A 72,089-nucleotide genomic window follows, 5' to 3' on the forward strand; every position below is an offset into this window, starting at 1 on the left:
ATCATTATTGCAAGACTCTTAAATGCTGTGGGTCCCATAGGCCAGTGCCTATTCTACCTATTTGGTAATCCAACACTGTTTATGGCACCTCAATAGTAATTTTTCTGTATTTGCAGCATATTTAAAGAAATAGAACACAGGGAAATATGCATGTGTTGCAGAGATGTAGAAAATAAGTATGGAGCAATAAAAACAATGTGACTTTTTATTTACTGCATTTAAACAGCCCTCCTATTTTTTAATTCTTGCAAAATATTCTAAAATGAATGACAAGTTACCTGGTAATAATTACTGTAAAAAATATTATATTCCACATTTTCGAAAAGGACTCTATTCTATGAGAGGAGATGGACCCTTTTTAATGTATTTGTTCATTCATTCTTTCTATTGGCATGTTGCTTTTTGCATACTGATGTGATGATTTACTGCAATGTAATATAAGATGAATCTGTGATAATGTGTATGTATAGCCCAAACCTGTTATTTTTACCAAAATCTGATTTCATTTTGTCAAATGAAACAGATGTAAATGTAAATGTAAACTGAGATTTTCTGTGTAAAAAAAATTAGTTAAAAGCATGAAACCATGACTGGGTAGGGATGAGGTTCGTGTTCGTTGGTACCATGGGTTTGCAGTGAATCCTGCGTGTTCCAAATGCGGTGTCCCATGCGTTTATGCAGGATTTTACTAGGCCAGATTATTCATAACCATACTGTGCTGCCTGCCCTTTGAACTCAGTTTAGCTAGCTTAGGGCCAAAAAGGGGGATTTTGGATAAGCCAGCTCCCTCACTATAAAGGGTGGGTTCACAGAAGCTTTATTGACAATCTGGTTTATTTGAGATAGGGAAAGCATAGGAAGTGCTGATGACAAAGTGCATAGGGAGTGCTTGTAGACACTGGCAGACCAGTTAAAGTATATGTAAACCCTTACTCAATGGTTGCAAAGTACTGTTTATTTCTTGGAGAATTTGGGGGTGGTTTGAAACAAGGGTTTGCACCTTTTTTTAATCCTTTAATACACCTGATGATGAACAATTTTCCATGGTACACCAACTAGATGTTAATGCATAACCATATAATTTAGGGTATTGCCTAAAATTGTTCTATTCATATCATCATGTATAATTGTTGCTATTATTGCCAATATTTCTTTCTAATTGTGATTGACATATTTTTATTATATGCATGTTATATTTTTATGAATCAAATACATTTTCCTAGTTGTTCATCAATTTTGTTTCTGGACATTCACGCATTTCATTTAAAGTCCCACCCTTGTTGCTCCTTTCCCCTAGACTAGTACAGGGATGGAAACACATGACCCCATCAGGTCATGGTTTCATTTAAAGTCCCATGGGATGTTAAGTCCCAAACCCTCCTCTAATATAGGACTGTTATATCAATATCATAATCTGTTATTTTCATGAAGCCTAGTTATTAAAATAAAAAAAGGCTTTCCAAATGATAATATAATGTTTAAGTTTATATAAGATTTTAGTGGTTAGGTTTACATCGTCTTTAACAAATTATGCTTGAGATCTTTGGGGTCGCGTACACATGTCATGTAGCAGGAATGAGCATTCGCAATTTTTCAGCACAATTTATGTGCATGTCACTGTCATGCATATGGCAGCCCATTCACTTCAATGGGCTGCCCTATGCGTATTTGTCGCCCAAAAGAAGCGCCTGCTTCTTTTTGGGTGGCAAGCTATGCGCAATTTTTAAAAGTGCATTTTGCTGCAGTTTCTATGTGATTTTGTCACGCAAAATTGTACTGTGTTTGGGGTGTTATTAATGATTATCGCACCCAAATGTGCGGCGCACCTTTTACCACAATTTGGAATCATGAGGCAGAATCACAGCAAGTGAAAATGGGGCCTGAGTATGCAGGGCTACACATTTTTATGGGACCTGCCTGTGTGCAAAGGTCTGTACACTCAAAAATCCCTTTAATGAAAAGCTTTCTGAGTGCTCCTACTCTCCGTGTGTGTCTTTTACACCTACATCTCCATTACAACTGGCTGGCAGTGGTGGGATCAGACTTCAGGAGAGGATAATGGAAAGCACCCCTTAGTTCTAGAACTAGCCCGGGGTAGTGAATATAAGAATTGGACACTGGCGAGTTTGCAAGAAAAAGCCAGGGAACTAGGCCTTGGCCGTAGGGGCCTGTCCAAAGATGAGCTGGTCACCGCCATCGAAGACAACCTGCAAGGAGCTGACAGCATGGATTGTCTTCAGCCAGAGACAGAACACACTCCCTCCACTGCTGCAAGCCCCAGGAACCCCTGGGTCGCCTGGTATGAGGAGGAGATGGCCATCCTGGGCTCCGAAGCCACCTTGGAAGACAGGCGGGATGCAATCCAGAGAGCTCATGAGAGGCAAACCAGGGTCGACCCCAGAGGATGAGATTCTCTTCTCAGCACAAGAGCTCTTAGACCTGACCCACCAAGGGTGACTCGTAAGGACTTTAAGCCCTTTTGCGAAGCTACGGGGGATGTGGAAGGATTTTTCCAGGACTTCGAACACTTATACCAACTACTGAATGTACCCAGTACAGACTGGGTGCGGCACCTGTTTGGCCTGCTGGAAGGGGGGTGCAGCTGCCGCATACCGGACAATGGACACCCAATGGAATCGGGACTACTCTATGGTCAAACAGACTGTGCTAGAACACTACGCTGTAACACCAGAAACCCACAGGATCCAATTCCGGGACCTTCCTTGCCACTCTGAACCATCCTTTAAAACGTATGCACACAAGATATCCAGGGCCTGCCGGTGCTGACTGGAGGGAGAACAGGCCCTAACCCTTGAACACGTTATTCAGACCTTTCTGAAGGAGCAGTTCTATAACCAATGTCCCGTGGAAGTGCAAGAGTGGGTGAAGGAAAGGAACCCTGCCACGTTTGAGCGAGCGACTGCCCTGGCCAACGAGGTTCTCACCATCAAGCCACATTGGAAAAAATGGGTGGCCAAACCGCCTAAGGCCCAGGATATTGCCCGCCTGCTCCTTAACCCTTCTACGTCCCTCTTCCGGTGACCCAGCCTCCCAGCCCCGGGACCCTCTCCACCACCTCTCTACTGGGCTCGACCATCTGGCCCACCCCAGGAGCGTCGGTGCTATGGTTGTAACCAGACTGGGCATTTCCGGGCCAGCTGTCCCAGGAACCGCCCCACTCGTCCGGTCAACTATGTTGAACTACCACTGAAGGAGGAACTGTTTTTTCCACCCTCCAAAGTGAATGGATGCCTCCAAAAGCCGCTGACACCCCTCAAGGAGTCTATGGGGTTCATCCACTTACGCCAAGACACACACAGGTCCCAGAAGACAACTGGGGGCTCGCCGCAGAAGAGGACGTGAGTACTTCCAAAAAAGGTAGTTTTCTTATTAAATATCCAAAAACGAGGGGTGGAGAGGTGGTCTTTTGTTTAAGACCACCTCTCAAAATTGGGTGGAACTCCACTTTAACGACCACTCAAACTTATGGCCAACTCTCCCCACCCGAAAGACATGCTATACAACATTGTATTGTACAGTACAGTACAGAATTTTAGTTTGTGTTCTGTACTGCAAATTAAAACAATGCTATTGAGCTGGAGTTGTGTGTTTAAACCTTTTTTTCACAATACAGTATAGTAGTTAAGAATGCTTAAAATATTGATTACTTGTGACTCCTTGTTTAATGACCTGGTCGTTGAAACGGAACCTGGACGTTAAGTGAGGAGTACCTGTATTAGCATCATTAGCATGATTTCTACACAAACCATACTGCGATTGAATTTTTTTTAACCACTTCAGCCCTGGAAGATTTTACCCCCTTCCTGACCGGAGCACTTTTTACAATTTGGCACTGCGTCACTTTAACTGACAATTGCGCAGTCAGGCAATGCTGTACCCAAAAAAAATTTACGTCCTTTTTTTCCCACAAATAGAGCTTACTTTTGGTGGTATTTGATCACCACTGCGGTTTTTATTTTTTGCGCTATAAACAAAAAAAGGGCGACAATTTTGAAAAAAAAACACAATATATAAACATCCCCCAAATTTAAAAAAAAACAACAAATTTCTTCATCAGTTTAGGCCAATATATATTCTGCTACATATTTTTGGTAAAAAAATCGCAATAAGCGTATATTGATTGGTTTGCGCAAATGTTATAGCGTCTACAAACTATGGGAAAGATTTATGACATTTTTATTATTATCATTTTTTTACTAGTAATGGCGGTGATCTGTCATTTTTAGCAGTACTGCAACATTGTGATGGACAGATTGGACACTTTTGACACATTTTTGGGACTATTGACATTTATACAGCGATCAGTGGTAAAAATTTGCACTGATTACTGTGTAAATTTCACTGGTAGGGAAGGGGTTAACACTAAGGGGCGATCAAGCGGTTATATGTGTGTTTCCTAGATGTGTTCTAACTGTGAGGGGATAGAACTGACTTGGGGAGGAGACATATCATTGTTCCTACTTAGCAGGAACAAACAATATGTCTCCTCTCCCCTGACAGAACAGGGATTTGTGTGTTTACACACACAAATCCCCATGCTGGCTCTCGTGCACACGATTGCGCATGGCCGGCGGTGATCCACCAGCCACGTGCATCGCGTTCCCTGCTGTGCAGTGGGCACGCGTCTGTGCCCCCTGACGGCTATTAAAAGGGACCCCGTATGGGTTTCACGCAGAGGTGCCATTGTGCCGCAGTGAAAGTACGTAAAATTACTCTTCCTGTTCAAACTGTAGCACTGCAATTTTCTTTAAAATTCAATGCAATATGTCAACCTGAAGGAGTTCTGTACATAGCTGGTGTGCATGCCCTCAGAAATTTAATTTCCTGCTTCTGTGAAGAACACTGCACCCTCTGGAATCTTCTGCAACAAAAATGTTTGGTGGGATACTAAGGGTTCACCACTTCTAAAGAGATGCAGACATCGCAACTTTTCCCATCAGAACTCAAAGTGCACCAGCTGATTAAAATGAATTGATCACTCTTATTCAGAATCACTTTGCACAGGATCTTAACAAAAGTGGAATTACTCTTTAAACTTGGAGTGATTAGAGCGCATTAGGAGTGGGTGTTTTATAGTTCTCTGTCACCTGTGTTAGATAGTGTTAGATAGTTTTATTAAAATGCAGCTTCTCAGTCACAAAACTTAGGGACATTTTTTTATTCCACTCCAGTAAAAACCTGATAAGAGAAGATTGTCACCAGAGATGGTTGGGTGGGTGTTGATGAGTGCTGCTTTGAGTCTCAAAGCTTCATTCTGGGGGATTTTTGACTGCCCCATTATCCTTGGAGGATGACTCACATGAAAAGGCCAGTAAGGGTAGAAGAGGGATTGAAATTGGCCTATAAATTTGCTACCCTGGAGCCACCCAGGGCAGGAACAGGAGGAAAGGGACTGTCAACAGTTCTTTACCCACGTATTATTTTTGGGAACTCAAAGTTCACATATGAAGATAAGATGGAGAAGGAAGAGCTTACAAGGAAGTGAAGGAGGAGTAGAGGAAGGAGAAGGTGGAGGTGGGGGAGGAGGAGGAGGAGGAGGAAGAAAAAGTGAGTAGATGTAGAGGAAGGAGAAGGTGGGGAAGGGGGATAAGGAAGTGGGGAAGGGGGAAGGGGAGGAGGAGTAGAGGGAAAAGGACTTGAAATAGGGTAAGGTGGGAGGAGGAGGAAGAAGTCATATAAGCAAACTCACCACCACCACCATGCGGCAGCACTCCTTATTTTCAGAAGGGTGATCAGACTATCGCTGGCCATACACTGTTTGAATTTTTGCCAGTTCCAGAGAAATTTGCTCAGAGGGTGGTCCTAAACTTTTAGATTGTCTAAGGAGCCTGCTAGTAAATTGTGAGGCGATTAGCAGCTGCATCCAATTAGATACAGCCTCTGTTTGGGTATTTTGACAACTGGCTGGGCTGACTGGTAAAATACAATAGCCACAGTAGGCGATTCATTCATTGTGGATGGAGGAATCTGTTTTTTGGGGGAATAAGTGGAGATACAGGGATAGCAGTGTGTTTGAGTCATGTGGGGTTGTGGTTCTAAAGTGGGTTTCTTTTTTTTTTCTTTATTTTGCTGTTTTGACTTTTTTAAACTTTAAAGGGACTTTTTTCATAGTTACATAGTTAGTCAGGTTGAAAAAAGATACAGGTCCATCCAGTTCAACCAAAAAAAAAAAAAAATACAATCCCATAGACACAATCCTATAGTTGATCCAGAGGAAGGTGACAAACCCCAGCAAAGCATGATCCAATTTGCTATAGCAGGGGAAAAAATCCTTCCTGATCCCCAGATAGGCCATCGGATTTTCCCTGGATCAACTTTACCTATAAATGTTAGTACCCCCATATTATTATATTTAGGAAAGAATCCAGTCCTTTTTAAAAGCAATCTACTGAGCTTGCCAGAACCACATCCGGAGGGAGTCTATTCCACATTTTCACAGCTCTTACCTTTCCGTATTTGAAGATTAAATCTTTTTTCCTCTAGATGCAAAGAGTGCCTCCTTGCCCTCTGTGATGACCTTAAAGTGAATAACTCAACACCAATTTCACTATATGGACCACTTATGTATTTGTACATGTTGATCAAATCCCCTTTAATCTCCTCTTCTCAAGACGGAATAGATTCAGTTCCTCTAATCTTTTCTCATAGCTGAGCTCCTCCATGCCTCTTATCAGTTTGGTTGCCCTTCTCTGCACTTTCTCTAGTTCCCTGATATCCTTTTTGAGAACTGGTGCCCAAAACAGAACTGCATATTCCAGATGAGGTCTTACTAATGATTTGTACAGGGGCAAAATAATAGCTCTCTTTCTGGAGTCCATACCTCTCTAAATACAAGAAAGAACTTTGCTTGCTTTGGAAACTACAGCTTGGCATTGCATGTTATTATTGATCTTATGATCTACTAAAACCCCTAGATCCTTCTCCACTATGGATCCCCCCAGTTGTACTCCCCCTAGTATGTATGATGCATGCATATTCTTAGCCCCCAAGTGCATAACTTTACATTTATCAACATTAAACCTCATTTGCCCCTTAGTTGCCCAATTAGTGCATTGAGGTCGGCTTGTAAATTGGAGACATCCTGTAAGGACGTTATTCCACTGCATAGCTTAATGTCATCTGCAAAGACAGAAATTGTACTTTTAATCCCAGACCCTATATTATTTATAAAGATATTAAAAAGTAAGGGTCCCAGCACTGAACCTTGGGGTACATCACTGATAACGTTAGACCATTCAGAGTAAGAGTCATTAACCACTACTCTCTGAATTTGGTCTTTTAGCCAGTTTTCTATCCATTTACAAATTGATCTTTCCAAGCCTGTAGACTTTACCTTACACATGAGCCGTGTGTAGAGAACTGTGTCAAACGCTTTTGCAAAATCCAGGTATACCACATCCACAGCCACCTCTCTGTCCAAGGTTGTACTTACCTCCTCATAAAAACAAATTTGATAACTTCTGTCTTTCATGAATCCATGCTGTCTGTTGCTTAAAATGATTTTTTTCCAGCAAGAACTCATCTATGTGGTCTTTAATTAAGCTCTCCAGTATCTTCCCGACTATAGAAGTTAAACTAACAGGTCTATAGTTACTTGGCAAGCACTTTGATCCCTTTTTAAAGATGGGCACCACATTGGCCCAGCGCCAATCCAGTGGTACCATTCCAGTCATTAAAAAGTCCCTAAATATTAGAAAAAAATGGCATTGAAATGAAAGAGCTCAATTCTTTTTTAGTATCCTCGTGTGGATGCCATCTGGTCCAGGTGCTTTATCCACCTTTATTCTGTCTAAAAATTTCTGGACCATATCACTTTTGAGCCATTGTGGATCATTTGGGGCTGTGTCACTATTACCCCCATTATGGACATGAGCTCCCCCATGCTCCTTTGTATACACAGAGCTGCAAAAAAGTATTTAATACATTTGCATTCTCTTTGTCCCCAGTCATCCACTCTAGATTATTTTGTAAAGGGCCTACATGCTCAGACCTGACCTTTTTACTATTAATATATTTGAAGAATTTTTTGGGGTTTGTCCTGCTATCTTTTGCAATTAGGGATGAGCTTGATTCTTCGGTTGAACATTATGGGGTGTTCGTGGAAAATTTGAGCGCCGCGGATCGCCCCATAATGCACTGCAAGGTCACAGTGCATTGCTGTATGATGATTGGCCAAAGCATGCACCTGACCTGCATGCTTTGGCCAATCACATCGCGCTCTGCTAAGAGAGCCATAATTGGCCAAAGGCAGGGTACCTTTGGGCAATCACGGCTCAGGGGGGCTAAGCCCACACCCCACACTATATAAGGCTGCTTGCATGGCGGCTGTGTGTAGTGTTGTTGGCGTGGACAGAGAGATAGCTTAATTTCAATTAAGCAGGCAGGTTATTCAGTTAGTGGCAGTGTATTTGAGATATATATATATATATATATATATATATATATATATATATATATATATATATATAAACTTTAAAATTATGAACAGAACACTTTTGTGTTTGCCCTTATTTATCATGAGCTGAATGCAAAGATCTACGACTTTTTCTATGTACACAAAAGGCCCTTTTCTCTCAGATATTGTTCACAAATTTGTCTAAATCTGTGTTAGTGAGCACTTCTCCTTTGCTGAGATAATCTATCCACCTCACAGGTGTGGCATATCAAGATGCTGAATAGACAGCATGAATAGTGCACAGATGAGCCTTAGGCTGGCCACAATAAAAGGCCACTCTAAAATGTGCAGTTTTATCACACAGCACAATGCCACAGATGTTGCAAGTTTTGAGGGAGCGTACAATTGGCATGCTGACTGTAGGAATGTCCACCAGAGCTGTTGCCCTTGAACTGAATGTTCATTTCTCTACCATAAGCCATCTCCAAACGTGCTTCAGAGATGTTGGCAGACCACGTGTAACCACACCAGCCCAGGACCTCCACATCCAGCATCTTCACCTCCAAGATTGTCTGAGACCAGCCACCCGGACAGCTGCTGCAACAATCAGTTTGCATAACCAAAGAATTTCTGCACAAACTGTCAGAAACCATCTCAGGGAAGCTCATCTGCATGCTCGTCGTTCTCATCGGGGTCTCGACCTGACTGCAGTTCGACGTCGTAACCGACTTGAGTGGGCGAATGCTCACATTCGATGGCATCTGGCACTTTGGAGAGGTGTTCTCTTCACAAATGAAATCTGGTTTTCACTGTACAGGGCAGATGGCAGACAGCGTGTATGGCGTTGTGTGGGTGAGCAGTTTTCTGATGTCAACTTCGCACAGCCATTGAAGAGGAATGGAACAATGGTGTACTGTTTCCAATACACTTCAGGCGGTGTACACAGTATCTAATACAGTGTGTACAGTTTCTACTACTTTTCTGGTGGTGTACACAGTATCTAATACAGTGAGCACAGTTTCTACTACACTTTTGGTGGTGTATGCAGTACACAATACAGTGCAGCTGTAGTAAAGTTTCTAATATAGTGCAGGTGATGTACTCAGTATCTAATACAGTGCGTACAGTTTCTACTACACTTCTGGTGGTGTACACAGTACACAATACAGTGCAGCGGTAGTACAGTTTCTAATACAGTGCAGGCGGTGTACACAGTATCTAATACAGTGTGTACAGTTTCTACTACACTTCTGGTGTTGTACACAGTACACAATACAGTAATACAGTGCAGCCGTTGTATAGTTGCTAATACAGTGCAGGTAGTCTACTCAGTATCTAATACAGTGTGTACAGTTTCTACTACACTTCTAGTGGTGTACACAGTACACAATACCGTGCAGCTGTAGTACAGTTTCTAGTACTTTTCTTGTGGTGTACACAATATCTAATACAGTGTGTACAGTTTCTACTACACTTCTGGTGGTGTACACAGTACACAATACAGTGCAGCTGTATTACAGTTTCTAATAAAGTGCAAGCGGTGTACACAGTATCTAATACAGTGTGTACAGTTTCTACTATACTTCTGGTGGTGTACACAGTATACAATACAGTGCAGCTGTAGTACAGTTTCTATTACTTTTCTGGTGGTGTACACAGTATCTAATACAATGTGTACAGTTTCTACTACACTTCTGGTGGTGTACACAGTACACAATACAGTGCAGCCGCAGTACAGTTTCTAAAACAGTTCAGGTGGTGTACACAGTATCTAATACAGTGTGTACAGTTTCTACTACACTTCTGGTGGTGTACACAGTACACAATACAGTGCAGCCGTAGTACAGTTTCTACTACTTTTCTGGTGGTGTATACAGTATCTTATACAGTATGTACAGTTTCTAATACACTTCTGGTAGTGTGCACAATACAGTGTAGACGTAGTACAGTTTCTATAACTTTTCTGGTGGTGTACACAGTATCTAATACAGTGTGTACAGTTTCTACTACACTTCTACACTACACAGTACACAATACAGTGCAGCCGTAGTACAGTTTCTAATACAGTGCAGGCTGTACACAGTATCTAATACATTGTGTACAGTTGCTACTACACTTCTGGTGGTGTACACAGTATACAATACAGTGCAGCCGTTGTACAGTTGCTAATACAGTGCAGGCGGTGTACACAGTATCTAATACAGCGTGTACAGTTTCTAATACACTTCAGGAGGTGTACACAGTATCTAAGTATCTAATACAGTGTAGTGTGGTGTTGCAAAACAAAAAATACATCATATCCGGATGGCCACCAAGGAGAAGCAGACGCTCACAGGCCACTAAAAGAGGGCAAGCAGCCGCTGTGTCTACAGTCAACAATGGTGGTCGTAGACATGGTGCATCCTCTGCAGGTGGCCATGGGACACGCTTGTCCGATTTTTCTGCTGCTGGCAGTGTTCTACTTTCTGTTATAAGACATATCCAATAAAAACATCTAATTTCTTTGTAAACTTAGGCCAAAATATATTTTGCTTCATGTCCATGGTGAGAAAAAAAAACCCCAATAAGTGTATAATAAATGGTTTGTGTGAAAGTCATATCATCTGTAAATTCAATTTACATTGCCACTATGCCACTATACTAGTAATGGCAATGATCAGCGGCTTATAGTGGGACTGTGATAGCTGTGTGATCCTGTGACCACTTTGTCCACTGGACACAGCGTATCACAGTGCTTGGCACTGGGCCACCGTGATTGGCCCAGGTACCATGTGATCACTGTGACCAATCACAGTGACAACATGATAACAAGTAAACACAACTGTCATGAATGTCTTTCATTCATGACAGCTTGCTTACTACTGTCATCTCTGTGATCCTTTACAGTGATCACATGGTACAGGGTCATTAACAGCAGCGCTATACCTTGTGATAGCTGAAGCCAATCACAGCTATCACAGCAGCCATTCGTGACAGTTAAAACATTAGTTTTTTGCAGTGATCATCACTGTACAAGCAATCATAGTGTAAAAAAATCCAGATGACTTTCCTAGAGTAGTACAGTGTCTTTATGGTGACAATGCACTCCTCTTCTCTGAGTGCCCCCTCAGCAATTCATGTGCTGAGGGGGCACTCGTGCGGGGGGCCCCCTATATATATCATTTGACTTCAGTACAACCAGCCTGTCTGTTTTTTTGTAAATTCACTTTTGAAGGAAAGTATCTAATACAGTGTGTACAGTTTCTACTATACTTCTGGTGGTGTACACAGTATACAATACAGTGCAGCTGTAGTACAGTTTCTATTACTTTTCTGGTGGTGTACACAGTATCTAATACAATGTGTACAGTTTCTACTACACTTCTGGTGGTGTACACAGTACACAATACAGTGCAGCCGCAGTACAGTTTCTAAAACAGTTCAGGTGGTGTACACAGTATCTAATACAGTGTGTACAGTTTCTACTACACTTCTGGTGGTGTACACAGTACACAATACAGTGCAGCCGTAGTACAGTTTCTACTACTTTTCTGGTGGTGTATACAGTATCTTATACAGTATGTACAGTTTCTAATACACTTCTGGTAGTGTGCACAATACAGTGTAGACGTAGTACAGTTTCTATAACTTTTCTGGTGGTGTACACAGTATCTAATACAGTGTGTACAGTTTCTACTACACTTCTACACTACACAGTACACAATACAGTGCAGCCGTAGTACAGTTTCTAATACAGTGCAGGCGGTGTACACAGTATCTAATACATTGTGTACAGTTGCTACTACACTTCTGGTGGTGTACACAGTATACAATACAGTGCAGCCGTTGTACAGTTGCTAATACAGTGCAGGCGGTGTACACAGTATCTAATACAGCGTGTACAGTTTCTAATACACTTCAGGAGGTGTACACAGTATCTAAGTATCTAATACAGTGTAGTGTGGTGTTGCAAAACAAAAAATACATCATATCCGGATGGCCACCAAGGAGAAGCAGACGCTCACAGGCCACTAAAAGAGGGCAAGCAGCCGCTGTGTCTACAGTCAACAATGGTGGTCGTAGACATGGTGCATCCTCTGCAGGTGGCCATGGGACACGCTTGTCCGATTTTTCTGCTGCTGGCAGTGTTCTACTTTCTGTTATAAGACATATCCAATAAAAACATCTAATTTCTTTGTAAACTTAGGCCAAAATATATTTTGCTTCATGTCCATGGTGAGAAAAAAAAACCCCAATAAGTGTATAATAAATGGTTTGTGTGAAAGTCATATCATCTGTAAATTCAATTTACATTGCCACTATGCCACTATACTAGTAATGGCAATGATCAGCGGCTTATAGTGGGACTGTGATAGCTGTGTGATCCTGTGACCACTTTGTCCACTGGACACAGCGTATCACAGTGCTTGGCACTGGGCCACCGTGATTGGCCCAGGTACCATGTGATCACTGTGACCAATCACAGTGACAACATGATAACAAGTAAACACAACTGTCATGAATGTCTTTCATTCATGACAGCTTGCTTACTACTGTCATCTCTGTGATCCTTTACAGTGATCACATGGTACAGGGTCATTAACAGCAGCGCTATACCTTGTGATAGCTGAAGCCAATCACAGCTATCACAGCAGCCATTCGTGACAGTTAAAACATTAGTTTTTTGCAGTGATCATCACTGTACAAGCAATCATAGTGTAAAAAAATCCAGATGACTTTCCTAGAGTAGTACAGTGTCTTTATGGTGACAATGCACTCCTCTTCTCTGAGTGCCCCCTCAGCAATTCATGTGCTGAGGGGGCACTCGTGCGGGGGGCCCCCTATATATATCATTTGACTTCAGTACAACCAGCCTGTCTGTTTTTTTGTAAATTCACTTTTGAAGGAAAGACAATTGCATAATGTATGGCCAGCATTAGTTCTATCGTATAACAGATTTCTCTGGACACTCATAATGCTATCACTACTAAGTACCAAACAGCAAAAAGCCTATCGATCCATCATATCCTCATACTAATCAAAAATATTCTTAATATTTTGAAAGTGCTGAGCACTGTTTAGCTGTTTTAGTGAAGGTAATTTTCAGGTATGATTTGTATATTAATTTATACCCAAATACAATACACATCATAATAAACAGCTGAATGCAGTGAAAGTGCAGGCTGTGAGATGTAAAACTTCATACATCTTCCCCATTACTAATCCCACTGACACCTACATTTTTAAATCTATACAGTTTCTGAATGATTTGTCCTGCTTTTATGTGTCTTTTGTGTATTTCACTCTTCTAACATAAATCACATGCGTATATTTTAACTTTAAATTTTTTTAGGGGGGAAATTAAATGTATTCTGCTTTAAAGGTAATGTAGCCTCTTCTTCTGCAGATATAAGCTTGAAGTAAATGATTGATTAAAGTAACATCCAAGGTATACATTTTTATAGATATAAAGTAACTTTACCTTTTAGGCAGCATCCTAGTATATGATAACCCCAAACAGTCTCTAATGATAAGTGGAAAAAAAGGGGAGGGAAGGAGAACAAATCCTTCAACAAGGAACCAGCAAGGTAGCAAAAATATGATTTATTATAGAAAGATAATACCACATATACACCAAACAGTGTCAGAAAAATATGACAGTAAGTGAACCAAATACCACCACTAACAATAAAATAGACAACGTTGTCTAAAGACAAAAACAACATACAGATGGCCACCACTACACATACAATCACATCTGATTGGCTGAATGGACAGGAACCGTCTCATATATCGTGTCTATAAAGTAATGTTAGAGGCTAGGAGGTGAATATATGCAGCCGTGGATGATGGGAGTCCGCTGTGCATGCTGCCGATGGCAGACATGGAGTGTAACTAGAAGTATAGGCCACGAGGGTTGCTGGTAGTAGCACTTGCAGATGAATACTCAGCCACAGCTGATAACATACATAGGCAGCTGTGTGGATGCAGTACAGAGGTACAGGAGGGAGTGTGTGCCTGTGTGGGTGGTGATGTATAAACACAGCGTGTTTGCTGAATCATGGAAAGATAATGGATAGATACAATCTCACCAAACCACGGACATCAAGGTATAGCAGGCATGCTGAACACTCCGATCCTCCTCGGGTCTTCTCAAATTATGAAAGGCAGCTAAATCCTCCTCTGGCCAAGTGGAAGTGGCTCGTAGGTCTGTGTGGACAAATGCCCGCCAGGATAGTGGAGATTGGGGGGATGTTGTGGCGTACCGCCTGAATGCGGTGTAACTCCTCAATCACTTCCTGGTTCCGTGCGGCAAGGCTTCAGCGGCTTCAGCGGCTTAGCGAATCAGGTCCCCAGGGCTGGTGGGTGGATCTGTATGTGTGCTACGTAGAGCGTGATGGCGTCATGCTGACGGGTTTCATCCGTCAAGGATTTCTTCAGAGCATGCGCCGTAGCCGGGGCAGGCAGCTTATATAGCCATTCCAGTTAGAGACGTGGATACGTCAACTATCGGTTGTCTAGGCAACAGCGCAACAAATAGACGGCCATTCATATCATAAGACAACAACAAATAAAGGTAGAACAGGCCCGTCCGTGGGTGCAGCACCTTCTCAAGGTAATACAGGAAGAATTAAATAAAGGGGGGGAGGGGATGGAAACAAGGGGGGGGGGAAAGGGGGGGGGGAAGGGGGGAAGAAAAAAAAAAAAAAGGAGGGGAATAGTAGTGAAGAAAATTAAGGTGGATATGGAGATCAGACGTGAATAAGTGTATTATCAAATAAGACAAGAACAGAAGGACATGAGGTGTCTCCCTTAACAACTATGATGTAAGGAATACTGACAAGTTGCACTCATTATTTAACCCATGTGGGGACATACTGTCAAGGGTATATATCCACATTTTTTCTTTCTGGCAGAGAATCCTGTCGAAGTCACCCCTTCTAAGGGGAAGATTTAACCTGTAGATACCCTTGACAGTAAGTCCCGTGGGATCCCCACCATGATGATTAAGGAAATGTAGGGGAATGGGACGCTCGTCATCCTTACTGAGAATGCTCTGGACGTGTTCACTGATTCTGATACTGAGTTTCCTTTTAGTTTTCCCACACATTTTTTGCCACATGGGCATGTGAGCATATAAACTACTCGTGTGGTATTGCAGTTGATAAAGTTATACATTTTAAACTGTCTCTTACCATCAGAATCAGTGAACACGTCCGTGCGCTCCACATACCTACAGATGGTACATCTGCCGCATTTAAACATGCCCCTTAGGGGTGGGAGTTGAGTGAGCCAATTTTGACTATGTGACCTTTGGTATTCGGAATGAATCAAATGGTCCCTGAGATTCCGGGAACGTCGAGCGGTGAGGAGAGGGCGTTCCCCCACTATCTCACCGAGAGCAGGGGAGCCAGAGAGAATATGCCAGTGGTTACTGAGAATGGTCCTAATTTGTTCCCATTGGGCACCATATTTGGTAATAATCCTAGGGGGCCCATGTCTATCTTTAGAGGCCGTAGGCTTCTTTCTAGCAAGAAGTTGCTGACGGTCCATCTGAAGAGCTCTTTTCTTGGCTGTTCTAATAGACGCATGGGAATAACCCCTATCCCTAAATCTACCATATAGGTCCCTGGCTTCTGTGTCAAAATCCTGTTGTGTGGAGCAGTTTCTGCGAATACAGAGAAACTGTCCCACAGGTATACCTCTGATTAAAGATCTTGGATGGTCACTTGTGGCCTGGAGGAGTGTGTTCGCTGCCATGGGTTTTCTATATGTTTTGGTACTAATCTTCCCGTTGTCAGCAGTAAGGGTCAGATCTAGAAAGGGGAGAGTGTGCTGGTGGGCTGTGTAAGTGAGCCTAATGTTCCGGTCGTTTGTGTTAAGTTCATCCATAAACAACACCAGTTCCTGTTCTGTACCCCCCAGATCATAAGCACGTCATCGATGTACCTCAGCCACAGGTGGCTGTGGCCGAGGTACATCGACGAACGATAAACACACTCCTCCTCCCACATGCCCAAGTGGAGGCACGCATATGAGGGAGCCCAAGGTGCCCCCATTGAGGTACCTCTAATTTGTCGGTAATAGGTCCCCATAAACTGAAACCAATTGTGCTCCATCAAGAAGTTAAGTACATCGCATATGAACTCGTTTTGATGTCCCAAATGTGGAAATTTCTTATCAAGAAAGAATTGGACTGCTTTAAGCCCCCAGGCATGGGGAATTGATGTATATAAGGATTCGACATCTATACCAACCAAGAGAGATCCCTCCGGTAAGGCCACACCATCTAGATGGGATAATACATGCCCCGTGTCCTGTACGTAGGAGGGCAGGTCAAGTACCAACTCCTTGATTAGTGCATCAATGAATTTACCCGTTTTTTCAAGGGGACCATTCACTGCAGAAACAATGGGCCTACCGGGGGGATTGGTTAAAGACTTATGGAGCTTCGGTATGATATAGAAGGTGGGCGTGTTAAACTGAGATACCCTTAGAAAATTAAACTCCTTTTTATTAATTAATTTTTCCTCCAATGCTAAACTCAGCTGGTAATTTAGTTCATTAACAATGTCAGGAAAGGGGTTTGAATCAAGTTTGTGATAGGTGAATTTGTCACTAAGGAGTCTAAGTATTTCATTTTCATATTGATCCTCAGTAAGGAGGACCAAATTACCTCCCTTATCACTACCCTTGATTACGATACCGGGAGTCTCCTCTAGTTCTTTAAGGGCCTTTCTTTCATCTCTGGTAAGGTTGTCTATCCCCTTATACTTCCAATTGACCTTGGATAGGTCTCTTTTAACTTGTGCCAGGAAAAATTCAATGGACTTATGTTTGGATAACGGGGGCATTTTGTCTGATTTGATGGACAAGTTGGCCGAGCGGGTCAGGACAGTTTGCACAGAGGGTGTCTCTGTGTCCGAATCAAAGTCCTCATTTTCTTGTTAAAGTGAAACAAGTTCATCTAAGGCCTCCCTTTCTTCTTTATTTTGGGTATCTTGATTAGTTTCAGTATGTTTAGATAGATGCCAGTATCTAAAGATGACTTTTCTTAGGTAGAGGGAAATGTCCTTATATACTTCGAACTCGTTCATCCCTGACTTAGGAGAGAAAGAAAGGCCCCTACTGAGCAAGAAGAGATGATGTTGGTTCAGGGGGAACTCGGTAAGGTTAACAACCTTCATGTCTGTAATGGAATTGAGTGAAGGTGTTATTGATAAACTGTGAGTAGTTATGTCCTGTGTGTTCTCTTCCTCAACTGTCGCTGGCTTTTGCGGGTTTCCCTTTGTCTTCCCTGATGACTTGGGGGTGAGTCTGGGGATGTTTTCCCTTTTCCACTTGATTTGTTCTTCCCTGTGGTAGTTACAGGGATGTCTATTGGTGACTGATCCCTCTCTAAAAAAGTCACCGAGAGGTCTCTACGTTCACTGTCACTGTCAGTCGAGGAGTATTGTTTGCGGGTGGTCTTAATGTTGGCTGAGCTGTTACTCCTTCCTCTATTTTTACGCGATCGACTCCTTCCTTTGTGGATTGTGGGATCAAACAGGTCACCACTTTCAAGGTCCAGTAAGTTTTGTTTAAATTTTTCTTGTTTATGGATTTTAAGATTTCTCTGGGTTTTTTCTACTTCTTTTTTAAGGAGCTCATTATGTTTTTCAAAGGCAGGGTCTGTTTTAAAGGGTTCAAGTAGACCAACACTAATATCTATCTCAGCTTTAATTTCATCAAGTTGGGCTTGTTCCTCATCAACAATCAACTGCATAATTTCAAGACCTCGCCTAATGCAGCTGGCCTTCCATGCCTCTATAAAGCGCGGTGTGTGAAGATGTCCAGCTGGAGTAACCCGTTCTCTCAGACCTCTAGGGATAATTCCATTTTCAATGTGGGATTTAAATGACGAAATATCTCATTTCCTATTTAGGAATTTAATAGTTAATTTTTTATGGTTCCTAAATAGGGTCTGAAGAGAGTCTTCACACGGGTTTGAAGCTGATTGTTGAGAGGAAAAGGCAGACTGAATTTCTCGATCAATGTCCTCATCAGAAGGATATGCCATATCTGAGAAGAAAAAGACAGGGTGGGAATAGAGAAAAAAAAAAAAAAATGCCAGGAGTGTTGGCCTTTTCCTCTCAACAATCGTCTTCAAACCCATGTGAAGACTCTCTTCAGACCCTATTTAGGAACCATAAAAAATTAACTATTAAATTCCTAAATAGGAAATGGGATATTTCGTCATTAAAATCCCACACTGAAAATGGAATTATCCCTAGAGGTCTGAGAGAACGGGTTACTCCAGCTGGACATCTTCACACACCGCGCTTTATAGAGGCATGGAAGGCCAGCTGCATTAGGCGAGGTCTTGAAATTATGCAGTTGATTGTTGATGAGGAACAAGCCCAACTTGATGAAATTAAAGCTGAGATAGATATTAGTGTTGGTCTACTTGAACCCTTTAAAACAGACCCTGCCTTTGAAAAACATAATGAGCTCCTTAAAAAAGAAGTAGAAAAAACCCAGAGAAATCTTAAAATCCATAAACAAGAAAAATTTAAACAAAACTTACTGGACCTTGAAAGTGGTGACCTGTTTGATCCCACAATCCACAAAGGAAGGAGTCGATCGCGTAAAAATAGAGGAAGGAGTAACAGCTCAGCCAACATTAAGACCACCCGCAAACAATACTCCTCGACTGACAGTGACAGTGAACGTAGAAACCTCTCGGTGACTTTTTTAGAGAGGGATCAGTCACCAATAGACATCCCTGTAACTACCACAGGGAAGAACAAATCAAGTGGAAAAGGGAAAACATCCCCAGACTCACCCCCAAGTCATCAGGGAAGATAAAGGGAAACCCGCAAAAGCCAGCGACAGTTGAGGAAGAGAACACACAGGACATAACTACTCACAGTTTATCAATAACACCTTCACTCAATTCCATTACAGACATGAAGGTTGTTAACTTTACCGAGTTCCCCCTGAACCAACATCATCTCTCCTTGCTCAGTAGGGTCCTTTCTTTCTCTCCTAAGTCAGGGATGAACGAGTTCGAAGTATATAAGGACATTTCCCTCTACCTAAGAAAAGTCATCTTTAGATACTGGCATCTATCTAAACATACTGAAACTAATCAAGATACCCAAAATAAAGAAGAAAGGGAGGCCTTAGATTAACTTGTTTCACTTTAACAAGAAAATGAGGACTTTGATTCGGACACAGAGACACCCTCTGTGCAAACTGTCCTGACCCGCTCGGCCAACTTGTCCATCAAATCAGACAAAATGCCCCCGTTATCCAAACATAAGTCCATTGAATTTTTCCTGGCACAAGTTAAAAGAGACCTATCCAAGGTCAATTGGAAGTATAATGGAATAGACAACCTTACCAGAGATGAAAGAAAGGCCCTTAAAGAACTAGAGGAGACTCCCGGTATCGTAATCAAGGGTAGTGATAAGGGAGGTAATTTGGTCCTTCTTACTGAGGATCAATATGAAAATGAAGTACTTAGACTCCTTAGTGACAAATTCACCTATCACAGACTTGATTCAAACCCCTTTCCTGACATTGTTAATGAACTAAATTACCAGCTGAGTTTAGCATTGGAGGAAAAATTAATTAATAAAAAGGAGTTTAATTTTCTAAGGGTATCTCAGTTTAACACGCCCACCTTCTATATCATACCGAAGCTCCATAAGTCTTTAACCAATCCCCCCGGTAGGCCCATTGTTTCTGCAGTGAATGGTCCCCTTGAAAAAACGGGTAAATTCATTGATGCACTAATCAAGGAGTTGGTACTTGACCTGCCCTCCTACGTACAGGACACGGGGCATGTATTATCCCATCTAGATGGTGTGGCCTTACCGGAGGGATCTCTCTTGGTTGGTATAGATGTCGAATCCTTATATACATCAATTCCCCATGCCTGGGGGCTTAAAGCAGTCCAATTCTTTCTTGATAAGAAATTTCCACATTTGGGACATCAAAACGAGTTCATATGCGATGTACTTAACTTCTTGCTGGAGCACAATTGGTTTCAGTTTATGGGGACCTATTACCGACAAATTAGAGGTACCTCAATGGGGGCACCTTGGGCTCCCTCATATGCGTGCCTCCACTTGGGCATGTGTGAGGAGGAGTGTGTTTATCGTTCGTCGATGTACCTCGGCCACAGCCACCTGTGGCTGAGGTACATCGATGACGTGCTTATGATCTGGGGGGGTACAGAACAGGAACTGGTGTTGTTTATGGATGAACTTAACACAAACGACCGGAACATTAGGCTCACTTACACAGCCCACCAGCACACCCTCCCCTTTCTAGATCTGACCCTTACTGCTGACAACGGGAAGATTAGTACCAAAACATATAGAAAACCCACGGCAGCGAACACACTCCTCCAGGCCACAAGTGACCATCCAAGATCTTTAATCAGAGGTATACTTGTGGGACAGTTTCTCCGTATTCGCAGAAACTGCTCCACACAACAGGATTTTGACACAGAAGCCAGGGACCTATATGGTAGATTTTGGGATAGGGGTTATTCCCATGCGTCTATTAGAACAGCCAAGAAAAGAGCTCTTCAGACGGACCGTCAGCAACTTCTTGCTAGAAAGAAGCCTACAGCCTCTAAAGATAGACATGGGCCCCCTAGGATTATTACCAAATAATCTCGGTGAGATAGTGGGGGAACGCCCTCTCCTCACCGCTCGACGTTCCCGGAATCTCAGGGACCATTTGATTCATTCCGAATACCAAAGGTCACATAGTCAAAATTGGCTCACTCAACTCCCACCCCTAAGGGGCATGTTTAAATGCGGCAGATGTACCATCTGTAGGTATGTGGAGCGCACGGACGTGTTCACTGATTCTGATGGTAAGAGACAGCTTAAAATGTATAACTTTATCAACTGCAATACCACACGAGTAGTTTATATGCTCACATGCCCATGTGGCAAAAAATATGTGGGAAAAACTAAAAGGAAACTCAGGATCAGAATCAGTGAACACGTCCAGAGCATTCTCAGTAAGGATGACGAGCGTCCCATTCCCCTACATTTCCTTAATCATCATGGTGGGGATCCCACGGGACTTACTGTCGAGGGTATCTACAGGTTAAATCTTCCCCTTAGAAGGGGTGACTTCGACAGGATTCTCTGCCAGAAAGAAAAAATGTGGATATATACCCTTGACAGTATGTCCCCACATGGGTTAAATAATGAGTGCAACTTGTCAGTATTCCTTACATCATAGTTGTTAAGGGAGACACCTCATGTCCTTCTGTTCTTGTCTTGTCTATTTGATAATACACTTATTCACGTCTGATCTCCATATCCACCTTAATTTTCTTCAGTACTATTCCCCTCCTTTTTTTTTTTTTTTTCTTCCCCCCTTTCCCCCCCCCCCCTTCCCCCCCCCCCTCTTGTTTCCATCCCCTCCCCCCTTTATTTAATTCTTCCTGTATTACCTTGAGAAGGTGCTGCACCCACAGACGGGCCCGTTCTACCTTTATTTGTTGTTGTCTTATGATATGAATGGCCGTCTATTTGTTGCGCTATTGCCTAGACAACCGATAGTTGACGTATCCACGTCTCTAACTGGAATGGCTATATAAGCTGCCTGCCCTGGCTACGGCGCATGCTCTGAAGAAATCCTTGACGGATGGAACGCGTCAGCATGACGCCATCACGCTCTACGTAGCACACATACAGATCCACCCACCAGCCCTGGGGACCTGATTCGCTAAGCCGCTGAAGCTGCTGAAGCCTTGCCGCACGGAACCAGGAAGTGATTGAGGAGTTACACCGCATTCAGGCGGTACGCCACAACATCCCCCCAATCTCCACTATCCTGGCGGGCATTCGTCCACACAGACCTACGAGCCACTTCCACTTGGCCAGAGGAGGATTTAGCTGCCTTGCATAATTTGAGAAGACCCGAGGAGGATCGGAGTGTTCAGCATGCCTGCTATACCTTGATGTCCGTGGTTTGGTGAGATTGTATCTATCCATTATCTTTCCATGATTCAGCAAACACGCTGTGTTTATACATCACCACCCACACAGGCACACACTCCCTCCTGTACCTCTGTACTGCATCCACACAGCTGCCTATGTATGTTATCAGCTGTGGCTGAGTATTCATCTGCAAGTGCTACTACCAGCAACCCTCGTGGCCTATACTTCTAGTTACACTCCATGTCTGCCATCGGCAGCGTGCACAGCGGACTCCCATCATCCACGGCTGCATACATTCACCTCCTGGCCTCTAACATTACTTTATAGACACTATATATGAGACGGTCCCTGTCCATTCAGCCAATCAGATGTGATTGTATGTGTAGTGGTGGCCATCTGTATGTTGTTTTTGTCTTTAGACAACGTTGTCTATTTTATTGTTAGTGGTGGTATTTGGTTCACTTACTGTCATATTTTTCTGACACTGTTTGGTGTATATGTGGTATTATCTTTCTATAATAAATCATATTTTTGCTACCTTGCTGGTTCCTTGTTGAAGAATTCGTTCTCCTTCCCTCCCCTTTTTTTCTGATATGCTCTCTAATTCAGAGGAACACACCCACCCATGATCTTTTGAGTCCTTGGGTGTTTGCAAGCAGCTGTATCTATATGCAGATGTTGTTAGGGTATCACCCCCATCTGTTAACATCCATATTGAATTAAGCAAAGTATTTTGGTTCATAAGTCCCTTCTTGTTTGTTCATCTAATGATAAGTGGCATGCCTTTCCCGATCAACACAATGTAGATGTTTAGTTTTATATTTATATTTAATTTAACTTACACCCATGTTTCCACCATATATCACCGTATGTTTTATTTACTTATTAACACTGTTAAATACTGATCTCTGCGTGAGAAGTCCTTTTATACCTTGTTGAAAGACATAAAACAGGGTTCACATAATTCCAGTACAAATAACTGTACAATAGGGTCAACTATGCTTGTAGTGAACAATTTACAGTAGGACAAAACTATGAACAGATACATACCACCATACAAAAAAAACATAGGACTGGTCTCTATAAGTTAGTGCCCTAGAGCTTTGCTGCTACAAATAACCATGGCCATACGCAGCACAATACTATTAAATGAAATCCTTATTCTAACTTACTCTTTGAAATCCATCACATATGAAATAGGCAGGGTCGACATCACATGCGTGGGAATTATATGCTATAAATACACTCAGGGCCGGTGCGAGGAATTTTGTCTACTTAGGTGAAGGTGCATTTTGGTGCCCCCCCTCCCCTAACTTATCAGTGTCTGTAACTCCATATGAAATTACTGTTTACAAGCTGCGGGGCTTGTGAATGAACTACCAGATTGCACATCAGCACCCCTGGCAGTTCATTCAGAACTAGAAGCCATCAGCCGCAAAGGAAACTGAATGACATCGCTGTGTGGGCAGAACCTTGCATGGGCGCACTGATTTTAAATTGTGACAGTAGGTGTGGGGAGAAGATTCCTGGGCGCTTTCACAATGAGGGGGAAATTGAGGGGAAAGGCGACAGGAGCTGGAACATGTTACATGTTCCACCCTAAATATGGGGGGGAACATGTACGATGTTCTGAAAGGTGAACTTAGCCTTTAGGCTAGGGTTAGATCTGTGCGGGTGGTGCCTCTGCGGGACCCGCGCAAATACCGTCAGCCGCAGCCACCCACACAGAAAAAATGCGGGTGCCATTAATTCTAACAGAACAAAAGATTACAGCGCACACATGCAAAAAATACATTTACCTCCTGCAAGGCTATTTAAAACACCTAAACATTTTCAAAAAATATGGGGATTTGGTCACACCATATTGCTATATGGTGCTTAAGCCCACTTACTGCGATAAAGTACCCTACACCTACTCAATGACACAACAACTTATGAAAAACTGGACAGTAACCCCTTCCCAGCATTAGTGTCTGAATTAAATAGAAAATGAATGGATGCGAAGGATGAGGGCTTGCTAACCAATCGTGAGTTTCAACATCTCCTGGTTCGGGAGTTCAACGTACCTACCTTTTACATTATCCCCAAGGTCCACAAATACCTAAAACCCCCCCTGGCAGACCGATTGTTTCTGCCTGTCAGGGGCCCTTGGAAAAAGTTGCACGGTACTTGGATTCCCTCTTACAGGATATGGTTAAAAACTTAAAATCTTTCGTTCAGAACACAAGACATGTACTGGTGAAAATCACTGAACTCAATGAGTGTAGGCAACCTGAGGGGATATTCTTGGTAAGTGTTGATGTTGAGTCACTCTATACCTCAATAGCCCACTCCAAAGGGATTCAAGCTGTTGAGCGATTCTTAGAATTAACTTACCCAGAATCTGAACCACAGAATGAATTTGTGGTCGAATTGTTGGAGTTCACCCTTTCCAATAATTTCTTTCAGTTTCTGACCTCTTACTATCATCAAATTTGAGGCACCTCCATGGGAGCAGTGTGGGCACTGGCCTACGCGTGTCACAATTTGGGCCTCTGGGAGGAAGAGGATGTATACCCCTCACCGATGTACCGCGACCACGTACTCACGTGGTTGTGGTACATCGATGATATACTGATGATTTGGAAGGGTACCCTCGATGGTTTCCATTTGTTCATGAGGGAATTAAATGCGAATAAATGAAACATATGACTAACATATAATTTTGATCAAAAGAGACTTGCCTTTTTGGACCTACAGATCAGATTGGAGATGGGCCAACTTGGTACCTGCACATTTCGTAAGGAAACAGCAGCTAATATGCTGCTGCACGCAACAAGTCACCATCCCCACTGGTTGAAAAATGGGATACCAGTGGGGCAGTTCCTACGAATCAAAAGGAACTGTAGTGACGCTGTAGACTATAGACATGAAAGCAATGACCTCTATGCGAGATTCCGCGAGCGCGGGTACTGGCATAGACAAATCAGGAGGGCTAGAAAGAAGGCAGCTATGAGGGATCGAGAAAGCCTGCTGTGTACTAAATCAACTACCAGCGTGCCACCAACACAGACAAATGAACCAGTGCGAGTTATAACAGCTTTTGGCTCCCAGTGGAATAAGGTTCACTCCATCCTTGAAAAACATTGGGGGATTCTGACCAATGCCCCTGAATTTGCCAAAATAGTAAGTGCATCACCAAAACTGGTTGCCCATAGAACCCTTAGTCTAGGCGATATGTTGATCCAATCAGAATTTGTTAAGGAACCAAATGCCACTTGGCTGTCCGAGTATCCTCGCTCACTGGGCATGTTCCCTTGTAACAAATGCCATATCTGTCCATTTGTTCATAGAACCTCCAGATTCACTGATGCGCTTGGAGAGAAAACTATTGAGATACGTGACCTTATTAATTGTTCAACATCACGAGTGATCTACCTGATAACCTGCCCTTGCCCTAAGATATATATAGGTAAAACTAAAAGACCATTGAAAACACGCATTGGCGAACATTTACGTGAAATCAACGCCAAAGGAAAGATACCAGAGAAGCCCCTGGCTAAACGCTTCTCCTTGTGCCATGGTGGTTCCTCTGAGGGATTAACAGTCAAAGGGATTTATGCCTTGAAGTTACCCACCAGACGAGGTGACTGCGACCGCATACTTCTCCAAAAGGAGAAGTGCTGGGTGTACAAGCTGAAGTCCCTCGTACCCGTGGGGCTGAACACAAGTGTTCTTGGAGACCTAAACATGTACTGGTCACTTAGACATTACCCTAATAACCTGACCACCTAGGTACCAGTCTTACTTCGGCTCACTGACCTAAATGTCCCTGTAATAGTCATTCTTAGCCAAACCTTTTTCCCTGATTTCTTAGTGCCTAAACATGCAAGCAGATGTTAAAGCCTATGCTGAGTAAAGGTACCAACTTGGACTCGTTCACACCCCTTGGAGAAAAATTACATACCAAAGGGCTACCTAATGAAAACAATATTAGTGCATCATGTGATCTCTTAAAAACATTTAAAAATATTTAGCACAAGCTATGGGTGAATTAGTCCCCACTAACTGTCTTATTTGTCTATGTATCTACATGATATTGATGTGCACATGGTGTTGCTCGCCTAGAGTTCCGTCTTGCTCTATTCCTTTTACTTGGTGGAGTCTCCATATCCCTTTCTTTTCCTTTTCTCGCACTGCCAACAGCCTCCCTCTCCCCGCTTACAATTACCTATAATATAATAGCCCATACTATAAGCCTGTGAACAACCTATTCACTAATGGTCTTGGTTATTATGAACCACTGCAATACCAAAACAATCATATCCTATGATTGGTGGAACGGACAAACGAGTTACAACTGATAGGACTATGTCCCTTCTACTTTTTTCAAAAGAATCTCATTGGCGGCTACCACCGGCGAACACATGATAAGAAGGGAGTGTGGAAGCCTGACCAATGAAGTCCGAGATGAAGCTACGCCACTAGCCATGGCGAAACGCGTTGACGTCACAGCGCTGCCCAGTCTGCGGACATCACGGGCATGGTAGAAAGCAAGGCGCTGAAACGGATGCCGGGAGTTGATGATTAGCATATGAAACTAGGTAACCAAACACCGCTACAACACCAGGACCCAAGCGTTTACCTATTCCTGCAGCCAAGCTACCTCGTATGGGCTTTCCCCTCCGTCAGAACACCGCCGCTCACCATTGGAGCATCAAGGGGATCCAACTCCCACAGATCTTGTGGAATACTTGATGCAGCTCTTGATGCGGTAATGTATTGACACACGGATATACATACCAGCTCCAAATGCTTGAAGTCTGTCAGCCAATTTTTCACAATTAAGCTAATACAGTGGTATTGTTGTCACTAAGTACTAAGCCTCTAATACATACCAGGAAACTTTATGGGGAGATGATGACTACAATGACTGATTATTCATGATCCTTTCTAATGATTACTCAATTAATGATTGAACTGGGAATTCCCACACTACTTGAATAGAGTGATCTACTGGACTGCCTATTCTTCACCTGCTATGTAGCATTGTTATTGAGATTTATTCCTAACACTAGACTTTGGTTACTTTATATTACCATCCAAGCAACATACCGATCTGTAGGTACCCTGCCCCTTCACAAGCACACGCGCCTCTGATTTCCCTCTCTCCACCCCTTCATTGCTTTGGCCCACAGCTGACCTCCCCCTATCACCATGACCTGGGACCCAATCTAAATTGTATACCCAATACTGAATACTATTATTTGGCCACTTGCTTGCCCCAAAGGTCGCTGTGGAACAAAGTAATACACCCTGACTGGGCCAGCTTTACTTCTTCGTTAATTGTTTGTCCTGTATGTCAAGTCTTTGTCCGCGGTATTGTTGTTACATTGTTGCCGCAATGATTGCTGCACCTTAGATTTTCATGTGATTTTTTACTGCTTAATAGCGTATAATAAAGTTGATTTTAATAAGCGCTAAATCCCAAGACTATTCTGTTGCTAATGGTAACCCCTTTCACAAGCTCACCACTCCTGGGCTTTATCTCTTTTCCCCCTCCCCCCTACCCTTTAGTGCTTATACGTTTATGGTTACAGCAACAGTACCCTAACGGGTTCGGGATTCAGTACGGGTCATAGCATATCTTTGACCCAGTACAGGTGGATACTTGTGCCTTCCCTTCCCCCTTCCCCTTCCCCTCCCCTATAACTTTTTCCCATAGTTAATTTTAACAGCACACCTTGGTTCCTGTGCGGGCTGCGATTTCATAAATGCAAAGGGGGTCTAAGGGTGGAATTTTCAGGCACATGTAACAATCATAAAAGAGGCATACTTGGTACAAATATAATTTATTGAATTAACATAATAAAATATGACAACAACTGTAACATCTATTATAAGGAATGTAATGTAATGTAATTTCATAAATAGTGCAAAGGCTTCTTCCAAGAAGCCTGTTGCAAGGCATGGCAGCCCATTCAAATGAATGGGCTCTCGTGCCTGTGCAATCCACGTCCCGCATGGCCGCACAGGTGTGAACCTAGCCTGAAAACACCTCCCCCCATTGTTGGCCAGTGGCGGCTATGAAGCATAGTGGTAATCACTTACACGATCATGCTCTTCTGAGTGTGGTGTCTGTAAGACACAGAAGAGGATCCCGCATCCTGTTGAGAAGCTCCCAAGAGCAAAATCATGGGAACTGGTCTGTACTGGGCTAGTGATGGCCCCCCATCCCATATAAGGCTCAGCACTCATCATTCTGAGCTCCCGCAATGCAGATCAGCAGGCAGCCAGTGGTGGAAAGGGTGATCTGCCTGCTCAACATCCCCATCTTCATCCCAGATGCTGACAAGGCAAATGCATACTAGGGCCCCGCCACCTCCACACACAGCCAGGCTCAGCTCCAATCTTTCGCCAGGATCTGATACACTGTGCTGTACATTATATATGAACCAGTCTGTACACTGACACCGTGTTGTACATTATAAACATAGTAATCTGTACCCTGACACATTCCTGAGGTGGAATTTCCCTCAGTTTGAAACATTTGTGTTAGTTCATGAAATTTTGAACACATTGAAATTTCATCAACGATTACACTGGTTACGATAACAATGGTTACCTTGTGTGTGTCTTGGTGTAGAATTCTGTATCCCTACGTTTTTCTTTGGGAGTGGCCTATCCCATGAATAAGTCTTGATGACGAAACATGTCGGGGTGTGGCTGTATGGCAACCATCTGTGATGCATGACGTTTACTGGATGTGACATATCGATACTGACGAACGAGCGAGTGAGGGTAAGACTTAAAGGTTACACCGTTGGTCCGCCGTGACCACAATACGCCGCTACAGTTTGCCAAAAGGAGTTTGCCTTTTTGCCTTTTTATGCTGATTGTGATTGGATTGATGTGAGTTTAATGGTTGAAGTTTTTCGTTTTTACAATAAATTGCTTTTACGTTATTACACTATTGGAAGCACTTATTTTGATTTACATGTGGAGCAATCCTCTTCTGTTGTGCACGGTTGGATATCGAAAGTACTATTAACTCTGGTGGGTTTAAAGTGTTAATGCCAAGCATGAGAGTGCAAGGCATTTAAATTTGGTGAGTGCGTTTTCTTAAGGGGAGCGGAATCACTGTCGCTAACAGTGTGGTGGAAGAAAATTTCTTTAAGATATTTTATCATAGAAGAATTATCACCGAGTCAACCACTTGAAGTTTATCACTTTTATGGACTTTAATTTTATTGAAATTTCTTTCATTTTTTTATTTTTTGTTATCTTTATTTTTAATCACGGTTCTCACTATTCACATGGTGGTATGGTATGCATATTAGTACACTGTTTAGTTTTTAGTGCAAATCTGGTCACTAACTACAAGAAACGTCTTACCTCTGTGCTTGCCATCAAGGGTTTCTCGACCAAGTACTAAGTCATGTTTTGCTTGGGGATCAAATAATTATTTTACTCTCAGAACTGCAACTCAATTCATAACATTTTTATTGTGTGTTTTTTCTGCATTTTTGGTTGATATTCTGTGTCTATCATTTAAAATACACTTATGATAAAAATTATAGACCCTTAATTTCTTTGTAAGTGGCCAAACTTACAAAATCTGCAGGGGATCAAATAATTATTTTCCCCACTGTACTGTATCTGCATTAAACAGCATTGTTTTTTCATTCTCACATAGAGTACAATTCATTCTTTCTGCAATCCCATTTTGTTTTGGGTTGTATGGTACAGTAGTTTTAAGTATTATGCCATGCTTTCTGAGAATAGCCTGTGTGTTATCACCTTTATATTCTGTTCCATTGTTAGTGCGCAATATACTAGTCATTTTGCCAAATTTGTTGCTTACTTGAGCCAAATACTGTTCAGGATTCTCTGGTACTTCACTTTTGATGAGTAACAGATATAGTGCACTATACCTGGGGTAATCATCTATATAAATGAGAAAATATCTCTTTTTTTCCTGATGTAAATTTTTCCATTGGACCTCAAAGATCTGAATGAATTAAGTCCAGAGGTTTCTTAGCTCTGCTGTTACTCTGCTTTGGAAAGGCTTTTCTTGTCATTTTTCCTTTTATACAGCTGGTGCATTTCATTGTTTGTTTACATGGACTATTTTTTATTCCACTTGCATAGTCAGTCTCAGTCAATTTATTTATTATGTCAGGACTTCTGTGCCCATCTGTGCCATGTGTGAATGCAGTTTGAATGTTTTTCCTCCTTGGCAGTATTAACCACTATGAGGTTCAGCTGATACAGTTCATGTGTAATTTTAGCCTTTGCAAGTAGGATATCCCCTTTTGTCATCTGTCATTTTGGAAGGTCACTATATTGCCTTGTTATGTGAGCTTCATTACTGACAAAAGATTTGTTTCAAGAGACGGGACATACATTTTTCAAAGGTATCTTTCTGGTGACACTCAGGGAAATAAAATAGTAAAGAAAAAGGTCCCTTGTTCCTCCTGATTCCATTATTTGCCCATTAGCTGTGATGTATTTTTCTGTTTTAGTCTGGTCAAAGTGAATAAAGAATTTTTTGTCATTTGTCATGTGGCTCGTATCTTCAGAATCAACACACTATGACTGCAAAGATGAGGTGCAACTTTTGGATTGAAAAACATATGTATTATCTGAAGCAAAATCAGTTTCTTCCGCTACACTTTTGGCCTTTTGTAATTTAGTTTATTTTTGCATTCTAGCTTTTCAGATTCTGTAATCTGCTTATATATGACCTTCTTGCACACAAAACATTCATGTGTTTCTTGTTGCATTTTACTGTTATATTTTTCATCTTTAAAGCAGACTCTGCAACAGAAGCACCGTCACTGACCGCAAGACCCTGCAGTGGCTAGTGAAGATGGCTGAAAAGATTATTGTTGTCTCTCTCCCCTCCATCCTGGACATTTTCCATACACGATGCTCCAGCAAAGCTACCAGTATCGTGAGGGATCCTACCCATCCCTCCCACAGTCTCTTTCAGCTCTTGCTCAAAATATGCTACAGTCGCCTCTGCAAAGCCTTTATATGTGGTACGTAGTTGCATGTCCTTGTCTTGCAGTAGCCAACTAAGCAATCCTCCCAGATCCCACTCCGAGCATATGTAGGGCCCTGGACGAAGAATTACCCATAATCCCATGTCAGCCGCTATAGTTAGAAAGGTCCTTTTTTTTCTTCTGAAGAAACCCTGTGTCATGACTGAAGCATATTTTGATCACCTTATACCAACGGTGGCTGGACATCAATTTTTTGCTCTTTCTATATATCCTGCCTGTACCCATGGAACGAAGGAGGAAGGTTCCTATCACCACCAGTTCAACTTACGTGAGCAGGCACAATCCTGCAAAAGCACTATTTGACTATCTTTTCTAGGAAAGAGGTCAAATAGATCTGGTAAGCAGATCACTTATCCATTCACATTGGGTGTCGATTTGTTCAATCTCTGGTGAAGGACTATCTAGCCTCTGTCGGAAGACATCATTAGATTTGGAAGATTTGTTCTTTGCTGTCTGTGGATTTCTATGAATGATTGTTCACTGATTCACATATATATTTTTTGTCACATGGATGGACCTTATTGATTTTTTATCCAGGTGGACCATTTGCAACTACACTTCAATTGTGTCACAATGACTGTATATTAGTTCAGAATTTTTCACTATATTGTTTGGCTGAGTATATTTACTAACCAATGATCACAGCGCCCCCTACCCCCACTTTCTTTTCACAATCATTAGGAGTACATCACTTCTTTTAGGGGAGCAGCAGTCTTTTTATTTTAACAATTATTTTAGTTCCTAAAAGTTTGGCGCGGAGTTCCATTTATATTTACACCCACTGGGCCCATAACCTGTTAGAAATTCTATATATAGCCCTACAGAACAGACAGTGTGCAGTCCACATGGGCTTTGGTGCTTAACTGCAGACAGGAAACATAAACTTTATTCAGGGAAAAGACTTAGAACATACCATAGATGCAGCTACAAACTTGTAAACACTGTCATCTACTGGTTGAAGAATATATCTCTACTAAATACCAATGTACAGTAGTTGTTGCACATGATATAATTCTGTATTTCAACACTAAGAATTTAACATAGTATTCCTATATCTAAATACAAGTTTCTAGTAAGGTTTGTCTTTGTCCTCTCCTCTGTTACTCTCCCTGCATACAAGAATAGTGTCACCTTTGCTTCCTGTCACCATGGTATTGCTGCATTGCAGGTCATGTCCATGGAGCTGGGAGGTAGATTAGGAACTGGTCCCTCAGATAAGCACTGTTCTGCTCCCCCCTCCCCCATCCCATGGGGAAAAAACAAGATTTGGAGCTGCAGGATAACATCATCTGCATACAGTACACTGTAAATCTGCTTTAACAGTGAATCAATGGAGCAGAGCCTTTGACAAACATCCCTGCATTTACTGCATAATATACCATGCAGTCAATATTAAAAGTAAAGAAAATTGCATTGGGGCAATCAGATGAGAACCTTGTTTCTGTTATCTTGAAGTTTATGTAAACCCTATCCTTGTAAAGCAGCCCATTCAGTTTAAAATATAAATGAAAGGCAACACATTTTTGTATAGATATGAAAAAAAGGAAGGAAAAACAGCAGTATACTGATCTTCCCAGTGAATGGCTGTGCAGGTGGGGGGGGGGGTGTTGGGACAAATCTGATTAGTGGAGGAGAGAAGACTGTGTTCTCAGCACAGCTCAAGAACTAACCACACTGTGCTGTCTTTCCTTGCATTGTCCGTTTTGATATGAAAGCTGAGGAACTGGCTGGAACACTGGAGATTTCACACAAAGCAAGCAATACATAGGACAGGATACTTTTTCATTCAATTACATGGTACAGCAGGCACATATGAGGAATATGAAGTGTTGGGTTGACATATTCTTTAAGATTTGTGATGAGTGAATCTGCCTGGATTCAGTTTGTAAATAGTTTCACAAATCATTCTAAAAGGTTAAAGTTTGCAAACTTTGTTTCAAACCCAATTGAAATCTTAGGGAGGCAAATGTTGCTATTCGGTTCTGCCTATTTGTAGAGCTAACTTTTGTGAAACAAAGGGGATATAAATTTGGACACTGGAGGCATGCAGCAATGCAAAAAAAAAAAATCTCTGCCTACACAGAACCATCAGATCTCCTTCACCTCTTCTTGACTGTGTTTTAGCCGAATGACGACTGCAGCATGGTCATCCAGTTCTAGGAGGGCGTCTATTAACCACTTCAGCCCCGAGCCTCGTTTTGAGATTTGTTGTTTACCAGTTAAAAACACGTTTTTTTTTTCAGACACCCTTGAGAATAAAATGGTAGTAATTGCAATACTTTATGTCACACCATTTTTGCATAGCAGTCTTACAAGCGCAATTTTTTTAAAAAAATACACTTTTTTGAGTTAAAAAAATAAGACAACAGTAAAGTTAGCCCAATTTTTTTCTATATTGTGAAAGATATTGTTACGCTGAGTAAAAAACATGTCACGCTTCAAAATTGCGCCCGCTCGTGGAATGGCGATAAATTTTGGCACTTTAAAATCTCCATTGGTGACGTTTAAAAATTTCTACAGATTACCAGTTCTGAGTTACAGAGGAGTTCTAGTGCTAGAATTATTGCTCTTGCTCTAACTATCGTGGCGATACCTCACATGTGTGGTTTTCTTATTTTTTTTACCTTTTATTTTTTATTTTTACACTATCCTTTTAAAAAAAAAAAATGTGGGTCACTTTTATTCCTATTACAAGGAATGTAAACATCCCTTGTAATAGAAAAAAAGCATGACAGGACCTCTTAAATGTGAGATCTGGGGTCAAAAAGACCTCATATTTACACTAAAATGCAATTAAAAATACAAATAAATTAATTGTAATTTAGAAAAGTAAAAATAAAAAAAAATCCACTTTAAGAGCATTGGGCAGAAGTGACGTTTGATGTTGCTTCAATCCTCCAATACTATGGAGCTGAGCGGGGGCCATCTTTCCCTCACTCGGCATAAGGCAGTAAGGGGAGCGGCCACGATCGTCTCCGCAGCTACCGACGGCTCCGGTAACCAGCAGAGATGACCGGAGCGCCCCCTCTCCCACCACCAATAAAAGTGATCTTGTGGCGAATCCACAGCAGAGACCACTTTTATCTTAAAGAGCAACTCACAAAAAAAGTAGCTAGCTGCTGCCATAACAACGGTATTTAGCATCAAAGTACCGACGTACAGGTATGGTGATTTGCGTGAAGTGGTTGAGGTCATCCCAGAACCACGCCCCCCCATCTGCCCACTGTGGCATGCATCCTGCATGCTCTGTGATCACTGTATCCTTTGGATCACAGCGGCCCTTTACCACGTGATCAGCTGTGTCCAATCCCAGCTAATCACAATGTAAACACATTTGACGGTTTTCACCATTGCTTTCCCCAGATAGCAAGTAATTGTGCTGCAAGTTTATAAATGACTTGTTAAGCTCTTGCTAGACCTGCCAAGCTTCAAAAGTTTGCTGCACAATTGCAGCAAGTCTGCATTGCATAACTCCAGATCAACTTTCTTTACAGACATTCTGCAAGTCTGTTGCAAGTTCTGGTTCAGTTATGTTGTGTAATAGTCATCCCACCACAGTAGTCACTGTGGCTGAATTTTCATCATTGCTCCCTGCTGTGTGTAGGTTTTTCTATAATTGGTGTTGGGGCATGGTGTGCAGAGAGGTGAGTGATATCCATGAGATCTGATATGGAGCTCAAAGAGTTAGAAATCAAGGAGTGACTAACATTAATATCCCATTGGTGGAGCACAATTTGGAATGTTTTATTTTTCCTTGTCTATATGCTAGCAGCTCACCTTAAACAAAGACCACATCAGGTCTAGTGGCGCTGTTAGGAGAGGAGAGTGGAGTGGAATGTGATTTTCCATAAAGGATCTATATATTAAAGCCTTGTCAGACCAGCTGTGGATTTTTGATGCAGGCAAGGAGAGGAGAGTGGAACGTAAACTGCCATTAAGGATTTGTATACCAAAGCGCCACTAGACCTGTTGTGGTCTTTGTTTAACCACTTGCCGACTGCTGCACGCCAATATACATCGGCACAGTGACAACAGTGGGCAAATGGGCGTACCTGTACGTCCCCTGTAAATTGGCGGGCTAGGGAGTGCGCGCGCCCGCCGCATACAGCGTGACCTTGCCTCGATGTCCGCCGGTGTCCCGCGATCATGTCGCGGAGAGGCAGAATGGGGAGATGCCTGTGTAAACAAGGCATTTTCCTGTTTTTCCTAGTGACATGACAGGGCTCTACTGTTCCCCGTCATCGGAAGCAGTGATCGCTGTCATGTCCGTGGTAGCCCATCAACCCCACAATTAGAATCACTCCCTAGGACGCACTTAACCCCTTGATAGCTCCCAAGTTTTGCTGTTTAGCTTCTTGGATTAGTGCACTTCATCACTGCTTCACATATTATCGCATATTACTGCAATTTTTGTTTTGTGATTTTTTTTTTTTTATTGTATCATTTTTATTGTTTTTGAGAATGTTCTTTTTTGTATTATAAATGTTTTTTTTTTAATGTTTTGTTAAATGTTCAAACTAATAAAAAATGACTGTAATCCAGTATTATGTATTGATTTTATTCAAGTATTTTTTTTTATAAAGATCAGTTTTGTCTTAATGCACTATTCAGTGAACTGAGGTACATTTTTTAGGGAATGGTAAAATATAGGCCAAAAAAGCTGAATTAAAAATATTTCAATGGGAGCTTTTTTTTTTTTCTACTTCAGCCACTTTGGCTTAGATTTTTCTGACAATTCACCTCTCTTCACTTATTAGTGAATAGACTTGATAAAAAACGGACACTTGGACAAAAAACAAGAAAAACTATTGCCAAAGATATTAATGGAAGATTGAAAGTACTAGTGAATCAGCAGCATAGGTGTGTGTTGCCTATTGCAGGGCTCAAAATTTCAAGTCCTGAGTAGGGATGAGCCGAACACCCCCCTGTTCGGTTCGCACCAGAATATGCGAACAGGAAAAAAGTTCGTTCGAACACGCGAACACCGTTAAAGTCTATGGGACACGAACATGAATAATCAAAAGTGCTAATTTTAAAGGCTAATATGCAAGTTATTGTCATAAAAAGTGTTTGGGGACCTGGGTCCTGCCCCAGGGGACATGGATCAATGCAAAAAAAAGTTTTAAAAACGGCCGTTTTTTCAGGAGCAGTGATTTTAATAATGCTTAAAGTCAAACAATAAAAGTGTAATATCCCTTTAAATTTCGTACCTGGGGGGTGTCTATAGTATGCCTGTAAAGGGGCGCATGTTTCCCGTGTTTAGAACAGTCTGACAGCAAAATGACATTTTGAAGGAAAAAACTCATTTAAAACTACCCGCGGCTATTGCATTGCCGACAATACACATAGAAGTTCATTGATAAAAACGGCATGGGAATTCCCCAAAGGGGAACCCCGAACCAAAATTAAAAAAAAAAAATGACGTGGGAGTCCCCCTAAATTCCATACCAGGCCCTTCAGGTCTGGTATGGATATTAAGGGGAACCCCGGCCAAAATTAAAAAAAAAAAATGACGTGGGGTTCCCCCTAAATTCCATACCAGACCCTTCAGGTCTGGTATGGATTTTAAGGGGAACCCCGCGCCAAAAAAAAAAAAAAAACGGCGTGGGGTCCCCCCAAAAATCCATACCAGACCCTTATCCGAGCACGCAACCTGGCAGGCCGCAGGAAAAGAGGGGGGGACGAGAGTGCGGCCCCCCCCCCCCCTCCTGAACCGTACCAGGCCACATGCCCTCAACATTGGGAGGGTGCTTTGGGGTAGCCCCCCAAAACACCTTGTCCCCATATTGATGAGGACAAGGGCCTCATCCCCACAACCCTGGCCGGTGGTTGTGGGGGTCTGCGGGCAGGGGGCTTATCGGAATCTGGAAGCCCCCTTTAACAAGGGGACCCCCAGATCCCGGCCCCCCCCTGTGTGAAATGGTAAGGGGGTACAAAAGTACCCCTACCATTTCACTAAAAAACTGTCAAAAATGTTAAAAATGACAAGAGACAGTTTTTGACGATTCCTTTATTTAAATACTTCTTCTTTCTTCTATCTTCCTTCATCTTCTGGTTCTTCTGGTTCTTCTGCCTCTTCTGGTTCTTCCTCCGGCGTTCTCGTCCAGCATCTCCTCCGCGGCGTCTTCTATCTTCTTCTCCTCGGGCCGCTCCGCACCCATGGCATGGGGGGGAGGCTCCCGCTCTTCTCTTCTTCTTCATCTTCTTCTCTTCTTCTCTTCTTCTCTTCTTCATTTTCTTCTCCGGGCTGCTCCGCATCCATGCTGGCATGAAGGGAGGCTCCCGCTGTGTGACGGCGCTCCTCGTCTGACAGTTCTTAAATAACGGGGGGCGGGGCCACCCGGTGACCCCGCCCCCCTCTGACGCACGGGACATGACGGGACTTCCCTGTGGCATTCCCCGTGACATCACAGGGAAGTCCCGTCAAGTCACCGTGCGTCAGAGGGGGGCGGGGTCACCGGGTGGCCCCGCCCCCCGTTATTTAAGAACTGTCAGACGAGGAGCGCCGTCACACAGCGGGAGCCTCCCTTCATGCCAGCATGGATGCGGAGCGGCCCGGAGAAGAAAATGAAGAAGAGAAGAAGAGAAGAAGAGAAGAAGATGAAGAAGAAGAGAAGAGCGGGAGCCTCCCCCCCATGCCATGGGTGCGGAGCGGCCCGAGGAGAAGATAGACGCCGCGGAGGAGATGCTGGACGAGAACGCCGGAGGAAGAACAAGAAGAGCCAGAAGAACCAGAAGAACCAGAAGATGAAGGAAGATAGAAGAAAGAAGAAGTATTTAAATAAAGGAATTGTCAAAAACTGTCTCTTGTCATTTTTAACATTTTTGACAGTTTTTTAGTGAAATGGTACCCCTTACCATTTCACACGGGGGGGGGGCCGGGATCTGGGGGTCCCCTTGTTAAAGGGGGCTTCCAGATTCCGATAAGCCCCCCGCCCGCAGACCCCCACAACCACCGGCCAGGGTTGTGGGGATGAGGCCCTTGTCCTCATCAACATGGGGACAAGGTGTTTTGGGGGGCTACCCCAAAGCACCCTCCCAATGTTGAGGGCATGTGGCCTGGTACGGTTCAGGAGGGGGGGGGCGCACTCTCGTCCCCCCCTCTTTTCCTGCATCCTGCCAGGTTGCGTGCTCGGATAAGGGTCTGGTATGGATTTTTGGGGGGACCCCACGCCGTTTTTTTTTTTTTTTTTGGCGCGGGGTTCCCCTTAAAATCCATACCAGACCTGAAGGGTCTGGTATGGAATTTAGGGGGAACCCCACGTCATTTTTTTTTTTAAATTTTGGCCGGGGTTCCCCTTAATATCCATACCAGACCTGAAGGGCCTGGTATGGAATTTAGGGGGACTCCCACGTCATTTTTTTTTTTAAATTTTGGTTCGGGGTTTCCCTTTGGGGAATTCCCATGCCGTTTTATCAATGAACTTCTATGTGTATTGTCGGCAATGCAATAGCCGCAGGTAGTTTTAAATGAGTTTTTTCCTTCAAAATGTCATTTTGCTGTCAGACTGTTCTAAACACAGGAAACATGCGCCCCTTTACAGGCATACTATAGACACCCCCTAGGTACGAAATTTAAAGGAATATTACACTTTTATTGTTTGACTTTAAGCATTATTAAAATCACTGCTCCTGAAAAAACGGCCGTTTTTAAAACTTTGTTTTGCATTGATCCATGTCCCCTGGGGCAGGACCCAGGTCCCCAAACACTTTTTATGACAATAACTTGCATATTAGCCTTTAAAATTAGCACTTTTGATTTCTCCCATAGACTTTTAAAGGGTGTTCCGCGGCATTCGAATTTGCCGCGAACACCCCAAATTGTTCGCTGTTCGGCGAACTTGCGAACAGCCAATGTTCGAGTCGAACATGAGTTCGACTCGAACTCGAAGCTCATCCCTAGTCCTGAGCTACTAGCCAGGCCTTAAGGGTTACTCGCCACCAGTTGTCCCACCCAACCCCTACCATGCCCCGCCCCTAATCCCGCCTCTATACACGCCCTCATAAATTCTCATGAAATGACACTTAAATGTTTTATGCAGAATTAAGTTACACAAATAAATATAAACAACAACTTTATCACCTGTGCCCATCAATGCAGCCTCACCCGTGCCCATCAACGCAGCCTCACCCATGTCTATCAACGCAGCGTGACCAGTGCCCACTAACGCAGCTTCACTTGTGTCCCTTTTTGTAGCCTCACCCGTGCAGCCTCACCTGTGTCCATCATTTAAGCCTCACCTGTGCAGCCTCACCTGTGTCCATCATTGCAGCCTTACCTGCGTCCATAATTGCAGCCTCACCTGTGCAGCCTCACCTGTGTCCATCATTGCAGCCTCACCCATGCAGCCTCACCCATGCAGCCTCACCTGTGCAGCCTCACCTGTGTCCATCATTTCAGCCTCACTAGTGCAGCCTCACCTGTGTCCATCATTGCAGCCTCACCCGTGCAGCCTCATCTGTGTCCATCCTTGCAGCCTCACCCGTGCAGCCTCACCAGTGCAGCCTCACCTGTGTCCATCATTTAAGCCTCACCAGTGCAGCCTCACCTGTGTCCATCATTGCAGCCTCACCTGTGCAGAGGGGACAGCCGGATCATTATAGCGGAAGAGAGCGTGGAGGAAGATGAGAGCCGGCTTGATCACAGATCGGAGTTTACATTACAATTGCAGTCCGCGCGCCGTCACACACAGCCCCACCCTCCTGACCCCGCACCTGTGACAGACGTGCCCTGGCATTGGACCGGCATTCTGTCTGTCACGGGTTCGGGGTCAGGAGGGCAGGGCTGTGTGTGACATCGCGAAGACTGCACATCTAATGTAAGTTGTTACAGTGGGCAAACCCGCTCTGTGATCAAGCCGGCTCTCATCTTCCTCCATGCTATCTTCTGCTATACTGATCCGGCCACCCTCACTGTTCCTCTACGCTCTCTTTCTCTGGGAGAATGGCTCCCATTCATCCCCACCTGATGGCAGTGCTTGCCCCTCGCTCCCAGGCAGCCCAGCTCCTCGCCAGCCCTCATTTTCCACTCGCAAAATGCGAATAGGTGAGTAGAAAATTTGAGAGCTGGCCTATTGCATTCGGGTGTGCACCCCAAAGATCAAACACACATGCGTGTGTGTGTATATGAGTGTGTGATATATATATATATATATATATATATATATATATATATATATACAGTATACAGTATCTCACAAAAGTGAGTACACCCCTCACATTTTTGTAAATATTGTATTATATCTTTTCATGTTACAACACTGACGAAATCACACTTTGCTACAATGTAAAGTAGTGAGTGTACAGCTTGTATAACAGTGGAAATTTGCTGTCCCCTCAAAACAACTCAACACATGGCCATTAATGTCTAAACCGCTGGCAACAAAAGTGAGTACACCCCTAAGTGAAAATGTCCAAATGGGGCCCAAAGTGTCAATATTTTGTATGGCTACCATTATTTTCCAGCACTGCCTTAACCCTCTTGGGCATGGAGTTCACCAGAGCTTCACAGGTTGCCACTGGAGTACTCTTCCACTCCTCCATGACAACAGCAAGGAGCTGGTGGATGTTTGAGACCTTGCGTTCCTCCACCTTTCATTTGAGGATGCCCCACAGATGCTCAATAGGGTTTAGGTCTGGAGACATGCTTGGCCAGGCCATCACCTTTACCCTCAGCTTCTTTAGCAAGGCAGTGGTCATTTTTGAGGTGTGTTTGAGGTCATTATCATGTTAGAATACTGCCCTGCAGCCCAGTCTCCAAAGGGAGGGGATCATGCTCTGCTTCAGTATGTCACAGTACATGTTGGCATTCATGGTTTCATCAATGAACGGTAGCTCCCCAGTGCTGGCAGCACTCATGCAGCCCCGGACCATGACACTCCCTCCACCATGCTTGACTGTAGAAAACAAGAAAGAACAGTGCCCTCTAAGTGCAGTATATAGGCTGGTTAAAAACACTCACAAAAGTGAAGGCACAATAGGCATGGAATGTCATCCGCTCCTGGCGGCCGGGTGAGAGTGAGGGAGGTCCGGTAAGATGTGGCCATGGCTGTGTCTCCTGGATCTGATCCTATGCCGGTCACACTGCTGGTTCACTGTGCTGTCCGGTGGATAGGGGAGGGGTTCGATGGTTGACACTGCTTGCTGTGGAGGACGTCACGTCCAGTTCGGGTCAGCGGGAGGTGCTCGCGTTCGGGACATGTGTGTCCCTTCCTCAGGCTTGAATGGAGGCTATCTTTGGTGGGGGCATGTCTGTAGGCAAGACACACTTGTCTTTGTACTCCTCACCTGGTTGTCGCCACACACGCTTGACACCATCTGAACCAAATAAGTGTATCTTAGTCTCATCAGACCACAGGACATGGTTACAGTAATCCATGTCCTAAGTCTGCTTGACTTCAGCAAACTGTTTGCAGGCTTTCTTGTTCATCATCTTTAGAAGAGGCTTCCTTCTGGGATGAAAGCCATGCATACCAATTTGATGCAGTGTGTGGCGTATAGTCTGAGCACTGACAGACTGACCCCCTACCCCTTCAACCTCTGCAGCAATGCTGGCAGCAGTACGTCTTTCCCAAAGACAACCTCTGGATATGACCCTGAGCATGTGCACTCAACTTCTTTGGTCGACAATGGTGAGGCCTGTTCTGAATGGAACCTGTCCTGTTAAACCGCTGTATGGTCTTGGCCACTGTGCTGCAGCTCAGTTTCAGGGTCTTGGCAATTTTCTTATAGCCTATGCCATCTTTATGTAGAGCAACAATTCTTTTTTTCAGATCCTCAGAGAGTTCTTTGCCATGAGGTGCCATATTGAACTTCCAGTTACCAGTATGAGAGAGTGAGAGTGATAACACCAAATTTAACAGACCTGCTCCCCATTCAAACCTGAGACCTTGTAACACTAAGGAGTCACATGACACCGAGGAGGGAAAATGGCTAATTGGGCCCAAATTTGGGACATTTTCACTTAGGGGTGTACTCACTTTTGTTGCCAGTGGTTTAGACATTAATGTCTGTGTGTTGAGTTATTTTTAGGGGACAGCAAATTTACACTATTATACAAGCTGTACACTCACTACTTTTTATTGTAGCAAAGATATAATAGAATATTTACAAAAATGTGAGGGGTGTACTCACTTTTGTGAGATACTATATATATATATATATATATATATATATATATATATATATATATATATATTACATATACATACAGACACACACGCTCTTATGGTAGAGCCGGTACAGTGAAAGAGAAGTACGGTAGCACTTCATGAATGGCAGAACTGGTCAGAGGGAGATATTTCCCATCTCCCTGCCTGCACATAGAGCGATACTGCTAATGCACCTGGGGTGATTAGGACGTGCCCAGGCACACCTGGCACACCCCCTGTTCATGTCTAGGAACACCAGTTAATTGGCAAGAAAAAAGAAGCAAGCAGTGCAAATCTATAATCCCACTATCTGGTGATAGTGAACCCAATGCTATTAACCTAATCCCTTACTGTACACATGTGAAATGCATTAAATCCAACAATCATGTATAATGATTAGGGATGGGCCTAACACCCCCTGTTCGGTTTGCATCCAGAACATGCGAACAGGCAAAAAATTAGTTCGAACACGCAAACACTGTTAACGTCTATGGGACACGAACATGAAAAATCAAAAGTGCTAATTTTAAAGGTTAATATGCAAGTTATTGTCTTATAAAGTATTTGGGGACCCGGGTCCTGCCCCAGGGGACATGTATCAATGCAAATAAAAGTTTTAAAAACGGCCGTTTTTTTCGGGAGCAGTGATTTTAATAATGCTTAAAGTGAAACATTCCTTTAAATTTCGTACCTGGGGGGGTGTCTATAGTATGCCTGTAAAGTAGCGCATGTTTCCCGTGTTTATAACAGTCCGAGAGCAAAATTTCTAAAGAAAAAAAAAAGTCATTTAAAAGTGCTAGCGCTAGTGCCAGCAATTAATGAATTATCGGTTCTGACAATACACATAGAAGTAATTGAAAGTCATTGAAAAATAAAAAAAAAATGCGTGGGGGTCCCCCAAAATTCCATTACCAGGCCCTTCAGGTCTGGTATGGATATTAAGGGCAACTCCGAGCCAAAATTTAAAAAAAATGGCGTGGGGTTTCCCCAAAAATCCACACCATACCCTTATCCGAGCATGCAACCTGGCAGGCTGCAGGAATAGAGGGGGGACAAGAGAGTGCCCCCCCTCCTGAACCATACCAGGCCACATGCCCTCAATATGGGAAGGATGTCCCCATTTTGATGGGGACAAGGGCCTCATCCCCACAACCCTTGCCCGTTGGTTGTGGGGGTCTGCAGGCGGGGGGCTTATTGGAATCTGGAAGCCCCCTTTAACAAAGGGGACACCCAGATCCCGGCCCCCCCTATGTGAATTGGTAAGGGGTACATTGTGCCCCTACCATTTCACAAAAAGAAAGTGTCAGAAAATTAAAAAGAGATTCCAGCGATGTAATCCAATAAATCCATGCTCCTACTCCAGCGATGTAATCCAATTCTCGATCTCCAGCGATGGATGATCTCCAGCGACTCCAGTGAGGAACACGCACAGGATCCTGCCTCCACCGGAGGCACCCAGCCAATGACGTGGTGCCAGCTTGACAGCTCTTATGTAGCCGAGGGTAGGGTCACCCGTCACGTGACCTCGTCCCCCTCTGACAAGGGGAAACGGCGGGGTTTCCCAGTGATGTGTACGGGGGGGGACCCTGCCCCCCTCTGATGCAATGGGAATCCAGCGTTTGTTTGTTTTTACAATGTACCCCTTAGCAATTCACATGGGGGGGCGGGATCTGGGTGTCCCCTTTGTTAAAGGGGGCTTCCAGATTCCGATAAGCCCCCCGCCCGCAGACCCCCACAACCACCGGGCAAGGGTTGTGGGGATGGGAACATCCTCCCCATGTTGAGGGCATGTGGCCTGGTACGGCTCAGGAGGGAGGGTGCTCTCTCATCCCCCCTCTTTTCCTGCGGCCTGCCAGGTTGCATGCTTGGATAAGGGTCTGGTATGTATTTTTGGGGGGAACCCCATGACATTTTTTTAAAAATTTTGGCGCGGAGTTGCCCTTAATATCCATACCAGACCTGAAGGGCCTGGTAATGGAATTTTGGGGGACCGCCACGCATTTTTTAACATTTTTGAATGACTTTCAATGACTTGTATGTGTATTGTCGGGCCTGACAATTCATTAATAGCCGGCACTAGCGCTAGTACTTTTAAATGACTTTTTTTCCTTTAGAAATGTCATTTTGCTCTCATACTGTTATGAAAACGGGAAACATGTGCTACTTTACAGGCATACTATAGACACCCCCCAGGTATGAAATTTAAAGGAATATTTCACTTTTATTGTTTCACTTTAAACATTATTAAAATCACTGCTCCCGAAAAAACGGCCATTTTTAAAACTTTTTTTTGCATTGATACATGTCCCCTGGGCCAGGACCTGGGTCCCCAAACACTTTTTATAACTTGCATATTAACCTTTAAAATTAGCACTTTAAATTTCTCCCATAGACTTTTAAAGGGTGTTCCGTGGCTTTTCGAATTTGCCGCGAACACCCCAAATTGTTCGCTGTTCGGTGAACGGGCGAACAGCTAATGCTTGAGTTGAACTCATGTTCGACTCGAACAGATAGCCCATCCCTAATAATGATAAACTCTGTGTCATTGCATAAAATAATTACTGTATTTATTGGCGTATAACACTCACTTTTTCACCATGAAAATTGGGTGCAAATAGTGCGTGCGTGTTATACGCCAATACTTCAGTTTTAGCTGCCTAGGAGGGGACAGGGAGGGGGGGGGGGGGGGCTGGACGAGCACCGTCAGTGAGAATCTCCTGTTTACTTGGCGGCCTCTATAATAGGAATTCCCGTCTCCTGGGCCTCCATTGGTCCACTGTTCTGTCTATCATAGGAGATTCTCACTGTATGTAATCTGTATGTAATCTGTCAGCGCTCATCCCGCCCCCCTCCCTGTCCCCTCTGGGCTGCAGATGGGCATCGATCAGGCTGCACTGATGGCAATGGTGAGGCTGCTGCATTGATGGCAATGGTGAGGCTGCATTGATGTGGACTGAGGAGGCTGCATTGATGGCACTTGTGAGGCTGCAGATGGGCATTGATCCTTATTTTGCTTCAAAGTTCCTTATTTAAAATTTAAGTTTTTTTCCTGAAACTTCCCTCTTAAAATGAATGTGCGTGTTATACGCCTGTGCGTGTTATATGCCAATAAATACGGTAATCTATCATTCGCAAATGATTTCTTTCTATGAAACAAACCAAGTGCGAATGCTGTTAAAAAAAAGTGCAAAAGAAAAAACTGTGCTGACACAGTGAACAAAAAGTGATTAGTGCAAGAAAATATTATTCATTAGTAAAGTGCATGCATCAAAAATTCATATGTGTTCAAAATATTTGAAGTCCATTTTGCAATCCCAGGAAAAAATCCAAGAAAGTCATGATAATCTTGGATTTTTTCTGGGATTGCAAAATAGACTGCAAATATTTTGAACACACATGAATTTTTGATGCATGCACTTTACTAATGAATAATATTTTCTTGCACTAAGCACTTTTTGTTCACTGTGTCAGCACACCATTTTTTTCTTTTGCACTTTTTTTTAACAGCATTTGCACTTTGTTTTCATAGAAACAAATAATTTTCGTATGATAGATGAATTATTTTATGCAATGGATGAGTGTATTTTACATGTGTACAGTAAGGGATTAGGTTAATAGCAGTGGGTTCACTATCACCAGATTGTGGGATTATAGATGTGCGCTGCTTGCTTCTTCTTTCTTGCCAAAAATGGAGACTTGTATAACTCTGGCAATAGACTTGTGGGGCTCTTGCTGAGACTTGCAGGGCTCTTGCTGTAGACTTACCACTGCAAATTTGGTCTTGCTAGAGACTTGCCACACAAATTTGCTATAAGATCAAGGAAAGAAAGAGGGTAGAGCGTTAGCCGCAGTTGCTGCTACTGTCAGTCAACGTCTCCACCCCCCATAGGAGGAAAAAAGGGGACTATTACGGTACTCAGTGGTGTAGGTATACAATAAGGGTATGAAACAGAAAAAGATATAAAATATTATTATAAAAGTTCACTTTTAATAGAAAAAATGTTCATAAAAATGCGATACCACATACAATTGCAATTATAAACAACAACACTACATATAACCGTAAAAGGGGAGATACCACATAGTCTGGGCCAGTGGATTCCGCACAGTTATAGATGGCAGATATGTATACAGCTTTATTTCTCGACCGGTTTCGCGGTTAGCACCGCTTCTTCAGGAGAACCATATCTACAATATGACAAAAAGTCATTTTAACATGTACAAACATATATATATGTGCATATAGAATTATTGCAGCAGAATTGTTAACAAAGTATCAAAACACTCCATACAGAACATAAATAAAAATACGGACAAGCTCACCCATTCAGGAGATTTCTGTGAGCATGCCAATGCCAGGGAGGTGTGCCAATGCCAGTGTAATTGAAATAACCCAAGGTAATGGTGTAGGGAGGGAAATTATGTGGAATTCCGTGGGGGAGTGAAAGGACAAGGAAACAGGAGGAAGGGAATGGAGGGTTGGAAAGGGAGGCCAGAGTCAAGGAAAGATGTGAAAATAAGGAGGAGAGGAGGGGAGGGAAAGAAGGGGAGGAAAGGAAGGGAGGGGGGAGGGGGGAAGGGGGGGGGGAGAGGGGAGAAGGGGGGAGAGGGGGGAGGGGAAAGGAAGGCTACAAATTGGAAAAGTGTCAACTAGTACTTGTGCTTCAAGTGCTCTGCAAGTGTACAACTTGCCAGGGAAGATGTGCAGCAAGTTCACAAGACTTTCAATTCAATACTGCCACAAATGTGTGGCAAGTTATCCTTGCTATCTGGGTCATCACGCTCAGTCACAGCGTGAGGAGAGGACAAGTGTGACAGGGGACATCTACACTGATAATCAGGACCATCAGTGTCCTGATTATCAGTGCAGCCCCAACAGTGCCTTTCCGTGCCCATCAGTGCTGCCAATCAGTGCCCATCAGTGCTGCCTATCAGTGCCCATCAGTGCCACCTATCATTGCCCATCAGTGCCACCTATCAGTGCCCATCAGTGCAGCCTATCAGTGCCTCCTCACCAGTGCTGCCTATTAGTGCTGCCTATCAGTGCCCATCAGGGCTGCCTATCAATTCCCATCAGTGCCGCCTAGCAGTGCCCATCAGTGCTGCCTATCAGTGCTACCTATCAGTGCCCATCAGTGCAACCTCATATCAGTGCAGCCTCATCAGTGCCCAACAGTGCCTCCTCTGTGTACATTAGTGAAGGTGAAAAATTACTTATTTGCAAAATTTTATAACAGAAGGTAAGGAAAATGTTGTTGTTTTTTTTCACAATTTTCAGTGTTTTTTCATTTGTTTAGCAAAAAATAAAAAACCCAGGGGTGATTAAATACCACCAAAAAAAGCTAGATATGTGTGAAAAAAATGATAAAAATTTCATATTTGGATATGGAGCCACATGGATGGCTTCCTTTCATGCCATCCATTGTGTACAATAGTTGTGATTGGTTGATTTGATCACATGGTACAGGCAGGGCCAATCACAGTCCATCTGTACCATGTGATTATTTTGACCAATCACTGCTAATCACAACAAAATGAACTGAATGAATCAGTTTTATTCAGTGAAATGCTTGCTTAAAGCAATGTATTCCACTGCTATCTGCAAACATATTGTGTACATAAGTGTCACTTCCTCATAGTAGTACAATGTTACTATGATAACATTATATTGCTCTGGTCACATTGTGTAAAGTAAATGTAATACATTTGTTTTGTTTTTTTTATTAGAATTTTTTTTTGTTGTACTGTTACCAGTCAGTGTCCCTGATTACCGCCACACCAGTTATATGATGATGCTGTACTGCACTTGGGACAGTATGTAAAAAAAAAAATTGTGAACATTTTTGTTTTAATTTTTTCATTTTCCAAAAAAAATGACAAAAAATTGCAACTTCAAAAAAAGCCACCATGCCTCTTACTAAATACCTTGGACTGTCTACTTTCCAAAAATGAGTCATTTGGGGGGTATTTATACTGTCCTGCCATTTTAAAGCCACAAGAAATGAGATAGGTCATCAGTACATCAGGATCAATCAGTTTTCAGATATACTGTAGTATATACCATAGTTTGTGGACTCTATAACTTTCTTACAGACTAAATAAATACATATACATTATTATTTATTTGCAAAACTTTATAATAGAAACGAAGAAAAACAAATTTTTTTCCCAAAGTTTTCAGCATTTTTCCATTTATTTAGCAAAAAAAAAAAAAAAACCAGTGGTGATTAAATACCACCAATAGAAAGCTCTATTTGTGTGAACAAAATGATAACAATTTGGATTGTGTAAAGTGCTACATGACCGCACAATTGTCATTCAAAGAGTAAAAGCGCTAAAAGCTAAAAATTGTCCTGAGCAGGAAGGGGGTAAAAGTGCCCGGTATTGAAGTGGTTAACACACACTGACAATATGACTGTTGTGAGCCCATGGTAGCAGTGAACTTAAACCTCATCCCTGCTTAAGATGGTCACTCTTTAAAATAGAGTTTCATATAGGCATACTACAGTAACACCTTTACAGTAATGCCCACGCTGGTCCAATAAGTAGGCATGTAATAGTCTGTTATTACTTATAGAGCAGCAATGTGTTACAAAAAGGAATAGTCAGGAGAAGCCAATTGCATTTCATTTTATTGAAAGTTAATAAAAGTTTTATAAGTAATGGCCCATGTACACAGACCCATGTTTTTGTTTTGTTTTGTTTTTTTTTAAACGGGGTGTAATATGCACAGGATGCATCTCTCTTTACAGAACATTCTTCATGTAGACAAACACATGTTTAGCTACAGTTTCAGGAATTGGCTTACAGTACATTTACCATTCAACAAAATACAGGTTGTAGATTCATAAATCTCCCAGGACTGCAGCCCAGGACAGGTTGCTGTGGTTTTTTTTTTAAACAATAAAATCGTATCAACACAAATGCGAAGACTAAAGATAACATAACCTTTCACAATCCTCTTTTTTTTTGCAAGATCTAATTTGCCTGATGAATATAAATTGTTAATGTCACCTGTAATTTGACCAAAACAATACAATTGATTTCCTTGTTGTGAAAACTATTTCCAGCCACTAGTACATTTCCCGACATCATTTACATTGTTGTTATTAGATCCATGTACAAATAGGGAAGCCACAGTATCACACATAACATAGCATCATTACCTTGATTGCATAAAAACAGTCATTAGAGGTTTTTGGCTCAGCATTGTGGTCCCATCTGTTTGTTTTAGCATTAAGACTTTGTGTTCCAATAAACAATCATTGTTATTAGATTGAACAGTTGTAATAGGAGTAGTCACATGTATAAAGCTTTAACATTATGTGCTAAAACGGAGATCATAGCAATTTATAATATTGATTTGACACAATGTAAAATTCTACCTCAAGCGTAAACTTTTCTGCAACTACAAACATAGTGGTTACTAGATTTCAGAATAAATACAACATCCACGCTGTGCCCAGTTTTACAATGAGCAAAAAAAAAAAAAAATTGTGTCATCATGCACAAAGTATCAATGTTTTTTTTTTTTAACAGGTAGGACTATACATGTTTTGTTATTTAAACACTCTCTATAGTCAGTTTATTCTACAAATTGTGAATTTATCGTTGCTATTGAGATTTTCTCATATGTGCTCAGCATTAAAAAATACAGTAATTTGTGTAAACCCGTGGCCAGGCTGGATTTCAGTATTTACGTATTTGTAACAAGCAGTAAAAAGTCCTCACCGACTTCTTTAGCTGTAGGTACTGTGGAGTTATGTATCCTCAAATTTCTTAACTAGGAGTCTACCTAAATACATGTAGGTATACAACAAGTGCAGTGCTTATAAACTCAAAACCAAAATGATAGAAATTAATAGTAATAAAAAATAATCCTATGAATCACAAGATCTATGATCTTGTCTCACATCAAAGTACTAACCAGACACAACGCTGCTTAGCTTACAAGATCAGTCACATTCAGGGTGGTGTGGTCATAAGCCTTTCCCCCCAATGTGTATTAACTGCATAATGCTTTACATAAACTGCGATTAAACAAAAACTTAAATCAACAAAGTGCTTAAATTCAGGAATTAATATAGAAGCATACTTCTAGGGAGACTTTACAAGTGTTTGATGGTGACAGCCTGAGGAGCTCATCCTATTTTCTCATTACGGCTTGTGGGACTATTTTTATTCTGCCCTTGTGTATTTTCTGCTGTATATGCCTCTACATTTATTCCTGGATTTAAGCACTTTGTTAATTTATGTTTTTGTTTATTACGACAATCACAGTTTATGTAAAGCATTTCGATTACCCATATTGCTGTTAACAATAGATGTTGGGGTAAGGCCTATGGCCCACTGCCCTGAATGTGTCTGATCTTAGAAGCTAAGCAGGGTTGTTCCTGGTTAGTGCTTGAATGGGAGACATTGGGGGTTAGATCTTGGTGATTTGTTTTCATTACCATTTATTTTTAGCATTTTGGCTTTGAATGTATAAGCACTGCACTTTTTATATGCCTATATCTGTTATGCCGAGTATCCAGGCATAGTATCAGCAGCTAATATATACATATATTCACCTGAGCGCAGATATTTCACTTCTATTTTTATTTATTTAAAAAAAGTGCTTTGTGAATATCTCAGACAGTACATTTCAGTTGCAATTGCAATTTAGTTTTAGTCATAGTCTTTTGACTAAAATGGCATTTTAGTTTTAGTCTCATTTTAGTCTTAGGACTAAAATGGCATTTTAGTTTTAGTCTCATTTTAGTCTTTTGACTAAAATGGCTTTTAGTTTTAGTCGTATTTTAGTCATCTCAATTGTTTTAGTCGTATTTTAGTTGACTAAAATAGTATTCATTTAGTCGACTAAAATGTTTTAGTAATTTTAGTCGACTAAATTAACACTGTCATTAGTGCCAAAGTCATAAATACAAGAAGAGAATAATAGTGCATAGATGATAGATGTTATTGTCACTCTAGGAAGGTTTTCATTACAGTAAAATGTTTAAACCTTGCAATGCCCTACCACAGAAAATAACAACGGTACAATCGGTAACAGTTTAGAAAAAAAAAACACAAAAAAATATTTCCACCTTTACAGCCAAATTTGAGAAAACCCACTACATTTGATGTAATGCATTTCCATTCACACAGCATACCTGAAAAGAATACAGGACCCTATAGACAGCTTTTATTGTTCAGAACAACTCAGAACAACTGTGCATAGATTGCTTTAAAAGTGCATTGCATAAAATATGGCAGCCAAGCCTTTAGATCTTTAACCTTGTGTTAGGACAGACAATGGGCACACCCAGTTTACAACTGATAATGAGCACATTCAGGATTGTGTGGCAATAGGCTTTTCCCCCAATGTCTATCATTAACAGCAATATATGTAATGAAAATGCTTTACATAAACTGTGATATTGTGGTCATAAACAAAAACATGCATCAAAAAAGTGCTTAAATCCAGGAATTAATATAGAGGCACACCTCTAGGGAGACTTTATAAGTATTTGATGGTGTTGATGGTGTTGTTGTTGTGCGAGTATCTCGGCATAGTGTCAGCAGCTATTATATACATAGATTCACCTAAGTGCAGATATTTCACTTCTACTTTCATTTATTAAAATAAATGTGCTTTGTGAATAATTCAGCATTCATGCCAAAGTCACAAACAAGAACTGTAGTTGCTATACACAATGTTGCAAAGACAGAACTCTGTTATTTACCTTAGGTGATCTGTTCCGCACCTCAGAAAGGATTTAGTCTGGTAAACTTGTTAACCACTTCAGATCCACATTATAGCCGAATGACGGCTACAGCGCAGACCTACTTTGCTGGGAGGGCATCAGTAGACGTCCTCCCATGCTCGAACGGCCTGCGCGCCCCATACAGGGCACAAGTGGCGCGCTCTGTGATCAGCGAGTCTATGAGACTCACTGGATCACAGATCGGAGTACAGGGTCGATCCCGACCCCTTACCACGTGATCAGCTGTCAGCCAATGACAGCTGATCATGTGATGTAAACAGAGCCGGTAATCGGCTATTTTTTCTCCTTGCGCTGATAGCGTGAGGAGAAAAAAAAAGCAGATCACCGGCGACTGTCAGAGGGACATTAGTCCTGATCAAGGAGAGAAGCCGCCAGCTCATCTGTGCCCACCTGTGCCACCTGGCAGTGCCACCTACCAGTGCACAACAATGTCACCTACCAGTGCCCACCAGTGCCACCTACCAGTGCCCACAGTGCCACCCATCAGTGCCCATAGTGCCACCTATCAGTGCCCACAGTGCCACCTATCAATATTCACGCCACTCAGCAGCTGATTCATTACACTGTCGGAGGTGAGAACAGGAGTCTCCATACATTTTGTACACAGTTCTGAGGTCTCCCTCATATTATTTCCTCTTCCGGTTGAAAGTTTTTAACCTATAGTGTTAACTATTTTCTCTGTCGGTCAAATGTTCTTTAACTCTTCTAGTCAAATGCTCTTAAAGCGGAGTTCTGCTTAAAAAAAAATTAAAAGTCAGCAGCTACAAATACTGCAGCTGCTGACTTTTAATAATCGGACACTTACCTGTCCCAGGGTCCAGCGATGAGGGGGAACGAAGCCCCGCTTGTCCCCCCCCTCTTTGCGGTGCCAGCATTGTAACTGTGGGTGCTCGGCTGTGGCTTCACAGCCATGTACCCACTGCGCATGGGAGAGCCGCTCTGCGTGCTCTGACTGGCCAGGCAATGATATGGGACCTGTGACGTGTCCCAGATGATTACCGAGAGGGAGGGGGGGTGAAGGGATCTCCCATCCGGTGCCGCGGTGCGCCGTGAGGAGTGGGAGCTGGACCCCTCTAAAAAGAGTGGATTCTGCCCCCCCAAAAAAATGACATGCCAGATGTGGCATGTCAGGGGGTCACCTTCCCTTAAATTTTTGGGTGGAACTCCGCTTTAAGGTTTTTTTTTTCTCTTGGGAATGAATGTTAGGGAATGTTACATTTACTGTATTCCGTTAAGGTAACAAATAAAAACTGTAATTTCACACATATTACAAACACTGTGGTTATCGTTTGTGACTTTTGCATGAATGCACACAATTTTAATAACTAGACCCCTGGTGTGATTTTTAGAAAAGTTGATTTTAAAGGGTTGTTACATATTTCCCTGAAGTGAAAATTCTCAGTTTTGCTCATTGAGCTGCTTAGGGGACATTAGAAAAAAGTAGTTTATTTATTTCATATAGGTGTTGATTTACTAAAGCTGGAGAGTGCAAAACATGGTGCAGCTCTGCATAGTTAGAAGCTGATGCACAGCTGCACCAGATTTTGAACTCTCCAGTTTTATTAAATCAATCCCATAGTGTTCTTTATTTTCTAAAAATGAAGCGTTACAATCATATTGTAAACCAGCATAAGGTGAATTCTTTACTGAATTCTTTACTATAGTTTGCAGGCCAGCTTATTTAAATGTAACAGTGCTTTTTGCATGTTTTTTTTCTATTTTCAGTAGTCATGAATGTTGTTAGTTAGTCAATAGTCAGGTGTAAAAATCTTGCTTATGAATATTTTATATGATATTTATATTTTAATTTATTTACTTGTTTATTCCTAGCATCTTGGTTATAAAAAAAAATCCTATTCTGTTTTGTTCAGATGGGTCTTCTGGAGTTTCAGTGAGAAAGAAAGATTCTGACATCTTTAAACCCATAATGATCTGTAGCACAGTTTTAAGGTCCACCCTGTATTACTGTTTATTTGTAAAAAGAAAAAAAAAACTGTTGAATGTATAAAACATCAGTTAAAAACATACCATTAAAAAGGAGAAAAATAATATTAACCTAAAACTATTATAATCTACAATAAAACAATATTCCAAAGTGTGCTGACCTTCTACAAATTATTACATCTCATAAGAAACACAGTAAAGTGCCTTAAATAATAAACCCATCTTATATTAACAAATCCATATAAAGCAAGTCCATATATCATTTGCAAAAAGTGTGCAAAATTTTACAAAAGATATAGTGCATTTCTTTTCTCTTGCGGTGAAAAAGTTATGATAATGTGCACCACCATGAAAAGTGCTCCTCACCACAAACAGTTAAATGAGCTCCTAATCAGCTGCTCTGATCACACAAGGAGATCACTAAACGCCTTGCTTCATCGCAAGCACATACACCACCATCCGGAATACAAAAGCTCCCAGAACTAAGCAGAAATAGACTTCATGGAGGGGATTAAAGTACAGAGGGAGATCCACATAGTGTAGTATTTCCCCAACTGATTCTATTAAAGCAATGAAAATCTACTTACAATACCCAAGGAATAAAACAGCATGTGTTACAAACAGCCATAAGGTCCAAGCGCTTAGCCCGACTTGCAGAATGACGTCATGTGTGAGGCACTTCCAATGCGTTTCACTGTAACAAGCATTGTTTGGGGAGCCTCAGCTCCCCAGACGACACTTTTAATGGAGAAGTGAAAAATGGGTTCCTCAGATTGAGATTTTAAACGGACCACAAACAGTAATCGTAAAAAAATTACAAATTTATTGATATATAAAGGACAAATGACATAAGTTAAAAAAAAATCAAGATGATAAAAAACAAACACATATTCTTGGGGACGGATGTAAAGCCAGTTGAAAGGGAAGCCCGAAAGCTGCAAACCGACAGAGCGTCCAACACGTTTCAAAAACACAGTGTAGATCTTCTTCAGGGTCTAAAAGGGCTTGAAACTTCAAGTTCAGCGATTTGCTCATCCTTGTAAGTATAGTCTCTTTTGCAGTCATATTTTCACCAAACATGTTTAGCTATGCATATTTGTTTTGATTATTTTTCTTGTTTAACCAATACTGACAAACTGATATACTGTACGAGTTTATTATTTTACTAATGTATTATTATACTTATATTATAGAATACTCATGACTCTCAAAAAATGACATAAGCCTCTGAAGAAGGACTACAAGGTCCAAAACATGTTATGCTTCATTTGCAGTATCCGTTCTTGCTAGCCCAATTTTGTCTACAGGGCAGCTGAGCTTCATACCAATGTAACTTCGAGTATACTGTCATTTGCATTACATTTTGTATGTAATATGTAATTTCTACCCCTTTGCTTATAAATTTTTATTGTATGTTTATTATAAAATCCGGAGGGGTATTACCATGCTGTGAACACTAGGTTCCCCTTTTTTTGTTGTTTTCATTGGATCAGACAGACCAGGTGTTTTTACACACACTGCCAATCCCTTCCTTATCAATAAGCACTTCAAGGGAGTGCAATTGGCCAATAGATTTGACTACAACGTATCTCAGATTTGCAGGGACTTCAAAAAGCAGGGGATATTTAAACGGATATGTGGCTCCTTCCATCTGCTCATCTCTTTCACCTAGCAGACGGAAGGAGCCACACTATCCCACTCCATCTGCAAGACTATATGAGGACCTTAGCCATAGGATAGACCCCTATGCAATTGGCTGGTGATTTTTGGACACTTATATATTCAAAGACAGAGACTGTGTCTACTACCGACAGGATACGCTTTTGGATTATAAATATCCCCTGCTTTTTGAAGTCCCTGCAAATCTGAGATGCGTTGCAGTCAAATCTATTGGCCAATTGCACTCCCTTTAAGTGCTTATTGTGCCACATGTGAATTACCATCAGTCAATTACATTCTGGCCGGTATTCATGCGTGGCTCTGACAGATTATTTATTCTGTTCACTTGTTTAGTAATTTCTACTGTTCATTGGAACACTTACACTTGGGACTTAAGCTACAGCTTTGGAAGTTTTAAGCCCTTTTAGCCCCGAAGAAGATCTACACTGTTTTGTTTTTTTTTTAAACGCGTTGGTGGATCTGTCGGTTGACAGCTTTTGGGCTTCCCTTTCAGCTGGCTTTACATCTGTCCCCAACAATATGTGTTTGTTTTTTATCATCTCAAATTTTTGTTATTTATGTAATTTGTCCTTTATATATCAATAAATTTGAAAATTTTTACGATTACTGTTTGTGGTCCATTTAAAATCCCAATTTGAGGAACCCATTTTTCACTATATGTATTCAGGATGTGGTCCAGAAACAGCATAGTCAGCTAGCTGTGGCAAACTTTCTTTCTTTTAATGGAGAAATGCGTTTGGAATATTGTTTTATTGTAGTTTATTACACATCTTATCAGGATTGATGGTTTAGATGCAACAGTCATTTTAATGAATTTTAGAAATGTAAAATACATTTTTGTTACTTAGTTTATTCACTAATAGTGATCTAAATATTTTCTAGCAAGCACACGAATATTGTGTGGGTTTAAAAAAACTATTATAATGCCCCGTTGTAAAATAACGCAAAGTGCAGTGACTATGCGTAAAACCCACCAAATTGAAAAAAAAAACACTACCAATACTATTGTGCAGTATTTGATATATTCCAAAGTTTTTTAAATATTTGTACCTTCACAGTAGTCACGAAGATGTCAGTGGAGGGAACCAGGACAATAAAACTGATGGGCCATGCATCTGACACACCCAGATGTGTCCAATGTAGTAGTTCTTTCAGAAAGCTTTCTTTTTAAGCAACAGTTCAGCAGCACAGGTAGGTATTAATTGTTTGGTTTGCAGGAATTAGTTATTTTATTTTATTTAAATTAGCCACAGATCTGCTTTAAAGTGATAGGAATAGCACATTTAATACACACACAGAAAAACTTTACGATCAGAAATGGTGAATACTGCAAATAATAACATGTGTATAAACCAGTTGTTCAACATTTACATGTGTACATGTATATGTGTTAAACCAATTCAATTTGCAATATCTATAAAATGCTAGTGCATAATATAAACTCTATGCAACATACTAAAATGTTGCTGAGATAAGGTGCAGAAAAGATCAAAAAATGTGCAACGATGAATATCAATGTTAAAAAAATAAACAAAAATACAAAATATGCCAAATAAGTGAACAGTCTTTCCCTATGTGATCATCACAAAAAACGCAAAAAAACAAACTAACGCTCTCTCTCAATTGGACTCACTGGATAAATGATTGGATATATCAATTGGAGGAACACACTTTCCACAAATGGTAATCACTCACAGTTTTTCTCTCAACGAATGGTAAAAAAAGAAGATATATATTCCAAAACTTTAGTCAGTCCCAGTCTGCCAAATTTCTCAAACTTTGCTTAAAACAAATCTTAACTTAATATTATAGAAAATCAGAAACACCCTGACTTCCTGTATATGTATTTGTTTTAGTAACTGGACACATTTAGTATCAGAGAACAAGCTTCAAGATCACAACATTTTTTTATTATTCATAAAATATTCAAGCTCATAAATTACACACTGGAAAGTGCTCAGAACTTTTCAACTCTCTGGAAGAAGATAATGCATAAAACATCATTTCCTAAGTTGGCTGTGATTACCATTTTACAGTCATTTAAACTTGCATTTTCACTCATGTTTTCAGTACAGGAAATTAATTTTTTACATTTACAATGATCAGAGAAAGGTAAAGAATAAGCAAAAATTGTAGAAGGATTTAATAAATCCTAGTTCTATATGTTAAAATTAAACAGATGTTATTTGATTGCCATTAAATCTGAGCCATACAGTTCTCCACTAAACATTACATATGATGATGTTTTACGGCAATAGATGAAATAGATTGATTTAAATTACTCAATTGTTTGCAGATCAAAGGGATTATTGTTGACAGTATCTTGATGTCCTCATGCTGTTTGGTGAAGGAGTTTTGCCAATGTCCTAGTAATGCTAGGATACAAGGAAATACATGTAAAGTTCTAGAAAACAACACCAAATGTTGTGTATTTTATACTGACCAGATTAAGAAGAGCTCAAATTTTAAAACTGCAGTGGCTGGCCTTATATTGGCATACTGGTGCAAACAATTACACAAATATGTCAATCTGCAATTAATTCTGACTTACTTTTGAGTTAAAATGTTGGCTTATAAAAATATTTAAATTTAATTTATGGATGTAAGACTATTTTCTGAAACACACTCTAGGAATTGTAATTGGGAATTCCGGCATGAACTGCTGTTATTGATTAAATTCAAATACAACAAAACAGAACATAACACAAACAACACTATTTAAAACCACTTGCCGACTGCCTTTCTGGGAATGTATGTCATGATTTTGACGTTAAATACTGGGGTTATGGCTGCAGCTAGATGCCATAACTCTGGTATCATTTTTTTCCCTTAGGTGGCCACGGCGTATTTGCTGCGGGATCACTTTTAGAAGTGGTGGGAGAGGAGCCTCCCTCCTGCCGCTTCCCGGTGGTTCTCGGGCTAGTATTACCAATTGGTAGCTCCGGGAACTATCCGTGCTGGCAGTTTCTTCACATAGAGATAAGCAATGGCAAGATGGCCACCGCTCATCTTTATGCACTTGGAGGACTGGAGGGACGTTGACCTCACTTCTCGGGCCAAGTAAACATGTTTTCTTTTTTTTTTTTGCAAAAGATCATTTTTCTTTTTTTATCTTTTGCTTTTAATGATAAAGGAAAGATTTGGGATCTTTTAGACTCCAGATCTCTCCATAAAGAGGACCTGTCATGCTGTGTTGTTGAAGAGAGACAGCGCACACAGCGGGGAACTCCCAGTCCAATTTGCAAGATCATCTTTCAGGTGCTCAGGCTCAGTGTGTCCTCACACACTACAGCAGAAACAAGTAAAATGATTGAGCTGTCAACTCTGTAGTCCATATAGCGATTTTAATGGTTGGTTACAAAAAGTGACAACCAAAACACTGACGCGTTTTGGCAACAGCCTTAGTCGTAGCATGTTGAATATAAAAATGGCAATACATTTATACTCATATAAGCTCCACCCCAAAATCAATTTGCATGGTAAGTTGAAGCAATTAACTGAGCAATTAAGAGGTCAAAGTTATCAAAGTGACAAAATTCAGGAAAAGGATTGAGACAAAGGATATACATCATGACATGTTTCAAAAGATATAAAAGTGCAGTGGAATACCATACATGATCATCCCACACACACGCATGGGTCGCAACCCCCCCCACCCCAAAAAAAAGCAATAACGATAAATCATAGAAGAAAAAATAATCAGTATGCTGGTGCATGTAGCCCATGTGTAAGTGTCCATATGGCATCATGTTAAACCACTGTGTATAAGACAGGGGAGACAAATGACCTCATACAACATGTTTCAACAAAAGTCAAAAATACTAGGCAGTTTGTGAAGGCTAGAAATGCAGGAACTGAGACAGAGAAGCATAATGTCAGAAAGGAATGAGGGGAGTGGATTGCATTATTTAAGGAATAAATCCACATCCCATCTGTAATTCATTAGAGCAGGGATCCGTGTCCCCAGGGAAAGGATCCATCTCACTTCCTGTTCTAGAAGTCTTCTATGTGTATCCCCTCCACGTGCCGCTTGTTTAATTTTCTGCACTGCACAGAAGGAAAATTAGGTCATATTGCCATCATACATTAAAAAGTTTTGATACGTTAGACATCTTTTTTATATTGCTTGAAGCAGTACCATTATAATGCTCACTTATCCTAGTGCACAGAGACCTTGTAGTGCATCCTACATACTGTAACCTGCAGAGCTGGAATCAATTACATATATTACATATTTTGTACTGCAATTAATAAAATCCTTAATAGGAAATGTTTTGCCATTGTGATATGAAGTAATGGACTTGTGATTATTATTATGTTTACTGCAGTATCTACAGGTGTTCAGACCACAGCTGTATGAGCCTGTGGTACTGAACCAAGTGAATTGCCCAGGGTGAATGCCCGGCAGCAAGAAAAACTGCAGCCATTGGTCAAAACCTTCACCAGATCACCATCTTCATTTAAAACAGGGAGATATTTATTAATTATTTATTTAATTTGGAGAAGATAGATACAAATGTTACCGGGCGATCACCATTGCCTCTCATATATTTAGTCTTGGATTTACTTCTATTGGAGATCAAATTGTCTCTATTCTTACTGGAGGCAATGACAATGGCTCTATCTAGATGCCACTGTTGGTAGCCACGATTTCTAAGACGTTTAGAAATATTTTGACACTCATTATAGAAGCTATCTAAGGTAGAGCAGTTTCTCCTGGCCTTAATAAATTGCCCAACTGAGATTAAGCGAATAGTGTGGGAGGGGTGACAGTAGGTAGCTAGGAGCAGGGAATTTCCTGCACTTGGTTTGCAGAAAGTTCTGGTATCAATACTCCCTGTTTCCTGGCTGCTATAACTGTGATGTCAAAAATGTATGGTATCCTTACTATGCTCATATGTAAATTCAAGGTTGAGAGTATTGTCATTCAAATACGTCACAAATGAACATAGAGCAGCATCTGTGTGATTCCAGATCATGATCAAGTCATCTATATACCTCCCATAATAATAAATGGGAGGTATATAGATGACCTGATCATAATATCGTTTATTGTTATTGATTATTTTATTTTATTTTTTGTGACCCATGTGTGTGTGTGTGTAGGATGATCATGTATGGTATTCCACTGTGCTTTTATATGTTTTGAAACATGTCATGTGATGTATATCTTTTGTCTCAATTCTTTTTCTTGCATTTTGTCACTTTGATATTAACCTCTTAACCACTTCAGCCCCGGAAGGATTTACCCCCTTCCTGACCAGAGCACTTTTTACAATTTGGCACTGCGTCACTTTAACTGCTAATTGCGCGGTCATGCAATGCTGTACCCAAACGAAATTTGCATCCTTTTCTTCCCACAAATAGAGCTTTCTTTTGATGATATTTGATCACCTCTGCGGTTTTTATTTTTTGCGCTATAAATGGAAAAAGACTGAAAATTTGGAAAAAATAATGACATTTTCTACTTTTTGTTATAAAAAAAATCCAATAAACTCAATTTTAGTCATACATTTAGGCCAAAATGTATTTGGCCACATGTCTTTGGAAAAAAAAATGTCAATAAGCGTATACTTATTGGTTTGCGCAAAAGTTATAGCGTCTACAAACTAGGGTACATTTTCTGTAATTTACACAGCTTTTAGTTTATGACTGCCATTTCTTGAGGTGCTAAAATGGCAGGGCAGTACAAACCCCCCCCAAATGACCCCATTTTGGAAAGTAGACACCCCAAGGAAATTGCTAAGAGGCATGTTGAGCCCATTGAATATTAATTTTTTTTATCCCAAATGATTGAATAATGACACAAAAAAAAAATTACAAAAAGTTGTCACTAAATGATATATTGCTCACACAGGCCATGGGCATATGTGAAATTGTACCCCAAAATACATTCGGCTGCTTCTCATGAGTACGGGGATACCACATGTGTGGGACTTTTTGGGAGCCTAGCCGCGTACGGGGCCCCGAAAACCAATCACCGCCTTCAGGCTTTCTAAGGGCGTACATTTTTGATTTCACTCCTCACTACCTATCACAGTTTTGAAGGCCATAAAATGCCCAGATAGCACAAACCCCCCCAAATGACCCCATTTTGGAAAGTAGACACCCCAAGCTATTTGCTGAGAGGCATGTGGAGTCCATAGAATATTTTATATTTTGACACAAGTTGCGGGAAAGTGACACTTTTTTTTTTTTTTTGCACAAAGTTGTCACTAAATTATATATTGCTCACACAGGCCATGGGCATATGTGGAATTACACCCCAAAATACATTTAGCTGCTTCTCCTGAGTATGGGGATACCACATGTGTGGGACTTTTTGGGAGCCTAACTGCATACGGGGCCCTGAAAACCAATCACCGTCTTCAGGATTTCTAAGGGTGTAAATTTTTGATTTCACTCCTTACTACCTATCACAGTTTTGAAGGCAATGGAATGCCCAGGTGGCACAAAACCCCCCCAAATGACCCTATTTTGGAAAGTAGACACCCCAAGCTATTTGCTGAGAGGCATGGTGAGTATTTTGCAGCTCTCATTTGTTTTTGAAAATGAAGACAGACAAGAAAAACATTTTTTTTTTCTTTTTTCAATTTTCAAAACTTTGTGACAAAAAGTGAGGTCTGCAAAATACTCACTATACCTCTCAGCAAATAGGGGGGGTTTGTGCCACCTGGGCATTCCATGGCCTCCGAAACTGTGATAGGCCGTGAAGAGTGAAATCAAAAATTTACGCCCTTAGAAAGCCTGAAGGCGGTGCTTGTTTTTCGGGGTCCCGTGCGCGGCTAGGCTCCCAAAAAGTCTCACACATGTGGTATCCCCGTACTCAGGAGAAGCAGCAGAATGTATTTTGGGGTGTAATTTCACATATTCCCATGGCATGTTTGAGCAATATATCATTTAGTGACAACTTTGTGCAACAAAAATAAAAATTGTCTTTTTCCCGCAACTTGTGTCACAATATAAAATATTCCATGGACTCGACATGCCTCTCAGCAAATAGCTTGGGGTGTCTACTTTCCAAAATGGGGTCATTTGGGGAGGGGGTTTGAACTGTCCTGGCATTTTATGCACAACATTTAGAAGCTTATGTCACACATCACCCACTCTTCTAACCACTTGAAGACAAAGCCCTTTCTGACACTTTTTGTTTACATGAAAAAAATTATTTTTTTTTGCAAGAAAATTACTTTGAACCCCCAAACATTATATATTTTTTTAAAGCAAATGCCCTACAGATTAAAATGGTGGGTGTTTCATTTTTTTTTTTTCACACAGTATTTGCGCAGCGATTTTTCAAACGCATTTTTTGGGGAAAAAACACACTTTTTAAAATTTGAATGCACTAAAACACACTATATTGCCCAAATGTTTGATGAAATAAAAAATATGATCTTAGGCCGAGTACATGGATACCAAACATGACATGCTTTAAAATTGCGCACAAACGTGCAATGGCAACAAAATAAATACATTTTTAAAAGCCTTTAAAAGCCTTTACAGGTTACCACTTTAGATTTACAGAGGAGGTCTACTGCTAAAATTACTGCCCTCAATCTGACCTTCGAGGTGATACCTCACATGCATGGTGCAGTTGCTGTTTACATTTGACGCCAGACCGACGCTTGCGTTCGCCTTAGCGCGAGAGCAGGGGGACAGGGGTGCTTTATTTTTTTTTTTCCTTTATTATTTTTTTTAGCTTTTTTATCTTATTTTTAAACTGTTTCTTTCATTTTTATTTTTTTTTAATCATTTTTATTGTTATCCCAGGGAATGTAAATATCCCCTATGATAGCAATAGGTAGTGACAGGTACTCTTTTTTGAAAAAATTGGGGTCTATTAGACCCTAGATCTCTCCTCTGCCCTCAAAGCATCTGACCACACCATGATCGGTGTGATAAAATGCTTTCCCAATTTCCCAATGGCGCTGTTTACATCCGGCGAAATCTAAGTCATGAAATGCTCGTAGCTTCCGGTTTCTTAGGCCATAGAGATGTTTGGAGCCACTCTGGTCTCTGATCAGCTCTATGGTCAGCTAGCTGAATCACCGGCTGCATTCTCAGATTCCCTGTTGAGACAGGAGAGCCAGAGAAAAACACGGAAGACGGTGGGGGGGGCATTCCCTCCCACTGCTTGTAAAAGCAGTCTAGAGGCTAATTAGCCGCTAGGATTGCTTTTACATGAAAGCCGACTGCTGGCTGAAAAGAATGATACCAAGATGATACCTAAACCTGCAGGCATCATTCTGGTATGACCACTCAAAGTCGTGAATAGCGTACCTGAAGACAAAAAAATAGTTAATAATAAAACACAGTAAAGTATAAAAAATTGCATACCTGAAAAGCAAATGTGATAAAACATAATAACAATAAAAATTGCAGAATAGAATACAGTAAAAAAGAGCAGAACAATAGAGAGAGAATAGAGAGAGAGAGAACAATGAAACAACAACTATTTTTTTTTTTTAATAATTTTTTTGTGTTTTTTTTTTTACACTTTTTTTTGTAACTGTAACTTTTATAACTGCAACCGGTTCCAGGTTCTGGTCTCTTAAAATGCGATGGCATCTTGGGAGACCCTGTGAAAGTGTGACTAGTCTGTGCACTGCTGTACCCTACGCTAATACGCAACTAGTGCATGGTAGCGTTCAAAACATTCACCAATGCAAAGACCAGGATTGTCAGGACAGGAGGGACAATAATAGCGGGGTGTCACGCCTATATCCGCGCTTGCTGCAGACTAGGGTTGTCCCGATACCACTTTTTTAGGACCGAGTACAAGTACTGATACTTTTTTTCAAGTACTCGCCGATACCGATTACCGATACTTTTTTTTTAATGTCACGTGACAGTTTTCTTTTTGCTATTTTTTTTGGGGGGGGGGGGGGTGAACGTTGTATGTGTGTGTGTTTTTTTTGTTTATTTTTACAATTTTTATTTTTTACAATAATATTTTTTTATTCTTTATTGTTTTTTTGTTTTTTAATCAGCCCTTTTGGGGGGCTTTGGTGAGATATCAGGGGTCTTAACAGACCTCTGATATCTCCCCCTTGAGACAGAGAAAGAGACAGAGGATAGAGATTCCCCAGTCCCTTTCTCTGCAGCGTCAGCTGCACTGAGAATGAATGGAGAGAAGACAGCGGCTTCTCTCCATTCATAAACTGACACATCGTAATCACAGGAGATTACAATGTTTCAGTTATGTGAATGGACAGAGTCAGCTGACTCTATCCATACACAAAGGAAGGAGGAGGAGGACGGAGGAACTGAGGGGGAGAACGCAGGGGACAGATAAGGAGAGAGGAATGCAGGGGACAGATAAGGAGAGAGGAACGGAGGGGGAGAATGGAGGGGGACAGATAAGGAGAGAGGAACGAAGGGGGAGTATGGAGGGGGACAGATAAGGAGAGAGGAATGCAGGGGACAGCGGAGAGGCACAGAGGAACAGAGGGGGCACGGAGGAGGATGCAGTGACAGTCAGCGGTGAGAGATCACCGCTGTATGTCACTAAAGCTGGTGAAAGCCGCTGGGGGAGAATCTTGTAACTCCCCCACACGCCGATCACAGCTGTCCTCTAGGTATCGGGGAAGCATCGGGAGCATTTGCCCGAGTACAAGTACTTGGGCAAATGCTCGGTATCGGTGCCGATACCGATACTAGTATCGGTATCGGGACAACCCTACTGCAGACACAACATCTTTTTTTGGGGGGGGGGTTCGTTGGGTAGGGGTACTCGGGAGGACATAAAAATGCCTCTCATGCAGCCGACTGCATTTGGTTGGGGATGTGAATGGGGGAAGTATGGGCGCTGCAGAAGCGGTGGGTTCCCAATTATAAGGATTGGCGAATGCAGCAGGATGGACATTATGGGCACGACGGGCCTGTGTTTGTCTTCTTCTTGGTGGCAGCGGGACACTACTTGTGCTTGCCACCTCACCAGCTTGAACTGCACTTATGGGACTCACCACGTCACCAAGTGTTACTGCAGTGCTGGTTTGACTACGACCGGGGTGTACTAGGCCGCTGGTGCTTGCCAGTTCACCAAAACGCTACCAAAAAAACTGTTAGCGATCACAGGGATCAGGCCTGTCTCTGCGAACGCTGCAGTTATGTGTTTAGTGTTTTGTAAGTGACAGTGATCGATCGATACTGCACTTGAGTGGGCTGGGCTGGGCCGGGCAGAGGGGCAAAACACAGGTGCTAGCAGGTATCTGGGCTGATTCAGCTAAAACAGCGTTTTTGGGAACCCTAAACTGCTGGGGACGCTAGTATAGATCTGATCGGATCAGATATTGATCCGTTCAGATACTATACCACTAAGGGAGGTGTACGGTGCGTGCGAGGGTGTTAGTGGTACTGGCGCTAACCTGACGCTTCTTGGGGCTGGTGCTTGCCAGTTCACCAAAATGCTACCAAAAAAACTGTTAGCGATCGCAGGGATCAGGCCTGACTCTGCGAACGCTGCAGTTATGCTTTTAGTGTTTTGTAAGTGACAGTGATCGATCAATACTGCACTTGAGTGGGCTGGGCTGGGCCGGGCGGAGGGGCAAAACGCAGGTGCTAGCAGGTTTTTGGGCTGATCCCGCTAACACTGCGTTTTTGGGAATCCTAAACTGCTGGGGACGCTAGTATAGATCTGATCGGATCAGATATTGATCCGTTCAGATACTATACCACTAAGGGAGGCGTATGCTGCGTGCGTGGGTGTTAGCGGTACTGGCACTAATCTGACACTGCCTGGGGCGACGCATATCACCGCCGGGCGATCAGGGGGCTAAACCTTTATTCGGTAATAAACGGCGGGTGCCCTGACACTATAAAAAATAAACGAACTAACCAGCGTCACCCGTAACAGTTATACGGTGATCAGTGGTGAAAGGGTTAACTAGGGGGCAATCAAGGGGTTAAAACATTTATTAGACAGTATATGGGGTTCCCTGACGCTATAAAACGCTGATGGCGAACCTAAATATTTACCTCCCTAACTAGCGTCACCAGTGACACTAATACAGCGATCAGAAAAATGATCGCTTAGCGACACTGGCGACGGGGGGTGATCAAGGGGTTAACCTTTATTAGGGGGGGTTAGAGGGGTACCCTAGACCTAAAGGGGGCTAACACTAACTGCCCTACCACACTTATGCCCCGTACACACGGTCGGATTTTCCGATGGAAAATGTCCCATCGGAGCGTGTTGTCGGACATTCCGACCGTGTGTGAGCTCCATCGGACATTTTCCATTGGATTTTCCGAAACACAAAGTTGGAGAGCAGAAGATAAAATTTTCCGACAACAAAATCCGATCGCGTCAATTCCAACCGTGTGTGGCCTGTTCCGACGCACAAAGTGCCACGCATGCTCAGAAGAAATTCCAAGACGGAACAGCTCGTTCTGGTAAACTTAGTGTTCGCAATGGATACAGCACTTTCGTCACGCTGCAATGTTAAAAATGGTTTAATACAGCGCACTCTCTTCTTCTTTATAATGTGACAAGAATGAAGTAGTTTTGCTGCTCATATTCACACACACTTCTCACAAAGTTTTATTTTTGTTTTTTTATTGGTATTCCCTGAATATATTGTTATTAGTTGTCACATCTGACAGTATTTTTTTCTTTTATTTAATTTTTTTTGGGATTTTAAGGCTTTTTTTTTTTTTTTTTTATTTAATGTTTGTATTTTTTCAAAGGCTGATCTTTGTTCAATGTTATTTTTATTTTTACTCCAGAATATTTTTGGGTGTGTTTTGTGTGTCAAGTTACCCCAACACCATTGATATCTTTTATTATTTAATCTCAAGGAGATTGTTTGTTGTTGGTGTCCCTTGTTCATTTCACATTGTATATTGAAATGTACCTGAATCCTCACAAACAAACTGTCATTTTTGAAGTAGAACACATAGGAGAGTATAATTCAAAACAAAAATCCTTTATTAAGGGATCAGAACCAAACATAGAGGAAGGCAACACTGGATCAACAGGAGAAATTAGCGAAGCCTGGGACTCCCACGGCAGACATCAATTCTTGAACATCAAAATTGGTGGCCTGAGGAGTCCATATGTAAGGGAGGGCAGTCTGGTCCAGAATTCGCAGAGATCCGGATAGCAGCAGATGACATGTGTGTCCCCAGGCTGTGGTACCACAAGAGGCTGCATCTTTTGGCCGACCAGACTGGATCCAGGGTCCTCACATTCTGGTCTTCCTTCCACGCTTCCTTCCAGGCTGTGGCTGTGCAGTTGAAGATGTGGCAGGAGGAGGAGTAGGACCCGGAGGAGGACTGGGAGGACCTGGAGGAGAGGGAGGACGAGGAGGAGGACCTGCAGGAGGAGGAGGAGGACCATCGCAAAGGTGTGTCTGAGCTGTAATTTGGCCCCTAATACCTTTGTTAAGAGCCTCCAATATGAGCTTGTTGGCCCTCCTCCATCCTCTGCATTTTATATGCAATGACGGCAGCAATGTCCTCCTCCACGGTCGTGCTCCCAGAACCTCTGTAGCCCTCCAAAAGAGTCCTCTGGCAGCCTCCTCTAGGGCACTCCTCCTACTGCCACTTTCTCTTTTCAGGGGGGGTGGAGGGACCTGCAGATCAGCCAGCCGGCTCGGCCCGGCCACCTCCTGGCTGAGACTTCCCTGTGTATGAAAAAAGGACATGGTTGTAATGTTTTGCATCATCAATCACAATCATAAATTAGTACTCCCAACTAACATCTAGTTAACATCATTGATTGGACAAGCAGAAATATTTAGAGGAATGCTATACCTGGCTCAATCTGGGCTCCTCCACATGTGGCCTGGAAGGCCCAGGTTGGGCGTCAGAAGCCTCAGCCGGGGGGAAGGAAGCGTGGAAGGAAGAGTGGAGAGGGATGGCCTGGGTTCAGTCTGGCCTGCCAGAAAATGCAGCCTGTCATAGTACCACATCCTGGGGACATAGATGTCATCTGCTGCTCCGGATCTCTGTGAATCCAGGACCTTCTTGCACTCCCTTAGATATGTGCTCCTCAGGCCACCAATTAATATCTTTAAATAGGTGATGTCTGCCATGGGGATCACCTGCTTCACAATTTCACACAATTGCACCGGTGCTGCCTTCCTCTTTGCTTGGTTCTTGAAATGGGGGTGTTTAATCTCCCACAGACAGGGCAGCTCCCTTAACATATCTACGAATACTGACATGAAGTCATTGTCTTTCAGTAGCATATCCATGTTCACTGCAAGACACAACACAAGACAAAGCCTAATGTCAGACAAAACTCTCCTAATCTTCTTACAATATAGGCCTCAATGTAGAAGCAGTATAGGCACAAGTTTGTCTCTTACCTTCGTTCTTACGATCGGCGCGTCCAATGCTCCTTCCTCCGCTCACAGATCGTACGTAATACGCACGTGTGTTACGCTTTCTACACACTGCGCATGCGTGTAACTCCGCCCGCCCCTGACGTTCTTTCTATTCTATTCCCCGCCCCTTTTCGTTCGGAGCAATGGGGGAAGAGCACATGGCGGAGTCACAGCAGGTGCGTGATAATTGCAGGAACGAGGAGGAGGAGGAAAGCCCGAATCCGGACACGTCCCGATCCAGAAGGAGACGTTTTAAGGCCACAAATATGTCCTTTGGGGAGATGTTGGAGATGGTCGACATCATGAAGAAGTCCGACTATGACGGAAAGTATGGGCCTTACCCCAACCCCAATATCAGAAAGGCCAAGATCATGGCGAAAGTGGTCAAAAGTATTCACAAGAATTTCGGGGTACGAAGATCGAAAGATCAGCTCAGGAAGCGGTGGTCGGACCTGAAATTAAGAGAGCCAGAGCAGTACCGAAAGATCCGGAGAGTGCTGCAAAAAAGTAAGTAGTTGTGCTGTGTTCTATTCTTTCTGTCTTTATTCCGTTCGTGCTGCTCCATATGCTTTTCTTAATTGTAACGTTTAAAAGGGCAACTTTAATGTTCATGGGCCCATTATTCGCTCGTATCAAACATTTTTCTTTCGGCCTCTAAAACACCATTTTTTAGGCCATATGCATTTTCCCACATTTTTTTTGGGCCTACTTGGATGCCAAATATTTGTTTGTGTAGATGGGTTTGTTACTCGAATGAAATGCAAACTAGATTGTGTGTAAGGAGAGGACACTGAGCAGCTGTTTTCACATCTGGACACTGGAGCACTAGTGTGGGACACAAGAACACCATTTTTATTAGGGGGCCATACAGGTGCTCCAGTGTATACTATAGGGGGGTCTCCATCTGTGAAGCTTGTACCAAACAGGTAAAGTATTGCAGCTTAACAAAGGGCAAGAAAAAAAATACATCTTGGAACTCGGCTAAAATAGACAATTGTACCCCACTTCCAAGCAATGTTTCCTATTTCTAGTTCTGCCATCAAATATCTGTGTGCTAATTATAACATTTTTGTTTTACATAGGGGAGAAAAGACTCGGAGGACACCCCTCATCCGAGGAGACCACAGACCCCCCACCTATGGAAGAAGGTGAAATACTACCAACACAAGCTGAGCAGGAGGAGGAAGAAGATGTGGTGGAAATTGGCACCACAACAGGTGAGTGTCTGCGACCACAGACTCAGGTAAGAGATGGATGGTGGCAGATTTTTGATACCTGTTTTTGTTTTGTTTCTCTCTTTTTAGGTGATCGTGATCCAGATCCTTTCACATCAGAAAGTGCCCAGATCCTGATCGGGGAGATCATGGGGTGTAATGTCGAATTGCAAAACATACAGCAAAAAATCAATGATGTGATTAAAAAAAATAATAACATAATTGATGTTTTGGGGCGAATTTTAAACCCCACAAAATCACTTTTTGGATTGTGGTCCAATCTTTTAAATATTTTTGCAATGTTTTGAAAAGCCAAATTTGGAGGATGCACACAGTGTGCCAACATGTGCTATCTGCCATCACGGGAGATCAATGGACTCGTTTTGGGGTGCAACCCCTTCCTAAATTATAAAGTAGCGGTGAGGAAGGGCTTGCTCCCCCAAAACACGTCCCTTGATCCCCCGTGATGGCAGATAGCACATGTTGACATTCGTAAATTGGTGTGCATCAAATGGCTTTTTCAGGGGTGATTTCCCCCCATCTGAAAGCTATATCAAACCCAGTTCCTAAATACTGATGTCTGATATAGCCTTCAGGTTTTACCTAATGTGAACTTTGTAAGTTCAAGTTTTTAGCCTTTCTTGTTGGTTTTACACAGGCCTGTTTTATCTTAAATGGACATTTCGATTTTTGATAATGCTACTCCAAAAATTGTTATACAACAAACATGTTGGTTTGTTTTCAAAACCTTTGGTAAATGCACATGTGACTGATGTGGCTGGCCAGGATTCCAAATGTGTTCTCCACCACTCTTCGGGCTCTGGCCAGCCGGTAATTAAAAACCCTCTGTGCTGGGGTGAGGGTCCTCATTGGTAATGGCCGCATCAGGTGGGTCCCCCAGCGCAAACGCTTCATCAGCAACTAACACAAATGGGAGTCCTTCAACATTGTCCTCTGGAGCTGGCAAGTCCAAACTGCCATTCTGGAGACGCCTGTAGAACTCCGTCTGGGCGATGACTCCACCATCGGACATCCGGCCATTCTTCCCCACGTTCACATACAAGAAGTCGTAATTAGCCGACACCACCGCCAACATCACTATACTATTGAACCCCTTGTAATTATAATAGTACGACCCCGAGTTGGGTGGTGGGACGATGTGGACGTGTTTCCCATCAATTGCCCCTACGCAGTTAGGAAAGTCCCACCGCTAAGCAAAGTGGGAGGCCACAGTCTGCCATTCCTGTGGCGTGGAAGGAAACTGTTGAGGAAAAAACAATAAACATTACTATTTTTACTCAGAAACATGGCAAGCAGATTAGACACAAACATTATGGGGCAACCTCCAGATAGCATTTATTAAGGGGAATTTAACAACGCCAAAGTATAAGGTACACCTATCATATTCCCCCCCCCCCCCCTCTCATGGGCCATTTCTAACATTATAGGGGGGGTGTGGAAATCTTGGACAGGTAACCCTCTTCACTTCATTGAGAGATGAATGCCTAAATAATGGGTATTACTTGGAACAGCCCCTCCTTAGTTACACTATTGGCAGCCCACTGGACAGGTAAGAAGTGTCATAATACAAAGATAGAAATACACA

This window comes from Aquarana catesbeiana, linkage group LG01 (assembly GCF_042186555.1).
Source record: "Aquarana catesbeiana isolate 2022-GZ linkage group LG01, ASM4218655v1, whole genome shotgun sequence".
Lineage (NCBI taxonomy): Eukaryota > Metazoa > Chordata > Amphibia > Anura > Ranidae > Aquarana > Aquarana catesbeiana.